The sequence below is a fragment of the Leptodactylus fuscus genome, chromosome 7 (genome assembly GCF_031893055.1).
Source record: "Leptodactylus fuscus isolate aLepFus1 chromosome 7, aLepFus1.hap2, whole genome shotgun sequence".
Classification (NCBI taxonomy): domain Eukaryota; kingdom Metazoa; phylum Chordata; class Amphibia; order Anura; family Leptodactylidae; genus Leptodactylus; species Leptodactylus fuscus.
In genome coordinates, this window is record NC_134271.1 from 58,601,058 (window position 1) to 58,673,146 (window position 72,089).

General features: G+C 42.8%; 3 protein-coding genes across 4 annotated transcripts in view; 1 reads left to right on the top strand and 2 right to left on the bottom strand.

The window, feature by feature from the left end:
* Positions 1-4,357: 4,357 nt before the first annotated feature.
* On the top strand, positions 4,358-34,309 carry CDH15 (cadherin 15). Its single transcript, XM_075281943.1, has 14 exons — positions 4,358-4,480; positions 21,975-22,136; positions 23,749-23,904; positions 24,099-24,243; positions 24,415-24,575; positions 24,663-24,791; positions 25,141-25,326; positions 26,433-26,686; positions 27,950-28,092; positions 28,259-28,495; positions 29,688-29,927; positions 33,350-33,486; positions 33,861-34,025; positions 34,109-34,309. Exons 1-14 carry the CDS (start codon positions 4,427-4,429, stop codon positions 34,307-34,309), a joined length of 2,370 nt encoding a protein of 789 aa, XP_075138044.1. The 5' UTR covers positions 4,358-4,426.
* On the bottom strand, positions 33,538-51,305 carry SLC22A31 (solute carrier family 22 member 31). The gene is made up of 9 exons (XM_075281947.1): positions 50,941-51,305; positions 43,310-43,413; positions 42,262-42,416; positions 38,975-39,143; positions 38,722-38,867; positions 38,118-38,226; positions 36,952-37,160; positions 36,756-36,867; positions 33,538-35,433 (listed from the first exon to the last, which is right to left on the bottom strand). Exons 1-9 carry the CDS (start codon positions 51,226-51,228, stop codon positions 35,052-35,054), a joined length of 1,674 nt encoding a protein of 557 aa, XP_075138048.1. The 5' UTR covers positions 51,229-51,305; the 3' UTR covers positions 33,538-35,051.
* A 14,112-nt stretch (positions 51,306-65,417) lies between these two features.
* Positions 65,418-72,089, bottom strand: part of ANKRD11 (ankyrin repeat domain containing 11) — a 163,991-nt gene continuing 157,319 nt past the window's right edge. For both annotated transcript variants that reach the window (XM_075281940.1, XM_075281939.1), the window contains exons 10-13: positions 68,994-69,092; positions 68,727-68,870; positions 68,156-68,248; positions 65,418-66,802 (exon numbers count right to left, since the gene is read on the bottom strand). In XM_075281940.1, the coding sequence (XP_075138041.1) occupies positions 66,617-66,802; positions 68,156-68,248; positions 68,727-68,870; positions 68,994-69,092 (522 nt within the window). In that variant the 3' untranslated portion in view covers positions 65,418-66,616. The remainder of the gene's footprint in view (positions 66,803-68,155; positions 68,249-68,726; positions 68,871-68,993; positions 69,093-72,089) is intronic.

Below are 72,089 nucleotides of genomic sequence, written 5' to 3' on the forward strand. Positions count from 1 at the left end.
AAATAAATTCTTTATTTATAAACAGATTACAAATAAGCAATAACACAAAACAAAACAATAACCAGGAGAGGCTGGAGCTACCGGACCCACAGAACCAGGTACACAAATAAACATGTCCAGGAGGACGCAACAGAGCAGGACAATGGGAAGCAGAAAACAACGACATAGTGGGGATCAACACAGAAAGGAAGAGAGAGGGAAAGAAAAAGAAAAAAAAAAAAAGGGGGGGGACACAACCCCTAGCTCCCTCCACCAACCCACCAACTGCAAAGACACAACCAACTAGGTCCCTGTATGCTACGGTGCCCTGAAAGAGAATACACGGATTCCCTGTCTCCATGTAGGCCTCTTGCGTGTCCCGGGGAATTGTAGGGTCTCCAGAGCACTAGAATGCCCGTCCTGCCAGCACTGACCACTAGATGAAGAGATAACTCACAGTGGGTACAGAGAGGGAGGCCCATAGGGTGAAGCAGGAAGAAAGCCAGTGAATATGGAAGAGAAGTTTGGAAAACCTGACTAAGCACCCCATGAACACCCTCCCAAAAATCACGAAGCCTAGACCTAGAGCACTACCAGAAAGTATGCAAGATGGTCTCTTCCTCCGAACCACAGCGTCAACAAAGAGGAGAGGAGTATGGGAAAATCTTATAAATTTTCGCCGGCACATGATACCACTGTGTCAACAATTTATAGCCCACCTCCTTGCACTTACTGGCTATCACACTAGTACGGGCAAACTTGGGGATACTGGTATGTTTAGGGTCAGAGAAAGACAGATTCAAGTCCGACTCCCACTTGGCCAAGAAGGAGGAAAGGCAACCAGACAAGGAGGACAAATAAGCAAGTCCGCTCCAAGCTAGTCCGGAGCGGACGACAAAAAAACAGTTGGAAAAAAACCATTATCGCAGGTCTTGGAGGCACACTGCGGTATACACTCAGCTGCCAAACCTAACTAAGCGGGGGGAAGGGGGGGTGGAGACAACAGAAGAGTCCTACCGGTACCCCAAGCAGCAAAACCGGATGCCTGGAAGGCAAGAGGCAATTAAGAAAAAAACAAAGGGTCAGAACAAAAACCCTAGAAACAAGCTGAACGAACAGTGAGACGTTTGGAGTCCTTCACATAAACCAGGCGAACCACACCGTGGCCGGCTAGCCACAAAGAGGAGAAAAACAAAATGCCGCACTAGAACAACCCTCCACAACCGCCCCAAAACAGAAGGTGAGGAGGAGGTAAAAAGGGCAGACGACCGCAGCATGCTCGAAGCCAACTAGGAAGAGAGGGGGCGGCATACACCACCGGAGGTTAGCACAGGTCAAAACCTGCAGCGGCCACCAGCGGGGCAGGACACTTAAAACAAAGGTAATGTACAGAACAGTTTATCTTAGGTTGTGAAGAGAAAACAACAGAAGAATTGGGTCCATAAGAGATCAGCCACCATAGGAAGTCCTACACTATGGGGGGCCTGGAAGGAGCCAACAGCCCAACGCTTCTGGCGGGGCGAAGGAGGGAAGAGGAGGAGGATCAACAGGTGGTGCCGCCGGCAGGGGGTAAACCAGCCAATCCGGGAGATGCAAGTTGGGCAGGTCTAGGAACTGTGCCAGAGAGGTAGCTTGATCTGGGGAATGAAGAGTGAATACAGCACCGTTACAGCGGACTTGGAGATGGAAGGGGTGGCCCCATCGATACATGCTCCAGAATCCAGGATCAGTTGCAGGACAGGCTTGAGGAGGCGTCGCATGGCCAGAGAGCGACGAGAAACGTCAGGGAGAAGGTGTACCGGACTATCCAAGAAAGGGACTGGGCCATGGCGCCAGGCAGCTTGCAAAATGTCCTCCTTCTCACGGTAGAAGTGCACCCTTCAGAGGATGTCTCGCGGTCCTGTGGAAGCAGCCCGTCGGAGGCCAAGTACATGATGAATCCGATCAATATTAACCTCCGTGTCCAGAGGACGAGAGAGGACCGTATTGAAGATGGAGGTGGTAGTAGCACGAAGCTCAGCAGCCGGGACAGAGCCTGGAATGCCCCTCAATTTGATATTGTTCCGGCGGACCCTGTTCTCCTGATCCACCTGCAGCAAGACATGGCAGTTATACATAGGTTGAGAGGACAAGGATTGCTCCACCACGGCAAGTCGTTGATCAATAGTAGCTGTTAACTGCTGCTGGGCGGTAACTTGCATTGATAGAGACTGGATTTCAGATTTAAATTCCACCACAATCTTTTCCTGACGCTCCTCCACCCTGCGGACTATGTCTTCTAAGTCCGTTTTAGTAGATAAAGCATGAAGGAGGTGCCATATGTCCGTCAATTTAGGATGTTTGGAGCGGTGAGACCACGAGGATGCGTCCTGATGTGAAGAATCAGAGGAGTCTGAAGAAAAAGGGGTGCGCAGGGCAGCTGGGGTGGAAGAGTAATCTGGGTCAGGACCAAGAGGGGCAGCGGCAGCTGCGACAGGGTCAACCTACAAGCGACCCTGAAGTGGCCCCGGGAGCATCGGGGTACCATGACCGGAGGGACACTGTCCATGTCTCTGGGGGGCACAGAGGAGGGCCCAACAGGGGAGGGCAAGGCAGAAGGGGAGCTTTGGATGTGCGCAGCAGTGGGGGACCCCCTGTAAGGCTGGGAGCTGAGTAGGCCAGGAGCAGGGGCAGTCTCATCAATTAAGGGGGAGGCTGCAGAAGGGGGGAAGACTGTCCATAAATACCAGCCAGGCCTCTAGGCCAGGACACAAAATAGGCTGCAGGGGGCAGAGATGCCGCAGATCCTAGTGACAAGGCTGGAGGGGGGGGGAGCGCAATCACTGCTGCTGCGGTCGCCATCTTTGAAGGCCGACGGAGACATCGCCGGAGCTTGCAGAGGGAGCGCAGGACCCGGATCCAAGGAGCCGGTGCAGAAACTGGAGCCGGTGCAGAAACAGATATTGCTGGAAGAGGCCTCCCTGTATCTTCAGCAGAGGCGCGCGCCCGGCGCCATCTTGGAGCTGCTGGAGCTGGCAGAAGGAGACGCCGTGGAGAGCAAAAACCGAGCAAACTGGGGCTCCACACGGGCACTGGACGACACCTTGCGCCCCAATCGTCGCACCATAGTCAGGGGAGGTGATTAGGAGTCGGTGACCCGGAAAACCACTTGGGGATCGGGAGCTGAAAGGCAGTCTCCACTGTTAAAGTGTTGTATTATTGTGAGAGGTATGGTGGACACGACAGTCTCCTTTTAAGGCTCAAGCTCCCATCACTGACCTTCTCTTGTCCTTTTATTCTTCTTTTCTCTGTAACGTTAGATGTGTCTTCCAGCTCATCCAGGTCCCTTATTGCAGATCTGACTCTGTATACTCTGTATGTCTCAGATAACTATTATTGCCATATTTGTGCTACGCATTTATCCAGACACAGACATAAAGAAATGTAAAATCAGAAAGGGTTAAATGGTACTTTTTAACATTTTGGTGATGATTTAGGAGTTCTTTTTGACTTATTTAAGGTGGACTTAACACAGGAAGTCTGGACTCAGAACAGACGTCTTGGGGATCACGGGAATCTTTTAAGTAAGCTCTCAATTAGTATAATGGAGTTTGTTGGCCAAGGACTGTGGATCAGGTATTCTCATCAGTGGTGTCCGGAGCGGCAGACAATGGACGGCCCCTGTAGCGTGTGTATTACTGTGTATAACCGTTACCTTATTTATGCACAGGAACATCATTTTTTCGCGCTTTGGTGCAAATGGGTTAATTGGTGGAGTAGTGGGCATCACCCTGTCTAAAGCGTATCAACCACAAAGATTTCTGGTTTAGATGATTAAGATTTTAAGGTATGTAAAAATGCTTTTTTTTGTTCAGGAGATTCATATTCGTGTATTTTGTAGAAGTTTAGAAAGATTTTGGCTAATGTGTCCACAGTGATGAAATATTCAGTGAGGTCGCTTTGGCTTTATCCACAAAAACACATATAAAAGTGATTGTTTTCATATAGTGAAATAGCGGAAAGTTTTGAAGTGTGTTTTTGTGAACCGAGCATAACAAGTTCCTCACAGGACCCATTTAACCCTTGCTTTATCCCATCTGGGAATACGCTGCCCTGTCATAGTGATATTGTTGATCTAAGGACAGGTGGCATTTGTTACATTGCACACACATTCCCTCCTGTTTGATTTCCCCCCAAGAATACAGGGGTCCAGGAGCCGACAAGTGACCTTGAACAGAGAAGAGTCTGTAATGGGCACAGCTGCAGACCCCATTCCCCCCCTGTACAAACACACAGCATACACCCCCGGCACCCCAGTGAATCCCCCTCCCACCCCACTGAGTGGAGTAAAGTTACAACTCACAACACTTGTGCTGTCAGTCACACCAGGGAAAGGGAGTCGGGGACACAGCCAGGCACACACAGACCCTCGTCCTTTTCCCACAGAGACAACTTCATTCCAGACAGGATGGAACGAGGGCTACTCCTGGCCATGTGCTGCCTGATGTCTGCCTGCTGGCAGGTAAGAGACCTTCCCCAATATAGGCAATATCCCTGCACACGTCTTTCTGGGTCACAACTTTTTTGGATGTCTTTACTGAAGGACATTTTTTTCTATGTTCACAGAGATTTTAGGAACGCCATACATATTATTTAAGTACTGTTGTTCTGACCTAAGCCTGTCATGGCCACTCACTAAAGTTCATGCTCAGACCCTACTGCAGCAATGTTAAGCGCCACCATGGCCACTGACAGTGGGGTATAAGCTCTGCGGAAGAGATTTGGGTACGCTATAGTGGACGGGGTCTGAGGGCATAGACTCCCATCAGCGTCTGATGTCCCATTACATAGAAAAGAAATGGCAAGGAAGATTTCACAAGAATATATAATAGGGGTTAAATTCTCACTGTATAAACCAAGGTGTACACTATAGACAGTAGTTTTTTGTCATTTTGGAAAGTGGCACGTCTATGAATGGGTTCAGCAATTTTCTCATCCGTGAGTGGCAGTATATGTATCAGTGCCATGCCTACTTATTTATACTTACAAGATTTACAGCTATTATTCCTTTTCTGTAATAAGACTTGTCCTATAACAGGATTGTATAAGAGAGATTGTATGGTTGATATTACTGATGTGCTTCATTGGTTTATAACACAAGTATTAGATATTAGAGAATTATTTTATGCCGCCTGTTCTATTCTTAGGTTCATTAAATAGCGTAATTTTGACTTTTTAATATAAATTATTTGGTATAACTTTATATTTTGCTACAATACAGATTACATTGTGATCAATCTATATGAATAGGACTTGAAGTTCTTATTGAACACTGTTCTGACCTAGCAGTATATTTTAGGTGACTTCCCATATATAATATGCTGTGTGCTTATTTTACTTCTCTAGTTTCAGAGTAAAAATAAATAGTTTAGGATTTTCTACCCAAAATGATCGACATCCTTATGGCCAAATGATGGCTGTCACAGTTTTCTAACTTAAAAGAGAACTGCCCCTTATATGTGATGACATTACATAGAGATATCATGTGCGACGGACCTGTGCTCTCCTTGTTGTAATAAATGTGAGATGACAATATGCGGTATCTAGAACAAGATACAATATGCTCCATGATGAGGCAGCTAGATGGGCAGGAGCAGAGTAAGGCTTCATGAACATGAAGGTGTATGGTGAAACAGCACATGTATGATAGAGAACCTACCTTGAGAATCCTGAGCACCTGGTCACATGGGCATGTGTATGGGGCCATAGAAACTGATAGGTCAGCGTGTTAGCCTTGAAAAACACGGCTAGCACACTGACAAAGCATGTGTTTGTATGTTTGGAGCCTTAGGGCTGTTTCATATGGCCGAGGTGGGGCTGTTGTTGGTCACATTTCCCAGCCCAACCTTGTACGAACACAACTCTCCTCATTTTACTATGGAGGTACTCCATTGTCTCTGTATGGTTCTGTATTACCAAGATAGTTTCTTCTAAGTTTTGATCTACCACCATTAAGTACATAATATTCTACTCATTAGAACATAGCAGAGTTTTTGTATCTTTGTTGGATTCATATTAAATCCACTAAAAAAGCCTTGGTATAGGATTGATAGTATATGGAGGCATGTAAGGGTCCTGTGCAGATCAGTGGCAGCATGCAGGACCTGTACATTAGGATAGGCAAGCATATTCTCCTGTACATGTGCACTACAGCATTGCATTCATTGTCCCTGGACAACAACTGATGTTAAAGGGGAAATCTGCCATCTCATTATCTGGATTGTCAGAATATAAAGGGTATGGGAGTTGGCACCTGTACCCGAATCCTGGTGCTCTTTAGATTTCTTGAAATCCTTTGACACTGCTCAATTCTTATAATTGTCAATCTTTTATGGTGCTTTTGTTAAAGTGTTTGCATGTGGTGCTTTTGATAAATCATGTCAGTGATGGTCTTAGATCACAGACCACTTGAATATCATATGGACGCTTCAGAATTAGACTTTTAGTGGAATTCCCCTTTCGCTGGAACTGTTGTGCAGAGGAGTGATGGCTATTAAAGGTGGCAAAGAACTGGAGTCCCCACGTAATGACCCGCAGCCAAAAAGCGATGCAGTAAAAACCATGGTGGAAACACGTCACGTTTTTTCCTGTATTGTTTTTCATAGAAAGTCCTCTGCAAACTTTCTGCTTCAAATATAGTTTTACAGAAACGCCAGTGCATCGATAGATATGATGAACATGCTGCCATTGTTGTAATATGCCATTTCTTTAAATTCCGCATGGTTTTCATGATCTCTGCTTGCTGCCAGTGAGTGGGAACATCATTTGTTAGACTCTGGGGTGGTGCAGGGCTCTTCACAGTGGGACCATGCACTTGAACCGGTTGCATATGATGAGGGCAGGATATCAGTGTCTGGATCTATACAATAATATTTCCATTCCAGTCTATTGGGCTTTAGAGACCTGATAACAGGGTTCATGTTCCATGATGAATGAATATATGTGTGTACTAGTGACAGCTATAGCATTACAATAAATATATCCAGATGTCCACCATAATAATTCTGCAGCACATATCAGACTGTTTCATTATAATTCTCCATTAAAGAGACAGCGCAGGTGTAAATGACACCTCAGTGACGTATCTCTTCACCCCTCGTGGCAGCCGTCTGATTGATAGGAATCTTTAGGATAATTTTGGTCTCTCTCTCAGCAGCCTGTGAACTGAAACATATGTAAGCATGCTTTTATCAGCCTGGGGAGATTAATGATACCTCCGTATTATTATACAATCCGCAGACAAGGATCCCGCACGTGCTCAGAGACCACTTACAGTGGACCTGACACAGTTAAAATCAATGTAATGATTAAATGACGACCCAGCTTTTTATTCTTATGATTAAAGGCCCATTATAGAAGAGGGAATACTATACAGGACACAAAGATACTGGACTGGACAGAGGAATGGTGGGAATTGGCTTATGGACAACAGATGGGATTTTAAATAGTCCCAGGTTCTCCCTTACAAGTGATGGGTAGAGGTAGCAGAGGGATAAGCGCTTGAGCAATGGTGAATAGATTACTGGGCTAACTGGTTAGACAATTCCCAAGACAATTCTATGCTTTAGGCTAGGAAAGTGCGGCTAAAAAACATGGTGGTAAAAAATGCAGCTGCAGAAATCACAGCTTTTCCGCTGCATTTTTGCCTCTACGGGGGATAAAAACACGTTTTTGTAGGTATAATTAACATGTTGTGTTGGGGACGAGGGAATATAAAATCACATTAATATGCAGATTTTTTTTCCGGCTCCGTTTGCGCATCGGCCCGAATTACTGTAGGGCATATTTATCAATAGAAGTCCCACAGTTTTGTGTCTGCATTTGAGCCAAAATTTATGGTGCACAGGAAATTACCACTGGCTTGACCTCTATGAAAAATGGGTACTGGAATGGACGTGGTTTAATAAGTCTTACTTTATGATATTAATGAAACAGAAAAGTACGAATATGACACAGATATTCTTGTACAAAGTAGACCAAGTGACTTCGTGCACCATAAATTCCCACCATGCACCACATATTTGTCTACTCAATAATTGAGAGATGATTTGGTTTGCTGATTTTATTCCAAAAACTGTAGGGTTTTTTATGTGTGCGACAAATATTTGTTCCTTACAGCCTGCAAGTTTTTTTTCCACAGATTTTGTCTACATGTTTTGCGCCAAATATTTGTCTCTTGGTGAAGCAGGACACTTTTAGTCAAATGGTATTTGAGTGGGCATGGGATTTGCATGGATCCCATCCACTTTGCCTGCACTGTACAACACCGCGATTTTTCCCGCAGCGTCTCCGCTGGGGTGGGGCCCCGGCCTAAAGCTACGAACGGCAAATTTGACAGTATTGTTAGATGTGCCCCTGTGTTTCCACAACATGCGGCCTAAGCTTTACAGGGCCAAAGAACACGTTATGAGGCCATATTTGTGAATCAGGCTGGTGTGGAAGTTGAGATTTCGGGCATGCAGGTCATCTCTGTTGTTTTCAGTTGTCTGTCAGCTGACCATCAACCATGCTGATCAACCATGCTGGATTTATCCAATCCATACACAGAGATAATGTCCCATAGTATTCTACAATGGACATTTGGTATTTCCCAGCATTGTCTGACAAATTAGAGTATGTGCCCCTTAGAAGATCAAAACCCCTCAGTATCATCTTTACCGCCTCTGACACCATGATGGATGGCATGCAGATGTGTCAGGATTAGGAGTATTTTAGGACAATATAATAGTCTTTTCTCTGTCAATGGTCACAATATATAAAGAAAATATGATACTGATCCTGATTTTGTGGATACAGTGCTGGCTCTTGGCACATTCAGCATGTTGCATCATATGCAGGACACTATGCATTACCTCTACCTCATTCTGTACAATCTGTATCTATATCTGTATCTATATGAACAACTCTGTACTATTAAAGGGGTTGTACAGGACTTCAAAACATGGCTTCTTCTCAGGAAGTGACATCATGTCCGTCCTTCACTTGGCCATGATGCAGCTTTGTCCCGTTCTTTGTAACTGGAAGAAGCTATGGCATTACCGTTAGACCAATGGACATGAGGTCATTTCCTGAGAAGACGAAAGCGGCCATGTTTTTGAAGGCCTTCAATCAATGCTACTTCAGCAGGCTGCTATCACCACAACCATGCTTGCTGTGGTGGAGAGGATGGAGCCGCTGCCTCATATATGGTACCATGAATCTCTGGAACATAAAAGGAATAATCAAAAAAATACAACACAACTAATACATTTTGGTAGCTCCCCATGTTAGGAGTATTTAGGTTCATTACTTTCTATTTTTCTTACCTGGGGAGTTTTTGGCTGCGCAGTGTCTGGGGTGGCATCCTGGCGCTGCGGGGTTGTCCTGTCGTGGGTATTGGTGCACACCTTCTGACTTGCACGCGCGCACTGCTGGTAGGCAGCTTTATCTCCTGGTTGATTAGTCTGTCCTCCCATTTGCACCTGGGAGGAGTGGTCTCTACTCTGTATTTAAACCCATGCCTCCCATGGTTCTGTGCTGAGTGTCGCTTTTACAGAGCTAGGCCTTAGCAGGAGGAGTAGGTGGTTATCTTGGATAGAGGAAGTTCCGTGGTTGGTTTTTGGGAGATTTGGGTGAACGAGTTGGTTTGTGTGTTTTCCCTTCTGTGTTCACCAATCCTCCCTCTGTATATAATTGACTGTGTGAGTGAATTGCCTTATCCTTTGATTTCTACTCAGTTTCCCTGTGTTTGTTTCCTAGTGTAAGGTTCCTTCCCATATTGGTTTGGGGGAATCCTTTCCCACATTTTTCCTGTGTGCTGCTTGTGTTGTTAGTCAGCGCACACCCTTGTCAGTCCGTGTCAGTAGCAGCTTCACTTGTTCGTTAGGGGTGACCCCCTTTAGTCTCCAGTCCCTAGAGGTCTTATAGGGCATTCCTTCTCCCACTTCCCTCTAGGCCTACGGAATCAGTGAGAGAGGAGCTGTCGGGGTCAGGCTTAGCCTGAGTACAGCCGACCCACACCCGTGAGGCAGGGACCGGGATAGCTAGTGGGAGTAGTGCAGGGCGAGATTCCCTACTGCTATTCCTTAGCCCCGTTGCAGCTACCTGGACTGACATAACACTCCATTCTTATTGAACTCTGTCTGTTCCCTTCATAGATAAATATCATCAAAGGTGTCCGGCAGCCTCGTATCTGCTGGTCCATTAAAAATAACCTGTTTGATAGATCCCATGTGCATGTGAATAGGTGACATTAGAAATTGATGAAAATAGTAATGCTGTCATATCTTAATTCCCCCATCAAAAATAGTAAAATCTGTAATGGAGGTTTGTGTTGGATCCTCCAATGCAAATGTGAACACAGACTAAAGCAGCCCATTCTCATTAGATATACATAAGCTGAAGTCACCGATGGGGGGTGGAGATAAGGATCAGGAGGTTGGACTTCAACTGCCTGGACCTTTTGTCCACAAAGACATGTCTGGCATTGACTTTCACCATTCTCTAGCATGCATATGTGTATAGGGGGAGTTGGGTTAGATAGCTGATGAGCAAATGTTTGTTTGGCTGACTCTAGCTTCACACGTGCTGGGGTTTCCCTTCTTCAGGTCCGCTTGGGGACCCGATAAATGGAAACCCAATCCACTTACTACCTGTGGACCCCATACACTATTATTATTATTATTATTATTATTGTTTATTTATATAGCACCATTAATTCCATGGTGCTTTACATTTGGGGGTTACATATAATACACAAAATATACAGGCAGATATAAAACTAAACAGTGACCGACTGGCACAGTGGGGTAGAGGGCCCTACCCGCGAAGGCTTACAATCTATGAGGGAAGGGGGGTAGAGACAGAAGGAGAGGGGGGAGACTGTACAGATGGCAGTGCGGTGATAGTGTTATTGGAGGTTGTAGGCCTTCCTGAATAGGGCCTTCTTGAAGCCTCTGATTGTGGGGATCAGTCTTATGTGTCGTGGTAAGGAGTTCCAGAGTATTGGGGATGCACGGGAGAAATCTTGGAGACGGTTGTGTGAGGAGCGGATGAGAATAGAGCGGAGTAGGAGGTCATTGGAGGATCTGAGGTTACGTGTGGGCAGGTAGCGGGAGATTAGTTCAGAGATATATGGAGGGGACAGGTTGTGGATCGCATTGAATGTTAACGTTAGTAGCTTGAACTCAATTCGCTGGGCTATGGGTAGCCAGTGGAGGGACTGGCAGAGGGGAGCAGCCAATGAAGATCGGGGGGTGAGGTGGATTAAGCGAGCAGCACAGTTTAGGGTGGACTGGAGGGGGGTGAGGGTATTAGCTGGGAGTCCATGGAGAAGGGTGTTGCAGTAGTCTAGGCGGGAGATTATGAGGGCCTGGACGAGCATCTTGGTAGTTTCCAGGGTGAGGAATGAGCGGATTCGATGGATGTTCTTGAGCTGGAGGCGACAGGAGGTGTTGAGGGTTTGAATATGTGACTTGAAGGATAGGTCAGAGTCCAGGGTTACCCCAAGGCATCGGGCCTGTGGGACAGGGGTAAGTGGGGTTCTGTTAACTTTGATAGATGGGTCGGGTGGAGGGGCCATACGGGATGGGGTGAAAATGATGAACTCCGTTTTCTCCATGTTGAGTTTGAGAAAGCGGGAGGAGAGGAAGGAGGCTACAGCTGTTAAACAATCTGGAAATCTGACCAGTAGAGAGGTAATATCTGGTCCAGAGATGTATATTTGGGTGTCATCGGCATAACAGTGGTACTGGAAACCATGAGATTCTATGAGTTGGCCCAGGCCAAGGGTGTAGATGGAGAACAGGAGAGGTCCTAGGACGGAGCCCTGGGGGACACCTACAGAGAGAGGGGGCGGTGAGGAGGTGGTGTGCGAGTAGGAGACGCTGAATATGCGGTTGGTGAGGTATGAAGAGATCCAGGAAAGGGCCAGGTCTGAGATGCCAAAGGATGAGAGAATTTTTAACAGAAAGGAGTGGTCAACTGTGTCAAAGGCAGAGGAGAGGTCGAGGAGGAGGAGGACAGAGTAATGGCGCTTGGCTTTGGTGGTTAGCAGGTCATTAGTGACTTTTGTTAGGGCACTATAATTGGATCCGCTGGGTTTCCACCCGAAACATTTTTCAATTCAATTTGGGGATGGAATCCCCAAACAGAATCCAAGTGCTAGTGGGAACCCAGCCTGACAGCTATGTCATGTATGACCGTTCTTTAAGGTCTCCATTTCAGCAACAGAGGCTTGTGGATATATTTAGCTTGTACATCGAAAGCTTTCATGACATACATGTTAGATGTAAACAAAAAGACGCGATGTGAACAGGCCCTTATGTGTATAACCACCCCAGATGTCATATTGTCAGCAGATCTCTCCATATTATGTAGCTGAATGGTCAGCAGATCAGTATCCCAAGTCTGTGGCCCATGTTAGGCCTACTTTCCTTGTACTGCAGTAAATAAGATCATGTGAATGAAACATGGACCAAAAATACCAACCTGTGACCGCACCCTAAGGGCACTGTTTTTCTAATCTGCCCCGATCCTCACCAACCACACAGCAGAAGAATCTGTGACAGCCATGAAATGCCAGGAATGTTTTGTATTTGTGACTCAGCGAGGACCAAATGGTTCTCCATTTAGCCATGGTATGGATGCCTCATATATCTAGGTCACAGGGGGAGGATGGCTTAAGCATATGGTCTCATGGGAATTTATGGGAAGGAATACAAATTCCTTGCCTTGTCATTATATACATACATAGTTTAAGGTTATGTCAAAGGTTATATTATATACAGTACCAATTAGCCATAACATTAAAACCACAGACAAGTAAATTGTTAACTATTTTGTGACACAAGTGAAGGGGTGCAATGCAAGTGACCAGTCAGTTCTAGAGGTTGATGTTAGTAAAATGGACAAGCACAAGGATATGAGCAACATTGACCAGTGTAAAGTATCTAATGACTAGACAACTGGCTAAGAGCATTTCCGAAATGACAGATCTTCTAGGCTATTCCCGGTATGCAGGAGTTTGCTGGCTTCTAGCTCATATAGAGAGTTTACATGATACATATAATGGCCTGAGAGGGTCAGAAGCCATATCAGTATATGTGTCAGTGTCCCCAGGACATCATGAATGAAGTGCTACTGGCTAGATAGCTACATAAATCTATCCAAAGGGTTTATGATGCAGCAGGCTGACATCATCGCACTAAAATTATCGACACTGATAATATGCATTAAGCCTACTCCAGGGTCATTTTTGACTTTTTCCCTTGTTCAGTACAATTGATATTAATACATGACTATACATAGACTTTACATAAAAATGATATCACAAGTGACACAGTGATCTGCTGTTCTATAAAAGGGGCAGTGACTGGACTCTATATCAGGCCCTAAATAAAGTCACCCCACACCCTATCTGCACATTGTTCCTTTCATTGCTGTAACCCTTTGCCTTCCTTCATTGCACTGTAAATATCATGGTCAGACAGCTGGACATATTTGTAATACTCTATGGAAGCGGATCTGATCCTCACATACCCTCACTTATTCTATATACAATATGCGATGCATGTTGGTACTTAGTATGTGTTTTATTATTCTTTCAAATTTGGGAAATATATTTCAATAACACAATATTGCATGTTTTGTTTCTAGTTAGTAATATTTCTAAATATCCCCATAAGGCTAAGGCCTGTTTCACATCTGCGTTCGGTATTCTATTCGGGGTGTCCACTTGGGGACCCCCTAATGGAATACCAAATGCATTAAAAAGTGGTTAGCAGAGAAACCACATGGTCCCACATAGACTATAATGGGGACTGTGTGTGTTCCGCGCGGTGTCCGTACGAATCATGCAGAGAGAAAGTGGACTCCCAAGTGGACTCCCCGAACGGAATACTGAACACAGATGTGAACTAGGCCTAAGGTTCCACATTGCAGAACCGCAGTGGTTTTTTTTGCAGATTTTGTTGCAGTTTTTTGAGTCAAAGTCAGGAGTGGATTTATCATAAGGGAAACATCTAGGTGCTCCCTCTATATTGTCCATTCTTTTTCAAGCCACTCCTGACTTTGGTTCAAGAAAAAACGCAGCAAAATCTGCAACAGATAACACTGTGTTTCTGTAATGTGGGGCCTAAAGAAGTTTAAGCTGCCTGTTTTGCACATTTGGACTTCCACCAATGTCATGGGATTGTCAGTTTGGACCAGTTATTGCGCTCATATCCTAGAATGGTGACCCTTCCCAACATTCACTTGTAAATACAAGGATCCTTCATTTATGTACAGCATATGTGAAGGATTACATGTGACTTGTTTCACCCATAACAATAACTTTTCTTTAAAAGGCATGATACATGCTGACATAGCGAAACCATTTTGTCAGGATGATGTCATCAACCATAGCCAGGTGGGTAACACTCCAAACCATTGGTAACAACCGATCATGTCATCTCAGCACCTGACACAAAGTATACATATACAGAATATGGCAGCTATAAAGAATACTCGCATAATGTGTATCATGATTTCAGTGATGTTCAGTATGCTGTACCCATAATAATCCACCTATTGCCAAACAAATGGAGGAACACAGAAAATGAGAGTGAAATCCAACAATACTATTCCTATAAGGTGCATTGCTCCATAGTAGTAAGGCTAAATTAGTATATACACAATGAAGTCCTGAAGAATCCTTGCGTTTACAAGCTTGTGTTGATCGGTCTCTTTTGTTGGTTACCAGCAGTATTGGTGATTGTAAGCTTTGCAGACTAGAACTTTCCACCAGTGTCTGGTCCATTTAACAAGCTGCACACATTCCCAGACAAGGCACATAACCTCTTGAGCGCTGCATATCAGAAGTGAGACTGTGCTGAACGCCTTGGCATCAGCCCTGGGAAAAATGCATCTAGCAGCTAATCATATTGCTAGTTCTTGCCTCCCTATCGCTCCATGTGTGCCAAGCCAGGGACAGTGGAAGGGAGGAGGGATGTAATAATATTACAAGACAATGTAATCTCTAATATGGAATATATAATGTGTCCTGTCTATGTGTGGGAGGTCTGCCCTTGTGCAGTTGATGCTTTAGACTAAAGTCTATGTTCTGCTCACCAACACACCAAAAAAAAGGATAAAGACTTAAAAGGAGGGACTTCTTAAAAAGACAAAGGAAAAAAAACACTATTTATGGTTCACAGTTCTTTATGTTGCTAAATTTTTATTTAAGAAAAAGAATGCACCTGGAAAAAAATGCCAATTAATGTAAGCAGAGTCTAACCGTATGTCCTTCATTCATCTTATGTAGTAATTCATTAGTCATGACACTAAGAGTCACCTTAGGGGCTCAGAGGTGAATCATTGCATGACGTTGTAGGAGATGAAATTGTGTCAAATGATGGTCAACTTTTCCAAAAAAATGTATTTATCTTAGCAAAAGACTGTACAGTTTAATGAATTTTGGTCTGTCAGTGTGTGCACCTCTTCAGGGTTACAGTAAAGATCCCTTAGGTCCCATGCACATGGGAAATCCAGAAAATCCAGACCATATGTTGCCCACATTTCTTGGACTGAATGTGGTCTGGAGACCTGGATTTCTTGCATCATAGTGATTTTGAAGCTAGGAATCTCTGCTTCTCTGTGGCTCTATGGTGCCATTCTAAAGCTGCTAGAAGGCTGGGATTCCTAGTGTTATGGTACAAGGTGTCTTGGCCTTCAGACCCTATTCACTTCTGGCCCCGAGTCTGGAGACACTGAGGCTTTCAGACTTGACAGACTTTCCTTTTTTTGAAAGCAAGCAGCCATGTTTTTCTAATCCCGTACAACCTCTTCTAGTCTAAGCGATCTGTCACTAAGGCTTAACCTAGTGAATGCTATACTACTCTACAGCAAGTTGTGCTAAAGATACAGAGTGGTGGTCCAAAAAGAAGTTGTGCAAGGCAGTGCATTCCACTTGGCCAATTGACCAAGAAACTTTACCTGTTAGGTGTTGTAATCCTTCACATATGGTTTATGAGTATTAAAAGACCCTTTACACGGCTCTATTGTAGGGTGAAATATTTGGAACAACCATCTGTAGGAGCAGTTGCCCCAATAATTGGCTAATCTAAATGTGGAAAATTTAGTATTTTCTATGCAGAGATTGGGATGGTGGTCATGCAGTTCATAATATTTAGGAACGAGTCTCTGCTGCAGTCTGGATCCCAGCAGTTTAGATAAGTTGTGTATCGGTGTTCTGTCTTATATTAAAACTACAACAGATTCCATTTTTGGAAATGACTTTATTTTATTATTTTTTCTGGAATGTGTTATTTGTCTGTGTTGTGTCTATAAATGTCAGACTCTAATAGACGCTTGTACAGCCGCACATGCTGGAAATCTACCATTCCACTATAACTTCTTACACCGTCTGCCATCCTTCTTTACCTTCAGATATGTTTTATGCAGAGATAATCTTGATGTCTTTTGGATGGAGAATTTTGTTGATATCTACCACTCAGATCAATTCTCTGGAGTTATCGCACAATGAGGGAGGGTTATGAAGCAAAATCATGAGTTCTGGTGTAATTTGCACCAAAAACCTGTCTTGCATGTGTCACATTTATCAAGTGTCTTGAACACTGTTTAGGGGTTTTAAAGGGGGTGTGGTCTCATGGAAAAGAGGTGTGTCCTACATTGCACCATGAACATTTAGGCTAAGGCCCCATGTAGTGGCCCACAGCCAAAAAGCGCTGTGGTGGAAACACATTGCGGTTTGTCCTACAAGATTTTTAACAGAAAGTCTGCAGAGTTTTCCTGTGCGGACTTTCTGCTTCCATTACACGTATACATAGCTCCCAACCATCCCAGATCTGGGGGGATAGTCCTGATTTTACACTGCTGTCCTGCCATCCCAGGCGGCTTACAACTTGTCCTGCTATGTCTCTGAAGTGTTTTGCTCGTTAACAAACTTTGCCCCGACCACCGACTCTTATTCCTGGGTAAAGGCTAAATACTATATTTGCTAAGGACCTTCTGAAGGTCACATGACATTCTCTAGTCATGTGACTGGGTAGGTGTGTCTTTGCTTGTAAAAAGATCCTTCCACATGCAGAAAAGTTGTATACCGTGCAGTGGAAGAACATGGAGAGATGTGGGGGGCAAGATATACCGTTGTTGTTGTTTTGGTGGTGGTGATGTGGGGTGCGGGGTGTACTGTGTGGGGGGAGATGTGGGGTGCAGGGTGTACTGTGTGGAGGGAGATGTGGGATGCAGGTTGTACTGTGTGGTCGAGATGTGGGGTGCGGGGTGTACTGTGTGGGGGGAGGTGTGGGGTGCAGGGTGTACTGTGTGGAGGGAGATGTGGGATGCAGGTTGTACTGTGTGGGCGAGATGTGGGGTGCAGGGTGTATTGTGTGGGCGAGATGTGGGGTGCAGGGTGTACTGTGTGGAGGAAGATGTGGGGTGTAAGGTGTACTGTGTGGGGGAGATGTGAGGTTCAGGGTCAGTTTAGAAGTGGGTGGCTCTAAATTTGGCGCGGCGTGCATATAAGGCCCACATTTTGTCCTTCTTTCTGTCCTTTAAAAGTTGGGAGGTATGCCTATACATATACCGTAGGTATAATTGACATGCTGCGATCTACAAAAACACAAGCGCTTTTCAAATCACAGCAATTCCACTGCAGATTGTTTTCTACAATGTACAGATGGAGTTAGCCAGAATCCCATCCACTTTGCAGGGACTTTGAAACGCTGAGGTTTCTGCTGCGGTAAAATCACAGCATTTACACTATATAAGGCCCCAGCTTTACGCCAATTAATAGGGTGTGTAATCTTAATCTTAGAATATGCCCGATTTATCAAACAGCATCAGACACTTTGACTAATCTGATAAGATTGTCTAGTCTACATTTCATTCTCTAGCTCAGATTTACTAATACTAGTCAGTGTTAGTAAATCTGCCCCCCCCCCCCATGTCTGTTTTGGGGAAATCAGTCTGGCAGCCATTGTGATTGATATTGCCTCCTTTCATCCAGCTTTTCTTGATCCCTGAGCAGCAATCCTGCCTGACTGAGTTTATGTAGCGATCTACAACCAGAAAGCTGCTGATCAGGTCTCCTGGACCCCTCTGGGGGATGTCATGGTGGCCATGTTGGTTTTTAGCTAACTTTAGACATTTGGCTGCTCTCAGACTGAAGCCTTCCTGTAGTAACCTATCACATTGTCGCTTCTATTTTCTAATCTGCCTTGGAGAAATGTAACCTGGAAAGTGATTGGTTGCCATGGGAAACAACAGGTTTTCCTTTGCACTAATTCTATTCCTTCCCTTCTCTGGGTCATAGATATGAGGTATCACCATATTAGAGCAGGGGACATAAATCAGTACCGGCCTCACACTCCGTTTTGTGTTGGAATGAGGTAAATTCCTTGGACGTCTGTAATGTGATCCTGCCCTTGAAATCCAGATGGGGGTGCAGGGGCAGCAGCTGGCACTTTCTGGGACACAGGGGACTGCTAAACACAAGTTGATCCTACATTTGTCTCCCCTCCCCCGCTGGGCAGCTGGATAATCACTTACTGCACTCAGCAGGGGTATATTAATGCTTTCACACCTGCCCAAAAGGCCAGGCCACTGGTCCACAAAGGGTTAAGTACGGCCATAAAGCAGGGAAACTAATAGTTTGCGTTGTACGTTCTGCACGTTTTATGCGAAGAAGCTAATCTTACATAGTTAATGCCTGAAAAGTCCAACATACGCACAGATGTGGGGACAGGTGTTCAATGAGTTAAAAGCTGTGGGGAAAATATAATAAAATGAAATATATATGTAAAAAAAATCTATGAAATCCATTTAGAGGAGTGCGGTGCGTTCCTTCGTACATAGCGCTGTGGACGTGTCGTGACAGGGAATTGGTTTATTATTTGTCAGCTGCAATAGGTGTTGAAAAGCTGGGTAGATTTTACTTGTTAGAGCTGTATATAAGATTTTACGATGTTTTCCTTCTATTGTTGTATACAGGGTTGTTACAAAGTGTCCTGTTTTTTTATATTGGTTAGTAGGATCTCTCTGCGTTATGTACCTGCTGACATGGGTGTAGTTATAGGGGGTTCAGAAGTCGTGGTCACATATGGGCCCTAATACCTAAGAAGCGGACACCAGTATAATAAATGGCGCCTGGTAGATGGGACCCATAAGAATTTAGGTTTTATGCATACAAACGTCTGCAGGGAAAACTGGATCACTTCAGAACGCCTATAAAATTTTGACATTGGTCATTTTTTTGCCAAATATTGTGGGACTGTATCGTTGCATTTGTTGTACTCCGTAACAATCATATGTCTGGTTTCCATATAGTATTACAGTATAGCGCCTATAAAATATAACTTGCTATTCTCTTTCTTGCGTTGTATATGGGTCACTACCACATGCCGAGTTATATTATAATGCTCCCTTATTGATGTTATCTCATACTCATCCTAACTATACGGGGTATAATTGGCAACAGCTTTATATATTGACAGTAATACTAATGTTTCATCTATTTGATTGGAAATGTTAATATAGACCCCATACCCCCATTTATGAAAGGGGATGGTCTATCATTCTGACCCTGTACTGATGCGCCATTGCTGTACGGTGCCTTTAAACTTCACTCTAGAATTTTACATTGTATGCGTAACATAAGTGAATGATGTTTGGCGACAGTCATGAGCGTCCGGTGTCGAGGAGACTGAATAACCTCGACAGATGGCTTTTCATTAATTGTTGACCCCTCTGTGACAGGCACCATTTGGCTTCTCTGGCAGCAGCTTAGATATTCTTAAATCAGAGACAAATCACTCAATGCGTTATTATGGGAGGCGCCGAGACAGAACCATATGGACGGATACTGTATTCAGTACTGGCAATGCAAGAGTTTAAAAAAGTATGTATATATGTATGTGTGTATATCACAGTGCTCTAGAAGAATCACTCACAACAAGACACAAAGATATTGGAATGAATTCAGGAATATACGTAACTAATAACACAAAGAAGTTGTAGAACTAGTAGTCCCAGCATGGCCTCACCATTTGTAAGTTCTTATGTCTCACTAGCCATGACCACCATAGTGACATGGTCGGGGAATAAGCATGATGTAAAGGGCAGGGACATGACCAGTCTTGTGGAAGTGTAGTTGGATATGGCGGAGCTGGTACGTACAATCTCTGCCTGTTTGGAATGGCAGGCATACTGATTTGATGACTTGTAAGCTTTCTCCTTGGCCTGTGTCCTGTCAGTCTGCACCTGTTCCTTCACAGTTGTCTTGTGGGATTATGGTGAATCAGCCCTACTCCGTGCATTCCCAGGATCCTGTACGTGAGCTGTCTAGAATAAGACCGACCAGGTGTTCTCAGACAGACTTCTTGGTACCAGTGTTGTGACACCTGCAGCTTCAAGCAGCTGGTCTCAGACGCAGGGTAGAATGATTGGCATTGCCCGTATGTTCACATATGCAGCCCTAGTGTTATTGATGTTCAGGTAACCAAAGTAAGCCAGACTCCATAGGGATCAGAGATCAGGATCAGACATAGTGGGAGATATGAAGAGGAGGACTGATAGTCCTGTGTATTCAGTGGTGAGAGAGTACAGACGTGTATCAATCTCATCATTTACATCCATGTTCTCTGTGTCCTTCCACATCATGCACTGTAACCCCTCCACGTCTCTGTGGGATCTACTGCAATGTTCATCCTGGTTTATGAATCTAATGCTAGAACTAGACTGACACACAAGCAGAGGTTTAAGAAAAGAGGAACATGGTGAATGTAACCATATTGGTGCAGATACATATACCATTCCATATAACGTTATGCAGAAGCCTGGGTGACAACAATATATGTACTGCAGAGGCTAACTATGTATGGGACCTTGGAGAAAGAGCCGGCCTGACATTGGTTGTTGGCCCTGCAATAAGGGGCCCATTTAATCTTTTCTATCTTTTACTCCACTCTATTCTAGATGTTTCACTGTATATATACAAGGTGTTTGTGATGGGGGAGCACCTTATTTAGTTTCCCTGTATGTGACCGCTGCAGGTTATCCCTAAGAAATTATTCGGAGCCTTTATGCTAAGATGCACAGTATTAGGTTCACATGGTAGATTTTGTGTCAGGATCCGCCATGCAAAATCCACCTCGGAAATCTTCCTGATGTCAGTAGATACATTTTTTTTCTTTAGGCGGAATCGGTCTAATGATAAGGAGGAGACTTTTTTTTTCACTTTCTTCAGATTCTCTACTTTCATCTGGGTGTTGGGCTAACACTGCATTGTGAGTTGTCAGCCATTTCTTCCTGAGACACTAGGTAGAAATCAGTATAAATGTTGGCCAACATTGTTTTCCATGGGAGTGAATACTCCCACAGACATGACACATTTTGGTCACGTTCTGTCTCCATGTCCTCCTGTGGGTGCGATGTGTCTAGAATCGCCATGTAGCCTGAGGCTGTTTTATGCTGCAGATTCATTACATTCACCTTCTGACTGACCGCAGTTGCAGCTGTAGATAAAGTTTCTGAAACTTTCTGGAACCCATAGGCATGTTAAATGAACCATACATCCTGCCATATTAACCGTGATCCTGGTAATTGTCCTGAACGTGAACCATGTGCTCAGTAATAATGTAATATAAGCCAGTATGACAGGTGTGGTTCCATAGCTCTCCTCTCATATTCCAAAAATCCCCAGTTCGTAAAATCACTCACCATGCCCTCTTTTGACAAGATAGTAAAAGTTTGATTTGGCAAGTTATATCTGTTTCTAGGAAAGCTGGGTGACCAGTAGTATGACTTCCTATAACCAATCTCTGCCCTTGATCTCAATACCCTGGCACTGCAGAGCGTACATGTTGGCCACTTCCCTGCACCCAGCACCTAAGGCACATGCCCTGCCACGCTACATGTGACACTAAAATCGCATTAATTAGAGATTTTATAATAAAACTAATATCCATCTTTTTTTGAAGGTCATCAGTGAGACACAAGACAATGAAGACATCCGTGTCCTGCACCCTTGGCGACAGCAGGAGAAGATGTTTGGCAGGATGCAAAGGTTTAAAAGAGCCTGGGTGATTCCCACAATATCAGTCTCTGAGAATATGAAAATCCTTCCCTTCCAAGTAGTGCAGGTAAGGAAGGCAGCCAGGGTTTATGTGGGGACCTTGCAGAAAATGGCTGGAGAAATATTTTTTTCTTAGCTAAGTGGCAATGACAGCCATCTATATCCCAAATCATAATTCCTGAATTCAGCATCAAATAATAAATAGAAATCCAATTTTCTGATCTAGTTGAGGGGGCATCCACACTTGTGCCCTTGTCAGTCCACCTGGTCTCCATCCTATTCCCTGGGAAAACTGGATCGGGGACAGCTTCCTGGTGGTCTGTTTCCATTCATTTGCATGCGTTTTAAAAGCAAACCGCCAGTATCCGTATGCAGTCTCTCCGGACATGCAGGACTTTGTGTCCGGCCAAAAAAATAGATCCCCTTCTAAAACGCTTTCAAATGAATGGATTTTAAAACAGACCACTGGGAAGCCGTCCCCTATCCAGTTTCCCTGGGGAATAGGATGGAGACCAGGTGGGCTGACATGGGCGCAAGTGTGAAAGCCCCCTTACTGGATACAAGGTTAATGCTATCTTCTAATGTACACATCTGGAATTACATATCATAGAAATGTGTAAAAGCAAAATCTACCATACAATTTATTGCAATATAATATCCTAATTCAACAACATGGGTATTCCACTTCCATACTCACTTAGCCACAAATGGTCTTAAAGAGGACCTTTAATCAGATTGGGCACAGGCAGTTCCATATACTGCTGGAAAGCTGACCGTGCGCTGAATTCAGTACACTATCTGCTTTCCTGATCTGTGCCCCTGGTAAAGCGCTATCGGTCCCGGGACCGTAGCGCTTTACAGTCAGAAGGGCGTTTCTGACAGTTAGCCAGGTACGCCCTTCTTCACAGCAGCGTCTATCGCGCTGTACAGTGTGAGCGGGGAGGAACGCCCCCTCGTACGAGTACGGTATTATCAGGAGGGGAGGGGGCGTTCCTCCCTGCTCACACAGCACAGCGCGATAGGCGCTGCTGTGAAGAAGGGCGTCCCTAGCTAACTGTCAGAAACGCCCTTCTGACTGTAAAGAGCTACGGTATCGGCACCGATAGCGATTTACCCAGGGCACAGATTGGGAAAGCCAAATCGGTGAAAGGTCCTCTTTAAAGGGAATCGGTCCACAGAACCCTACATATCAACCCAGCCCCACAGAGAGATAGGTTAGGGTCACCTGAATCAAATGGGGTTTTCCCTTTTGTAAATCGGTCCCTCTGTTGCTGTGATGTCTCTATGTATATTGATATGCGAAGGAGCTCTTTGGATCAATGAATGCATTGTCGTTGCTCCAAAGAAGTAAGCAGCATCACCCTCATTGCTCCAAAAAGCTAATTTGCATATTGACAATATTGATATCTCGTCAATAGGGGCACCAATTCACAAGAGGAACACACCATTTGTTTCAGGAGACACTAACCTATCTATCTACAGGGCTGGGTTCTGGTGACAGACACCCTTTAAAGACGTTATACATGGCAAAATCTCCATAGACTGTAAATTATAACAATGTTAAGACACCAAGGTGTTCCCTGATGATACATAATGGAAGCCATCTCTCTGCTGCTGCTATATTTACTTGTATAGGACATTTATTTATACACTTTATATTGTATATGATCTTCTTTTAGATTAAGTCAGATAAGCAATACCAGAGCAGTGTTATCTACAGCATCAAGGGGCCGGGTGTTGATGAGGAGCCCAAAGGATTTTTCACTATTAATAAGACAACTGGAATTGTATATCTGAACGCAATGTTGGATCGTGAGAAGATTGACCGCTTCAAGGTATGTCATACACCATGTACCTTATGGCTGATGTGTTACAATGATAGTCACTGCTGTTTGGGAGATGATCACCTTGTGTTGGCATCTTACAATTGTAAAGACCCAGTATTCTTGTCCGTCATCTAGGATTTCACTGTAATGGCAGATATGTGTTGTCATTATGAGGATTCATTGTTCTCTTTCCTCTCTCTCAGCTGCGTGCTTTTGCATTGGACAGTGATGGAGCTCCCCTTGAAGAGCCCACTGATTTAGAGATTGTCGTTCTGGATCAAAATGACAACCGTCCAGTGTTTTCACAGCTGCTGTTTAGAGGATATGTGCTGGAGAATGCAATTCCTGGTAATATGGCTTTACGTATTATGACTGTATCTGTTCTGCACTTGTATATTCTTCAGGAGCTCCAGTCATGAAAGTGATAGGGTCAGGGTCATGTAGTTATTACTCCTGAAGCCCTGGTTATGACACTCATGGGATCAGAGTGGTGACCATCTTGTGTACTCCACCCTATAGGAACCCTGGTAATGAGGGTGATCGCCACTGATGCAGATGATGCCAATACGGACAACGCTCAGCTGAAATATTCTATCACCCAGCAGGATAGTCCAGATATGTTCAGCATTAACCAGGACACAGGAGAAATCAGGACCGTTCAAGTGGGGTTGGACAGAGAGGTAACGTAGCAGGCAGCATAGAAATATAGCGAAGATTGATGAGATTTCAATGGAGTGTTAAACATATTCTTGTTTCTGTCCATACAGATGGTGGGATCATACAACCTCACTGTACAGGTTGCCGATATGATGGGAGACGGGTTATCCAGTACAGCCAGTGCAGTCATTTCCATAGGTGATCTCAATGACAATGCGCCTCTATTTACCCAGGAAGAGGTACAGTAACACATTTAAGTAGTCTGTGATTTGTCCTAGTCCTCCATAGTCCTTTGCCTTATGATATTCCCCAGGTGGAATTTAGTTATGTGTTTTTACTCAACATTTGTATTGTGGCAGTGATTGTTATGGGATTGGAGCATACAGCAGGGCCACAATGCACTATGGGCCCCATTATTCGTTCTGTATATGATTGCATATACTTTATGTGCAGCCTTATCTGCCTACTTTGAATTAAAATCCATACATTATATACAATAAAGAATTCTGCTGTACTAGTATCTATTTGAAAATGGATACATTATATACAATATATTGTATAATCATTTATGTCCTTGCCGTGTTATAGTTTGTCATGGATGTCCCGGAGCAGAGCAGTGGTGTAGATGTTGGAAGAGTGAGTGTGACGGACAGGGATCTCCGAGGCTCCCCAAACTGGATGGTCAAGTACGCAATCATCAGTGGAGACCCCCAAGGTGCTTTCTCTATTCGCACAGACTCGCAGACCAATGAGGGCATTCTGTCTCTTGTCAAGGTAACAACAGGACCAGCACAGAGAAAATAGTCTGTAATTTGGGAAAGGATTGAACTTGGAGGTTTTAATGATTGATAATACAATAAATATGATAGGTGGATCAGAATGTAATTATTATACACTGTATCTATAACTTGCAGTGCCCTCTTTTAGCCTCCAGGCGGAGCTATGTGCCTTATACTTATTTGTGATACTGAGGGATTAGCGCTGGGAAGAGTCTGTGAGATATTCACCGCTACGACATTCAGTTCTCATGCAGATGTTTTCAGGCAAAATTATTTGACGCCTATAGTGATTTATGAGAGTCATCGCCTGCAATAATAAAGCCCTGCACAGGCCTTGAATTCTTCAAATTGCAGATGTGGAACGTCAATTTTTATGAAATAGGTTTCAGAATTACTTCATATATTGCTCATTTTGAAAGGTATTTTAGAATACATTTCTTTATTATGTTGTGTAGGGGTTCTACAGCTATTGAAAGTTCGCTACGGGTACAGCAGCGGTGTGTAACATAGTCTAGCCACTGTAGTACTTAGAACCACCATGATCTGACTCTGTACACCATACACTCTGCTGGCTCAGTGTCCGCAAGTGGGTGATGTAGTATTTTGTAGTGTGTGATGTGCATAAATCTCCCACAAGCACAAATGTGTAACACATTATGGGAGCTCAGGTAAGGTATATTTTCTGGTTCTGCCAGCATAGTGCTGACAGCAAAATTGTGAGTGCAGCTTTGGGTGTGAGTAGAGTAAAGCCAGCTAATACATTTGCTGAATGCTCATTCGGCCAAAAGCTCTCACGTACAACTTCACTGTATACATTTATGCTCCGACAAAGGAAGAAAGCTGATGCCAGACTCCTTAGGTGCTGCTTTATCATCCCCAACATCAGTAGTCGGGAGGGTCAAAAGGACCCCATACACATTAGGCATTCAGCTATCATATATGTAATATGTATGAGCTGCTTAGGTGTACTTTATTTATCTGACCTGGAGTTATGTAACAAAGTTACTTGTAAAAATCGTCTTATAATAAGATGCTCCAACCTGGATGATATGCTCAACATGGCAGAATAAATTCTACTCTGCTGTTATCTTCTTCCTCCAGCCTCTAGATCATGAAACAAATGCCATTCATAACCTGACGGTGTTTGCGGAGAATGAAGTTCCACTTCTTCCTTCAGTCCCCCGTACATCTCGGTCTCAAGCTCGGATCAAGGTCATTGTAAAGAATGTAAACGAACCTCCAGTCTTTTCAGAGAACCCCATGATGGTGAGAGTGAAGGAGAGGATTGACCCAGGAAGTGTCATTGCGGACTTCACTGCAAAGGACCCAGATATCAGTCTGTCTCAGGAAATCAGGTGAGACATCGGTAGTGTATCAAGGCTTAACATTTGTAACTTGGCCTCTAAACCATGGCGTATTTCCAGACTCTAGCCGCAGTAGGATATTGATGTTCAGAACAGATATGTATGTTCAGCCTTGAGTGCTTAGCACTACTAACATGTATTGTGTTATACTTGTTTCATACTAAGGCTAGCTGTCCATTTTTCTGGTTTGTCAGAGGACTAGAGGAATAGACAAATGGACCCATAAAAAGCTGGGGCAACACGGTGACTTAGTGGTTAGCACTGCAGCCTTGCAGCGCTGAAATCCTGGGTCTGAATCCCGCCAGGAACAACATCTGCAAGGAGTTTGTATATTCTCCTTGTGTTTACGTGGATTTCTTCCCATTCTATAAAGACATACTGATAGGAAAAAAAAAAAGTACATTGTGATCCCTATATAGAGCTCACAATCTACATAAAAAAATAAAATAGAATAAAATGGAGCCTGAGGAGTCCCATTGACTATAATGTGATCTGTTAGGGAGCGTTCACACTACTGTCGGTGTCCGACAGGTAGTGTCCGTTCAAAATCTGTCACGGACATTAGGAGCAGACACTAGCCATTTATTTCAATGGGCATCGGGTGCGTTCTTTTGCACTCCGTGCCCGTCCTTCCCTGTCCGCAAGTGAAGATGTCTGACTTCTCAAGCGGACAGAGGAACCCAGGGTTTTTCTGTCCGCTTGAGAAGTCGGACATCTTCACTTGCGGACAGGGAAGGACGGGCACGGAGTGCAAAAGAACGCACCCGATGCCCATTGAAATAAATGACAGGTGTCACGGACACAGCTAGTGTCCGCTCCTAGTGTCCGTGACAGATTTTGAGCGGACACTAGGAGCGGACACTACCCGTCGGTCACCGACGGTAGTGTGAACGCCCCCTTATTTTTTTTTCTCTTCTTTTTAACTGAAGTTGCCAGATGGAGAAATTAGGACATGCAGCATTTTATTTATTTGGCGATTTTATACGGACATTGTTATGGAGTCTATAAATGGAAACTCCAATGCAAACGTGAATCGAGACTTATATCAACTTTAACACCTTGACTCATATATCTAATTGGTTAAAAATGTTTCTGCAAATTTGGATGACAACCAGTATTCAGCATCGTACAGCATCTAACACCGACACCTAAATATTACTTCTACACCGTTACTGCCAAGTGTCTATTTTTATTAAGATATATATTTTTTTTATATAACAATCAGGTAAACTAAGAATGCCTTTATTTTTCCAGATATTCTTTGGTTTCTGATCCTGCAAACTGGCTGCTTGTAGATGCTCAGTCTGGACAAATAGGGACCAGATACAGCATGGAAAGAAAGTCCCCATTTCTAGAAAGAGGGTGGTACACAGCGCTGATCACTGCCTCCGACAATGGTGAGAGCACAGGTGGACATGCACCTCACAGCATTGCTGTGTAATGTTAGACCTCCACTGCCACACAAAAACATTCCCTACTGAGACATGCTGGGATCTGTAGATTCATATGAGCTAGGCTATAAGTAGAGCTTATGTATACATCCATGTTCTTCCTGTATTTCAGCTGTGCCCCCTCTGAGCTCCACAGGGACACTATCCGTGGAGGTTATAGAACTTAATGACCACGCTCCAGTGCTGTGGCAGCATACACAGGAGCTCTGCAGCAGTCCACATCATGGGCACGGGATACTGCTGAGCGCCACAGATGAGGACATGCCACCTCAGTCTCACCCATTCCACTTCCAGCTGGACCAAGCCTTCATAGCCCTGACCCTTAACTGGAGTATCAGTGAGGTTAATGGTAAGTAAAAAAGAGACCCCGATATCAGACAAGTTACATGTGAATGGCTGAGGAAAGAGAACAATACTTGCTCTATTCACATCTGCCTTAATGGAGCCTCCATTACAGGTTTCCACCAAAAAAATGGCAGACATCATGCACCACTTACAATATACCGTAGTAAATGAGGTCTTTTGGGCATCCTTAGTATCAGTTGTGTAATGGATCCAATACTGCCTTAATTTTTCAATGTTCTAGCCCAAGGGTAGGCAGCCATCGGCACTCCAGCTGTTGTAAAACTACAACTCCCAGCATGCATACTTGGTCTGCTGTTGTTGACACTCCCACAGAAGTTAATAGAGGATGTTGGGAGTTGTAGTTTCACAGCAGAGTGCCGAAGGTTGCTGACCCTTCAACTAGCCTTATGACAAAACACAACAGAAATTAACAGCGCAGATGTGAAAAGAGCCTATGTCACACACAAAACATTTATATGTGGGGTGATACATCAATAACTTAAGGCAGAGCAATAAAATGGATATTTTGTTGTGTGTTCTCAAAGGAATAGATAAGTGCATTGCAAAAGTATCCACAGCCCTACATTGTAGAAGACACATTTACAAGGTAAACATCACAATAAAAATCAGTGGCCTAATAGGGCAAACTTAGACAGACAGTCCAAAAGTACAGCAGATTTACCATGGTGGCTGATGCTGGATGGTAAATTTGGCTTATCTTTAGACTGTCTGGTCTATGTTTATACCACCTTTTAGTTTGCTTACTTTAAACCAGAATTTTACTATTTTGGTGCATTTACGCCCTACACCTTTCCTGAGAATTCAAACCCATATCTTTAGGATGTAGAAATATTTAAGCCCAAACACAGTGTGCCAAGATTATACCATGTTTCTGCCAGCGCCTGGTTATAACCACAATAGAAAATCTGGGCCCAATGTCAGTAGTATGAATATGTTTGCATATTGTGACAATAGATCAGGAGCTGCACCCCTTGCTTAATGTTTAGGTAATAGACACCATTCCTTCTTTCAGTGGAAATATGAGATTATCTTGGAGTTTACTAAGTGAATATTTGTATAGTGATTTATCACAGAGTTGGCAGTCATTTTGCCACTTCAAAGGTCAGTGCTCTAGAACAGAGTGTTGTGCAAAATACTTCTACTTCACCAAGCAAATCTTGTCTCCCACTCCCCAGGTACCCATGCAATGCTGGAACTGCTCAGTGAGGTGGATGAAGGAGTTTACACTCTGCCATTGCTGGTATCAGACTCTGGTGACCCACCCTTGGCACAGCTGCACATGCTGAATGTGTCTGTATGTCGCTGTGATGTGGCTGGCATCTGTAGTGGCAGTGCAGCTGCACTCTTCAGCTCTGGAGCGGGTATCAGCCTCAGTGCACTCATCATTATCCTAAGCAGTGTGGCCTTATTACTAGGTGAGTCTGAATAAACATGCCTTGTACACGGAGGTCAACCTGCACTTTGTTCCTCTATAGTAATGATGCAAATACTTTCTGTCCCTTACACATTTCACTGCATGATGGTCAGCTTGTGAACAAGCAGTGGGGCCATGCTGCTTTGTGTTTGGCCATTTTCATTCCCTTACTTGGGTAGTGAAAGGGTAGAGGCAAAGACACCACATTGCAAAATGCAGCTTTATTTTTTTTTTTTAAATTATATATTAAAAAGAAAAAAAAAAGCTGCATTTTCTCTTGAGTTTTTGCTGTATTTTTCTGCCTGTATTAAAATATAGTGAAAACCCTCGAGATTCCACAGCTATCATGCTGCTTTTTACAAAGACCTGCACACGTTTTTGAAAACACAGCTCCCCTCACCCCCCAAAAAATGTGTGGATGAGCAAAAAAGCGCAGTGTACCCACATTGTAAATTATTTGGATAAGAACAGACAAGTGAACCAAGTGCAAGATTATTAATATGATTTAATAATTTAGAGTAGAACATCCTGGCAAATGTCTTTTACATCTACATACGCAGTAGAATATTTTCTTTCTTTCTGCTTGCTACGGAGGAGGCCCTTTGAGTGTAAAATATTGACACAAAATAATCCCCGTCAGACCAGCAGCAGTAAGTTAGAAATGGCAATATCATGTAGAAAGGGTGTCCGCTACCCCATACTTGTGACTAACCAATAATACACAAATATAATGCTGAAGGTATCTGAAATAAAAAGCGTTCACAGCTCAGAACAGACTGAAGCAGTTACCCACCATTCCTAATCCCCCTACCCCATTAGGAAACCCTTTTAATCATGACAGAATAGATCAGCAGCTACCAGGCATCTGTGATACTGCTCACCTAAAGAGAAGCAAAGCTTCAGACATGTCTACACCCATTGGGGTGGTGGTGGGGGGTGTCATCAATAATATTGGAGGAACTGTGACCAAGTTTTTTTTTTTTTTTTTTTTAATAATCTTCTTAACTTAAGCCAATAGAGAGAAAGTAAAATAGCACATTCTCTAAGGCGACATCAAAACACTGTATAAATGGAAAACCATTTGTGTATCCAAAAGGGCTCAGATACACAGCTACAGGGGAGACGTTCCTTTATCAAGAATGAGAACACATCTTATGCGTCCAGCGCTCTCTTAGGTCTTCAGATATTGCCTTATAAACACAACTTCCAAAAACTGATTCCAAGTTCAAAATAAGGCCCTGTTCACATCAGCATTCGGGGAGTCTGCTTGGGGACCCCTGAACGGAAACCTATACGCATTAAAAAGCGGTTACCTGGTAAACCCGCGGACTCCATAGACTGTAATGGGGTCTGAGTGGTTTCTGTAAGAAACATGTGGAGAGAAAAGTCCTACAAGCAGCACTTTTCTCTCTGCATGTTTCGTGCGGACACCGAGCGGAAACCACACAGACCCCATTATAGTCTATGGAGTCCGCGGGTTTCCTGAAGGTAATCGCCTTTTCATGCGTATAGGTTTCCATTCAGGGGGTCTCCAAGCGAACTCCCCGAATGGAAACTTGAACACTGATGTGAACTGGGCCTAAAAATGCTTAGGATAAATTCACACAGAAGTTTCAACTGAAGATCTGTCCCATTCACCTTAAACCCATAAGGAAGCAGGATAGTTTGGTTATTATGTTTCACTGACTTATTTGATATTTTCCCATCTCCGATTTTCAAAGTTTTTAACTTTATCTTTCTGTTGACATAGCCATATGAAAGTTTATTCTTTGTGCATTAAGACTTGTACTTTTGGTTTGACAACACAGGGTGAGAGGATACCATTCAATCATAAGTACATACTAGGGGTTCCTCAATTGACAAAGAAAATTAACTTTTATTAGACCTCTAAAATATGATCCCGACAGGACAAAGCATCAACCCCCCACAATTAAAATACCAAAGTCCCCTATCTTTGTATTTTCCTAACGGTGGGACTAATACAGATAACTGGTAGGGCTATAATAGATGGCCAAGTGGATGACGTAGGTACAAACAATTTGACAAACCAATGAATGTAGGAATTTTCTGGTTGCCTACCCTATACCGTCCCAGTTGAGCTACATACAGATGAGATGCGGTTAAAACCACAGTTCTCAGAGCCTCCCTACCAGCAAGGCTCAGGGAACTGCGGGTTTTTGTCTTAGTGCTTCTGATGAGCTCGAGAATATTAGGAGCGAAACACCTTTAGGCGTTCTTTGTACTTGTAACTTGTGGGGAGTTTGCTAATATCAGAGGGGCAGGAGCAATATGTGTACGTGAGCAGTCTTCTTTGGAGGCAGACGTGAGGTTGGAGATTACCAGTGTGTTGGACGATTAGACCAAGCACTAGTGAGCTGCTCCCTATATCACTTTATTGATCCCTTCATCCAGGATATTTGCTTACCCCCTTTGTTGTAGACAACATCAGTATCGTTCATTGTATACGGATAGGGTGGTGCTGGGACAGTATGGGGTAGGCAACCAGAGTACTCCTACATTCATTGGTTTGTCGAATTGTTTGTACCTACGTACCTCCATTTGGCCATCTGTTATACCCCTACCAGTTATCTATATTAGTCCCACTGTTTGGAAAAATACGATAGGGGACTTTGGTATATTAAATGTGGGGGGTTGACATTTTGTTCTGTAGGGATCATATTTAAGAGGTCTAATAAAAGTAAATGTTTATCCTTATTTTCTTTGTCAATTGAGGAACCCCTAGTATGCACTTATTGTACTTTTGGTTTGCACCATTTTGGGGTGCTGGTCTCCGGTTTCAGATGCCTACTGATCTTGATGACCTAGTCTGAACATAGGTCAGCAATAAAAAAAATAAAATAACCAAAACCCCTTTAAAGGAGTATCCTGGTTTCGGCAAATAAAATCTTTGTGTATTGAAACGTCACACAATTTTTACTTTATACAGAAAAAAAAATTCCTAAAACTGAAATAATCCCTTTAAAGGCATCCAACAACACAGCATGTAATAAAACAGGGGGAGCTAAGCATTGATGTATAGCTTAGTAGGAAAACCTTGAGTATTTCTGCTCAGCTCGTCCTGCACTGTATCCTAGTCTGCAACACAAAGTGACAAGGACCTGGGTATGGCTTTATTGTCCTTTCAAAGGACAATATCAGGTGTAATAGACTTTTTATAGGAATGATTTCTCCTGCATTGGAGCTCAAAGATTATAAACCATGGAAGGAGTTGTAATGTCACAGTGACACCAGGTGGTTATGGCCGAATGGCCTTCAAACCAAGGGACAGGAAACAACTCCTGCAACCTACACAGTAAGACTTAGATGTAAGACAAAGCTCCCACATGTACTTAGGATCTGTGAAAACAAAATGAGAGCGTTACACAGATATATAGGTTATTTACATGCTGTTATTTGTTGCAGTTCTCTCAATGTTGCTTCTCCTGTTTCGCTGCACAACCAGTAACAAGGCACAGAAAGGCTTACTGTCTGACTCCGAGGATGATGTGCGAGACAATATATTCAACTACAATGAGCAAGGAGGAGGAGAAGAGGACCAGGTACCAGACTGCATTTTAGAAATGACACCTTAAGGCCCCACAGGACGTCCCTGCAGTATGTGGATGGGATTTGTGTACAACCCATCAACTACACTTTTACTGCACGTCACAGTGGGTTAACCACTGGCAATTCCACTGCAGTGAATTTGCAGAGTATGGCCTTAGCCCTAAAGGGTTTACACCCCCACCCCCCAGGATGGGTACTACATTTATCTATGGCGCAGATGTGGAGTACCAGAAACAGTCCAAAGACAAGAGTGTTGCTGCAGAGAAATGAAATCGCATCCATCGACATCAGTTTCAGTCCCTCATTATAGAGAGCTGATGTGCAAGGTAGTGATAGCTAATCATACTGTGTCCTTATTATTATATAGGATGCCTATGACATGAATCGCCTGAGGAACCCAGCAATGGCAGTGCCACCTTCACCTCGTTTCAAACCTCCAATCCGGAGAGATGCTCCCTACAGCCAAACACTTCCTCGCTATCCCAGGAGACCCTCTGACCGTCCTTCTGATATTTCAGACTTCATACAAGATGTGAGTTCTTGGGTTTTAGCATTTATATAATCAAGGTGGCTTGTGACTGAGATGTAACTAGTATTCCTTTGTGTCTTTTGTAGGGATTGCAGGCAGCAGATTCAGACCCCAGTGTACCCCCATATGACACTGCACTGATTTACGACTATGAAGGAGAGGGGTCAGTTGCTGGAACCCTAAGTTCCATCTTATCAAGTGAAGATGACATTGACCAGGATTATGACTATCTTGAGGAGTGGGGTCCACGCTTCCGCCGACTGGCAGACATGTATGGCAACCAGTGACTATTCTCCATGAAGAGATTCTAAATCTGTCTTATACTTCAGCTGGAGGAGCTACACCAGTCTGTCTACTGGGGATCAGTAATTGCTAAAAGCTTTGGTGATGATTTTGCATAGCAATCCCAGTGTATATATTGATGGTTTTGTAATGTTCTATTTTTGTATAGATGATCAGACAGTGGCAGATGGATATTGTAGGTCTCTGTGGTCCACAGGAAGACGACCAATCCACATGTTTATACAATTGTTTACGGTAGATGTAAGACAGAATGATTTTCTTATTTATGTAACAGTAAGAGAGTGGGACCAGCGGGTGTAGGGCGATGTAGATAACACTGGATGTATCAGCAGAGAGAAGCAGTGGCCAGTCACTGAGTCCCTGGGCTTCATCCTGCAGCAGAAGGTTTGGTAAAGTGAGAGGATCAAGGGGCTTGAGTGCAGGTAAACAAATGAATTTAGTATTATTGCACTGGGATCAAGTCTGAGGACTAATAAATAATGGAAAGTCAATGACAGGAGAAGCAGGCAATGCTTGGACTGATGTCCACCTTGAGACTTAATGAAAAACAGTTGGCAATTCCACATTTGGAAAACTTCCTCATAATTCTACGTTTTGTACATGTAATAAATTCATCTTTGTGGCAAACAGATGTCCTGCTCAGTGATCTGCCCCTATCACCTATGAGAAGGAGTGGCTCCCGTGTTTTTACTAGGTGTAATTTACACACTGCTTGCTGCGGCACATTTAATCGTTGGTCAGAGCTTTATTATCTCGCCCATTGGTAGAGTTCGTTCTAATCATTTTCTTTGTGGAGCTTGCTAGCCGGGCATAGCTATCCGGGTTATAGTCAGCACGGGGCTTGCCATGGGAGAGCAGTGGCATTGCATCCTGTGTAGCTTGTAAGAGGAGAGGTGGACGGCGCAGGCTTTCTCCTTGTCTTAGTGTGTCTGGAAGAGGTTTCTTTTTAGTTTCTGGCAGTAGGAGAAGACTCAGGACTGATAAAATACAGAAGGATGAGAAGACAACATGGTGCAGGAAGAAGCCAGATCTCTGCTGAAGAATGATGATTGGGAAAGAAGCCCGGCCCAACATACTGAGCCCCAGAATAACGCCCAGGCCAGAACCCCTAGATGCAAGATGGAAACAAAACAAATCATACCACATTCTGTAAACCCATAAAGGTTATGAAATGAATTATATAAACCTAATAAGAGAAGGTTAAGTTCATATACAGTAAGCATCGGAGGTTCCATTATGAGTCTCCATTACAAATCCAGTCAAATTTGCACAATGCCTATTTTTTTTCTTTTTCCCAGTAACACAACAGAAACCAATACAAGTCATTGGGGTTTGCTGTGTGAGAGATCTGTCACTGCATTAAATTTTGTTTTTCTGCTATTATGACAACACCTAACATTGTGCAGATATAAAATGGAGCCCAAGCCAGTGGTAATGAGACTTAAAAGGTTAAATCCAGCTTCTTAAATTCATATTCTATCCATTTTAGGGAGGCATTTACATCCCCTTAACAGGTGCAAAAATTAATGCAAACAAATAGACATATGTTTACATAGAGATCAATGGTTAAACTATTTTTTATATGTTTTCACATTGACCCCCTATGTAATTAGATGGCCATCCATTAAATGTATAATAAATAAGTTTATATGGCACCAACATATTCTTCAGCACTTGACAAATCAGAGGGAAGATGAACAGATACTATTTGACATTACAATGTGACAAAAACAAAAAAAATGAATTTACCAAACAATAAGAGTAAGGGCCCCTTCACACGGGGTTTACACTCCGCTGATTGAGACACGTATACACGAGCGCTTCAAAACACATCCCATTCACTTCAATGGGAGCGCGTGTAAAGCCAGCTTTACGCGTGCTCCCATTGAAGTGAATGGGATGTGTTTTGAAGCGCTCGTGTATACGTGTCTCAATCAGCAGAGCGTAAACTCTGTGTGAAGGGGCCCTAAGGGTCCTGCAAGCAAAGAATTGACAGACACCAGGTTCACACTAGCAATGTTTTTCTGTTGTTCTGGTCTGTAGGAGGACCGGAATAATGGAGAGATTAACCGCTAAAATTACCCTTTACACACAGAGTCCAGTGGACCCCATTGACTATAAGATCTATTGTTATAAAAAAAAAAAATGAAACCAGCAGAGGGGAAAAAAAAAGTTTTGCATGCAGGACTCTTTCTTCTGCTGATTTTCAGCAGAGACTCCAGCGCAGATGTGAACATAGCCTGAAAACTTTTCTGACTCCACTCTGGGCGCACAAGTGACAAACTATTACACAAGTGCTAACTTCCATAATACTGTCGCTATGGGCAGGAACTTGGGTTAACTGCTGCAGTACTTACTATCAGTCTCTCTGCTGCAGATCATAAAAAGAGCATTCACACGTTTTACAGCCATGTCACATTATTTACTCACCGGATTACTGTTGGCAACACCTCACTGGCAAAGAAGACACTAAGCATCACTACAGCATGAGAAGAAAGGGACCCCAACACTGATATGGCTATGGATACTGGGGTAAGGAGGTCTGCATGGGATACAGATGTTAGCGATTAGTGGAGACATTAGGTGCAGTATGTTATAGGACAAACAAAGTGTGTAGGAGTCTTACACTGTGTGAGGGCCAGGAGCAGCAGAGAGCAGAACCCAGTCAGGATGGTGCACAGGAGTAGAACTGCACGACGACCCCAGTGGTTCACAGTGATGCAGAGGAAAATACAAGCAAGGATTTCACTTCCACCCTGGAGAAAATAAGGAATAGAGCCACCTATAGCCATGAGGTTCCGAGCAAAGCATGGCCTGATGCCACAGCCAATGAATCTGTATGTGGAAAAGGACATATGTTACTGTAATATTACATGGCGTGAAATACACTACTTTTACAGCAATTGTGCAAATGATTAAAGAGCAAATTTGTGATAGGAAAGAAGATATTCTTATTTATAGGTATCATGTGTCTTAACCTTAGGTGGACAAGGCTTTTCAGCCACTGGCCTGATAAGCAAGCAACTAAATTATAGAGACATCTCTGAACAGTCTCAAATGGAATTCACCACCTGGCACTTTGGAGTTGTTCAAAACCAATTACATTTTTACAAAAGTCTCGGAAAAATGAGGCGGGGTATAATAAGGTGGAAGGGACATCAACTCCATATTATATATCCTTTGTATTAGTTGAGATTACTCTTCCTTGTCAGTCAAGTGTAGAGATAGTTCCAAGGTGCAAAATAACCCAACCGGCAAACCTCTGATTTAATATTAAAAGGAGTCTTTCACCTCTTCGAAGCTTATTCAAATATTACCTCTATCTTACAGCGCACATTACAGTGATACACATCATAGATTTGTTATGTAGATCACCTTTGGAGAAAAACAACTTTGAAATGTTGCACAAATGCAGCAGATGGTGCACTGCAGTCAGGCCTTTATCCCCTTGGAGTGCTGCTCTTGCTGCTCAGACTACTACAATTTCCTGCCCGCACTATCCTGTGTAGTAGGAGTTGATCCTCCCATTGCTATGCCATCACCTATCCTACTTGAGTGGCAAAATCAGTGCTCTTGGAGCTGAAGGCCCGCCCCCAGTGCACCAGCTGCCTCATTTGAATATCACTTCAAAGTTGTGTTTCTTCAAATCTAAAAAAGTGACATACATGAAGTTTTGTTGTATATCACTGTAATGTGCTCTGTAACATGGTGGTAGCAGTTGAATATGCTTGATGGAGGTGGTTAACTCATTTAAAAGATATGAAACTAAAGAGAAATTGTCTTTAGACTTACGTAGTGAATCCAAGAATTAACGCGTTCCGCCAAATAAGACGAGTTTTAAACAAACTGCAGAAACTGTAATATCTAGCGCGGGGAAAACGCTCCCAAAGTGAGTCTATTTCTGAAACGGAAAGAAACCAACTGTAAGTAGTGACAAAGTGGACTATGTGGAATAGCATTAACATTTGTTCTTCATATTCCTAGGTGTATGTAGAAAAGTCTTTCCTGGATTCTTGGGGGTTAAACCCCCTGACTCTGCACAAATCACTTGATCTTCGGGTGTTGAAGGAAAGCAGAGCTGCACCAGCTCAGCGCCATCACTATACTATGGACAGTGCCGGAACAAGACTTTGTCCACAGTATAGTGCTAGGCTGATTACTTGAATAGGAGCGGAGCTGCTCCAGCTCCATCCAGCACTATAGCTTCAGGTTCAGATGTCAGTTTTCCACCAATCAGATATGGATATCTGGCAAAAATCCTTTAAAGGATCAAAATGTAGCTGCAATAACCTGTTCTTTCACTACCAAGTGGACAACGTGCGGGTAGATGGACTGAAGTGAAAAGTAAGTAAACTAGTATATTGCATTTGGGGTTTGCTGCGTCTTTGCCACTCACCGGTAAACAGACTCTCTCGACCGTTAAAATCTTCTCCTGTGTCTATTCCATTGGCCCTGGAGAAGAGGCAGAGCTCTGTCTTGCACCAGTTCAACTGCTGTGTAGCCAGAAGCCAGCGGGGGGATTCAGGGAACAGTAAGTGACAGCTGCAAATACAGAAAGTTAGGATGTAATGATCCTTACAATCACCAGTAAGTGTATGGGCATTGTCTATAGGGAATTGTAAAACACATGACTTTCATAAACCACTTACCACCAATAACCAGAAAGTAACAGCAATGCTCCAGTTATTGCCCCTTGTAGAACTTTCCAGTCAGAGCACAGCACGGCCAACCCTGGAAGCAGCAGCTCACCTCCTAACCAGAAAAATCCTCCAATCATTGTTATCATGAGACGAAGACCTGGAGGGCAAAGCTCCAACCCTGAGAAAAAGAGAAATAATATGGTTATAGGAAAATGACACAGTCTACTGTCAGGGCAGGTAAAAGAAGGGAGTGACAGGTAGAGGGCACTAGCGGTGCCTACCTGAGAGAGACTGTGACATCCAGGTAAGTATATTTGGAGAGTAAGGCATGAAAGGAAAGTTAAAGCAGAAGTTAAATGTCAAAATATAAATATGGGGTGACAAATAGTGGTACAGTCAAGTCATATAAACTTATAGTCATATAATGGATTTGCTTACAAAAACGTTTTGAAAACAAATGGTACAGGTGAATATAAGAAACTTTGTAATATTTAAAAGAAAAAATGTTTCCTTCTAAACTGATCAGGCAGAGTTACTTTCTACATTAAAGTCTATGTAAATGGGAGAGGGAGGAGGAGGCAGCTGGAAAAGACACAGAAATGACTGTATCTCCTAAACTCTGCTACACTGTGAGAGAGGGAGAGCTCTTCTAACTCTGCTGTATCCTCAAGGCAGGACTCTACCACTGCACACACTGAGGTAATAAATCATTTAACAACCTTCTTCACCCCCTCCATAGACTTCTGTATGTGAGGCGAGTATGGAGATAAACAGTCTGGGTGAAAGTAAGGAGAAGGAAAGCAGTCTAATAAGTGGAGAAGGAGATTTCTTTAATAAGATCTATTCTGCTTCTTATAGTCACTTATACTATTAATTTATTAGTAGTTGCTTTACAATTGAAGGTATGCTATAAAAGGGAGTCTGTCACCAGAACAGACGCCATGGTTCACACGAATAAAACACTTACCTGCCTCCAGTTTGGTGCCTAGGTTTGTGAGAGCTTAATTTTCCCGATATGCTAATGAATTATTTGGTGCAATGCGGGCATAACCATTTCACAACACCAAACACATACCTCCCTGCTATGATTGTCAGGGCCAAACAGTGTACTTGTCAATCACAGGAAGGAGGGACTGGGCTCTTTAGTCCAAAGAGAGCAATGGTGACGCCCTTGTTGCACCAAACAGCTCATTTGCATACCAGGGAAAACCAATATCCCAGCAATGGAGGCACCAATTGGGAAGCAGAGGTATCTGATTGTGCTTATAGATCAGCAGGGACTGTTCTGCAGACAGACTGGCTTTAACAAAAAGAAAAAAAAATTAGTAAAAAACAACTAGTAAAAAATCTGACAATGTTGGGTTATTCTGTATGGCTCACTGCCCGGTGTATAATGTGATAGAACCTTGGTTCACCTGTCACGATACTATAATTCTGAGCATGTCCTCGTAAATGACCACAATTGTATAACAGCCCCTGACATTGGTGAGCTCGTGTAGCAGGTCAGACGGTATAAATTTATACAACTCTCATGCTCTAATCTGGTTTCTATACGGGCAACTGCACACACCACGTGATAGGATTCATGCAGATATCGTTTCCATATCGTTTCCCTCAGACTGGTTTAACCCGACTTGAGTTCTGCTCTTTACACTTACAGTATTTACCCACAAACATCTGAGCAGATACACAAACCACAGGTTTAGTCATTCAGGTAATTGTTGCTTATATGCGCAATTTCAGTCACAACAGGCTCCCAATGGAAGATTTTCTAAGTGTGTCGGAAACTTTAACTGCCTGTTTAAATGAATTGTGAATTGCTTACAAAGAATATCCGAGACGAAGTTATCCCGATGTCACACAGTCAGTGATATGGGGAGCGGTTTATTTTGGTCCTCGCACTGTGTAGCAGCTTTTGCTGCCCTTGTGACAGTATGGTTAACAGTCTCCCTTCTCTTCAGGGTCAATTGGGGAATTAATATATAGGGAAAGTGAGCATGGATAATCTGAAGTAACATCACCCAATGTATTTATATTGTGAGACTTTATTAAAAAGGTGTAAGTAAAGTACAACTGCAATCTCTGATACAGACAGCATAGGAAAAAAAGACACAAAATATCCTGACAGCAGTGGAAATACCTTTTTGCCTTGAGGTGAATTTGTGTAAGATGTATTACTCATTGGGGCAGATTTACTAATACAGTCTTCAGTTTCAGATCAAACTTAGGGCGGGTTCACACCTGCGCCCTTTAGGCAACCCAGCTAGGTTTCCGTCTTCTGCCCCGAGAAACTGGACAGGGGACACCCGGCAGTATGTTTTCAAGCCCATTCAAGTGAATAGGTTTGAAAAGTGAGCGCCCAAGAGCGTTTTGTATCTATCCGCGGACATGTTTTTTTTAACCGGACATGTAGGAAAAAAACGGTTTTTCCGCGGACAGGTACAAAACGCTCACGGGCGCTCACTTTTCAAACCCATTCACTTGAATGGGTTTGAAAACTGACTGCCAGGTTTCCATCTCCTGTTCAGTTTCTCAGGGCAGAAGACGGAAACCCAGCTGGGTTGGTTAAAGGGCGCAGATGTGAACCCGCCCTTAGACTAGACTGTCTTAAATTGTGTCAGATTTAACATATAACTTGAAATGTGTAAAAAAAAAAAAAAAAAAAAAAACCAAATAGTAAATTCCCCAAAGCTTGTAAACAATGGATCAGTCCGGTCCTTCAGAACCACAAGCTGAAGCACAGCTAAAGTTTATGGGCCTAAACAAAGAGTGTCTTATATCTCAGCATCCTGCATGAGTGACATATGGGAGAAGATGGAGGCTCACTGGGATCAGGATAGAATAGAATACTATGTACACAACTAGCAGCTCCTGAGAAAGCGCTCAACTATATTCAGAAAGCGTTAACTAGAGGAGTAAATATTTATTTATGCAAATGAGATCTAATGAAGATAAAAATATTTAAAAAAATTAACAAACCCATAACTATTCACAGTAGAAATATTTGCCTTTGTGCTGCCCAGAAATGAAGATACAAGTCTCCCAATAAATATAAACAGTATATTTTAACTTCAGTAAGTTGTGCACTTGAGTGTATTCGGTGGAGACGCTTTCATCCCCTCCCCCACCCTTCCTTCCTTCACATTTCAGTCCCAAAGATCCAGCAAACATAGAAACCACCCAAAGCAAATAACAGGAGACAACGTGAGGAGGGGCAAGGACTGAGCCAGGCAGTGCTGAACGTCTAGTAGAGAACTTAGAAATATCCCTTGTAGCAGTACACATATTACACTCACTTGCTATGTAGAAAGACAGAAAGATTCCAGCCAGAGCTGCACCATGGACGATTCTGATGGCGAGGAAACTGAGGTACCCTGGAGAGAAGCATAGGGCCACACCAAGGGGCAATGCCACTACCAAAGCACTGATAAATGCATTACGTCGCCCAAACCTGCAATAAACAGACAAATGTAAAGAAAGAAGTAAAACAACTCCCGTACAGTAAATGATGCATTTATGATTACAGTAGTACAAGCACCATTTTTCATTGCATCACTGCTGCCTTTTATCCATTAAGGATTTGCGATTCTTTTACTTAGTGTCTAGGAGTGTATGAAACTTCATGTATACACAAATCATGGCCCCACAGGCCACAAGAAAATGGTCACTTACTGTGTAAGCAGCCATTTTTCTTGTGGCTGCAGGCATGCACAGTCGGCTCTGCCCAAGGCCTAGAAGTTTGACCCCCAGTGCCGGATGAAGACGCATGAGGAGGCCGTTCTAGACGAAGATGGAGGCGGCGCTGGAGAGTTCTCTCACAGCATTGGGAACGCCCCCAGTGTTGTGAGAGAACTCATTTGCATACTGACGAAAATCAGGATTTCTACCGAAGGGCGGCATGGAGAAGAATAGCCTTTCTTAAGGCTATCCCTACGTGTTAGTCACAAAAAATTGCATTTAATAATAGGATCCCTTTAATAGGAGGATGAAGGCCTAAGTGCTAGAAGTTTTTGGAAATTGGTCTCAGGGGCTCACATCATAAGCCACTTATTATTAAACTTAAGAGCAATGGAACGTCCAGTTAGTTTTAGGTGCTAAACTCAAGCCACATAAGACACGAGGCTGCCTTCTCGGTCATGTTCTGAATTCCCATGGATTCCTGAGGTGGGTCCTGCATCTACTGGGCATATCCTGAGAATATAGCCATAAATACCAAGATGGGAACAGTTGGCACATTGTATACTTCCATACAGTATGTAACGTTCACACTCGTTACTTTTTGTGTTATAAAAATCTTCAGTTCTGGAAAATTAAAAATTATGCAACTACATTGGTCTCATTTACCTGTCACATATGCATCCGAATATGATGTAGCCCCACAACCAGCCCATCAAGTAACAGATCTTCTCCAGTGGCACTTTCCACCCATTTTCACAGACAAGGTCCCACTAAGAAAAGACACAATATCAGAATAGCTGTCACCATTAGATTACAATAGTTCACATATAGTAAAGCTAACCATAAGCTCTGTGGGTTCAGAAGAGTGGACCTCTTAGTGGTGACCCTTACACAGAAGACTACTGCAATGTGGAGGATGTGGAATATTCTGAGTGTAAGCTCTGAGGGTTCAGAATAGTGAGCCTGTCAGCTGTGACACCAATACAGAAGACTATTCGCATATATAAAATGCTGCACACAGTAATAACTGAACCTTGTAACTATTCGCATATATAAAACTGTATATGAAAAAGATTAATCAAGGCTGGAACTTTGTCTGCAGGTCTTGATATTCCTCATGCTGCTGAAAGATGTACCACATTTATGACAAGGCGCACCAGCAGGCACATGCTACAGCAGTGCCTAGAATAAAACCTGGATCAGCTTGATGCTTGCATAGATATGAAGGGAGCCTACACCCTCTCCCAAGCATACTCATTGCCTCCATCATGTTACAGAGCACATTGCAGTGATAAACCTCATAGCCCTGTCATGCATGTCATTTTTGTAGATTTGGGAAAAATTTACTTTGAAGTGATAAGCAAGTGAGGCAGTTAGTGAACAGGGGCGGGCCTTTTCCTCTGGGAGCAATGCTTTTGCCACTAAGACCGCTACCTAAGGATGGGAAATTAATTGAAAAATAACCAAAACTGAAGATCAAACAGAAAAAACAATGTGATTTTGTTTACTTTGGTCCAAACAAAAGTGCAGGCGGAACCTCACAAATATTGTAATAACCGAATATGTCCAAACTGAAACTGCTAGTATTATTCTCTGAGATCCTCTGACTGACATCAGAAGACCTAAAGACACCAGGGAGTCACGTCAGAGCTCAGGAGAGGCGAGTATCTTTTTATGTTGGCTCAGCCCCCATTCCCTCAGGCCTCTGGGAGATCAGATATTGAGATTTTGATTTAGGTCATAGTCACCCAGCCCTACCCCTACCATTTGCAGTCTGTGCCACTCCATGAAGTAAAAGTTGATCCTTCCCATCACCCATCCTACTTGAGCAGAAAGGGAAGTGCTTCCAGGGTAGAAGACCCGCCCCTTGTGCACCAACTGTCTAATTCGCAAAACACTATAAAGTTCTTTTGCTTCAAATCTACAAAAAAAAAAGTTTGTGCTAAACAAATAAAAAAGCACACAGCCTCACAATACACACATGCTGAACACATAGATAGCTGGAATGTTCCTTTAAGAGCAGCAGAATGTTTTCAGCTGTAGAGCAGTGGTTTGTGGGTGGGTGGCAAGGCGCAGCGCCAAGCTGGGTGTGCCAACACGCTCTAGCTCTTTTCCTCTTCATAATTCAGGGACCAGTGGTGCTGGCCGGCCATTCATCCTCATAAAAGTCACCAGCTTTGTTACAATTTCTGTAATATGCCCATAAAATGATCTCAAAGGATCCATATTATGCAGGAAGGTGTAACTGTACCAGCTGTGCATAGGCCGTGTCCAGACAATCCTACCTTGACATGGCATGGTTATCACAGCAGTTGGTCAGAACAGTGGGTGGCTATGCTCAGATTCCTGTAATTTGGCTGCTTAGAACATGCATCATTTTGGCTCTTTAGAGGACACCCATATTTTCACCATCCAGTTTAATTGTCAGAATCTTGTTGTTCACCAGTTTCCTGTCAAATATCATGTCTCCCTGCAGTGTTCGTCCAATGATTTTCTGACAGGAACTGTGCTTTGCTTAAAAGACACCCCGCCAAGATCTGACGTTCATCTCAGCTATTCCTGGCATTAAGCAGCATTCCTGAAATGTTCCATATTAGTGGACGTACATACTGACTACGTAAGACAATTCACACTGTAACCTAGTGAGACAGTGTAGTAGTCACAAAGGACCACAACAGCATCTCCCAACATGAAGTGTTACAGAATCTAATAGTTGTTCCATTAGACAATGCTGATCTAATTTGTCTATTAGGGCATATGGATATAATAATGGGGTTATCTGATTACACTCAACATCTATAGGACTGACAGCGTGCCGTACTAAAAGTGAATGTACCAGTCATCACCCATTTGCACTATTGTTGCCACTCATACAGGAAACTCAGAGACCCTTTCTCACTAGAGGGTCCAGTGGTCAGACCCTGTGCTGCAGCCATATTAGGGATATTAGCAGCATAAAACAAAATACAAAACAATAGGACATTACATATGAAAGCTTATACAGACATAGAACAGACTGCCCAGCAAAACCCTCCACATATTTCAAGTTTCCATGAAAACTCCGGTGCCCTTTAAGTGAAGTCCACTATACAATTACAAGACAGACTTCCCTCCAGGCATAATAGCATGAATGTAGATGAGGAGATGCCAAATAACACATGGCTCTTATGAATATACTTCATCACCCTGAGGCTCAATGTTCTCATCACAGCTAAAAAGCAAACAATGAAACTGAAGTAAAAACTAAACGCTACAGGAATAAAACTGCTGCAAAGGAGCAAAATAATGCTAGGTTCACACCTGCCTTCAAGTTTCTGTTCATCAGGTCTGCTTGGGGACAAATGAACGGAAATCTAATCCGATTAAAAAAAACGTGTTACCCATGGACCCCATAGACTATAATGTGGAAAGAAAAGCGCTGCTTGCAGGATTTCTCTCTCCACATTTTTAAAGCCGAATAGGGAATGAAATGCCCCAGTGGAGACCCAGTGCAGTGTGAACCTAGACTGACAGAGGACCTCTGGAACAGGTAAACTTTATAATATTTAGGAATTGCAAGATGAACACTTCCCATATAGTCTGCTGCTACCTGTACAGCCGGACCCACCAACACAATAAGTATTTATAGCACATGACCTAATTAAGGAGATTCCTTACTTTATGCAAATCATTCGTTTGAGGCCCTCGCTGCATCTTAGTTTACAACACAAGCGCAGTCTAGAATTAGAGTCACTTGTCTTTGCACCTTCATATTCAACCCGGACATATATGATCCCTTATTAATACACTTTATATACAGTCTAAAGGTACAGAGACATCTATTATATATATATATATATATATATATATATATATATATATATATATATATAATTTTTTTTTGTTTCTCATTAACACGTCAGATAGCCTTCTCCTACCTTTCATTGTCTTCTCTGCGCCGCCGTTCCGTAGGAGTCCTGGTTTTTGTTGGTATGTAAATGAGTTCTCGCGCAACACTGGGGGCGGGCTCCAGCACCTCAAACAGCACTGGGGGTGTCCCCAATGCTACAAGAGAACTCTCCAGCGCCGCCTCCATCTTCTTCTGGAACGAGGTCTTCACTGCATCTTCATCCGGTAGTGGCTTCTAACGTCTAGGCCTCGGGCAAGCCGACTGCGCATGCCCGCCAGCCACGAGAAAATGGCCGCTTACAATACTTTACTGTACAATACTATATATAGCCTGGAAGCACAGACACACCTATTACTACATTTTGTATACAGCCTGGAAGTACAGAGCCCCGTTATTTCACCCTATACACACAGTCTAGAAGTACATAGCTCTCTATTACACCTTGTATACAGGACAGTGGAATCTGAGTCAAGAGCAATTTTGGGTGAAATCTGAAAAAAAAAGTTACCAACTCCAAAATAAAATGCTTGTTTATTTATTATTATTATTGTTTATTTATATAGCACCATTAATTCCATGGTGCTTTACATTTTTACTTATATTATCCAATTTTTACTATTGTATTACTAATTAGAAGCATAGTTTACATACTTACTTTCATAAGATTTTAATCACTAGATTTTTAAAGGAGCTACAGCATCTGTCTGGCCATGGTGGTCAGCCATTTATGAAAGAGTGCGGCGGAAAAACAGAGAAGTCGGAGTTGGAGGTTTGGCCTACTGACTCCATAGCCCTGCTTATATACAACACCCTATTTTTCACACCTTATACACAGTCTAGAAGTAGATGGTCAGACTGGAAGTACACAGTCCCCTATTCTTACATCTTGTATACAACCTGCAGAGTTCCAGGAACCCTAGCCCTAGTAGTGTTAGATATGGAAATAATGGCTCAGTACACAATGATTCCTTCTCTAGGATACCATGACACCCAGCATCTCTGTGCTAGATCTTTATTATTTTACCTGCTATTCTCTATTGTGTAGAGGTGACTATTTTTAGCTAAGGAGAAGGATGACACTTGTAGTAATGCAAATAAATAACACAGGTCTGCAAAAAAAATTTTTTTTCTCAAGAGCTGTTTTGGTTCTTCCTTGTAATCTTTATGTTTTTTGGTGTGCTGAATTTGAAAATGACCTCCATTTTGTCATAGGACATGAGATAGGACATCACGTTTCCTGACAATTACCTGTGTTAAATAAGGCAATACTTCAAAATAAGTAGAAATAGATTTATAAAATGGCAAATGGCAGAGCCTGACCTCTAGGAGTTTTTTCAATATTATACTGTATTTGTTTTCATCACACCAAAATACATGGAAATTAGCTAAAAATAATCAAACAGCTTTTTAGACGCAGACCTGTGTAATATACAGGCATAAATAAGGCTAAAAAGCCACTATTCATACAGGAAACTACACACGGTGGAAAATGGTTTCCACTGTGCAAACTTCCGTGCGGCTAGCCGCGACGGGATGCCGATGCAGAGTATTAGCATTCCATTGCGGCATCCTGCTCCTGATTAGGCCCAAATGAATGGGCCTAAATACGTGCGTGTCTCGAACTGCAGACGCCGCGGCTGAATCAGATAGGGCATCTCGCTTCTTTTTTCTGCTACTAGCTAGTGGAAAAAAAAGTTAATGGAAGCCATTTTTGCTGGTGTATTTTGAGTCAGATTCTGCGTCAAAATCCACTGGCAAAAAACTCTGTGTGAACATACCCTTACTGTAACTCTAGACAAATCACAAATATCTCTGGGTAGTGGTAGCTGTAAGTGGCTGAAGCCCCACATACATACGACTGCACATATATGCAGAATAATCATATAGCCACATGCAGATGACATTTTGGCCACATACAACTATTACTATGTGACTATGCATTCCTAGTTATACTGTTTGGCAGCTACTGTGACCATGCACCCCAAACAGCGTCAGACTGGCACAGTCGAATGTAGGGTTTCTGACTCAGTACTTCATCACTTGATTCAAGTCCAATGACCAGGTCACAGAAGGGGAATATCAATTATTAATACATAGAACTTTCGAAGATCATTTATTATAAAAAATACACTGGACTAAAGGACTTATAATGTGGCCAATTTAGCAATGCTGCCGCAGCTGCACGTGGTTGTTCTCAGCGGGGCATGCATATGAAGACTGGTCTATTGTATGCCAGTCTTCATAATTCTGGCGCTGGAAGAAGAGCTGCTGGATTTATGAGCTGCCTCTTCATTAAAAGTGGCGACTACTCTGCTGGGCTGTGAGTCCATACTGGAATCTACACCAGCTTGTAGCTGACATACATTTCAGACATCATTTGTGCAGGTCAATTGGCATAAATGATATTAAATCTACCTAACCTGGTGTAGGAGGCACAAAAGATGCAACAATTATTGTCATAAATTGCGCTAAAAAGTCGCAAGCCCGTGGTTTGAAACTTTCAGGGACAGATTAACAATGAAGGCAGTGAACAGGATAACAGATGCAGTAGTAAGTCATTTAGCAGCGGCAGCCTGCAACAGCTCTGGTCCCTGCTCAGACACTCATAATCCAGGCTGGGGACAGAGCTTCTACATGCCAGTGTTATAGGACTTCAACTGCTTTACAGCATCTTGTAGGCTGAGGCTGCAGCAAAATCTACAACAAAAACAAAAAAAAGCTAAGTCAAGAGTGGCTTGAAAAGGAATAGACAGGAAAACACTTGTAGGTTTCCCTTCTGTTAAATTCATTCCTGACTTTGGCTCAAAATACACAGCAAAATGCAATATAAAAAAAGACAACTTTTCTGCAACGTGGGGCCTTAACCCGTTTTCTGCCATTGGCAAGGAACAGGTTAACAGATGCTGTAATCCGTTAAAGCCCCTGAAAACAATGGCATGAGGCTGCTATAACATCCCAAGGCCTGCTCTTAACATCAGCCCCTCAGCTGCAATATAACTGGCACCAGATCTCGCCATGCGCTACATAGAAGAAGGATGGTCTTTCAGACACAGGGACACTAGCAATTTGGGCAGTGTCCATGTCAGCAAGGCACCAGGACAGTGCACAGAGCGAGTGTAAGCTTCGGTGGGGAGCAATTAATATATATATATATATATATATAATGATTAAACATCTATTATACAATTATTGATATTGTGCAATAAATTAGATATCGGGGTGTTCACACTACTGTCGGTGTCTTGCACAGACATTAGCAGCGGACACTAGCTGTGTCCGTGATATTTTGCATTCATTTAAATGGACATCGGGTGCGTCCTTAACTGTCCGTTCCCAAAGATATCTGACTTTTCAGGCGGGCAGTTAAACCGGACATGCACATGTAGGTTTTTTTTGTCCGCTTGAAAAGTCGGACATCTTTGGGAACGGACAGTAAAGGACACCCACGGACAGTAAATGAACGCACCCAATCTCCATTTAAATCAATGCAAAATGTCACGGACACAGCTAGTGTCAGCTGCTAATGTCCGTGCAAGATTTTGAACAGACATTAGCAGCGGACACCAGCTGTCGGACACCAACGGTAGTGTGAACGCCTAGGGCAGTGTCTACTGCTGATATAGGGGTTAGAAGCCCAGATGAGCTGCGATCTGACAATCTGTCGTCCTCACAGAAGAACACCATAATACCTTCCAAGTACCAGAGAATTAAAACAGATCCACCAACAGCAACTTGCTTATGGTTTCTTGGCAGTGATTCTTTTTTTTCACTAAACAGATCAGAAAAAGTAACAACAAATTGGTAAAACTGCAAATAAGGTAATGATGTTACATTATAAAGTTACTTTACTGAATACAGACCATATATCACTTCAACTCCAATCTATGCCATTTTCTCAGTTTAGACATTGACGACATCTTGGCAAGACCGGTGTCTAATATGTTGGGGGTCCCAGCACAGTGTCAGATTTGAGGTGTCACCATACTGCGGGACAAATTATTGTACCCACAATGATGGTATATCTTAAAATGCAGTAACATGGATTCCCCAAGTATCCCACTATATGTCAATACTAAGGCATATGGTGCCCATAGGCTCCTAGGTATAAATACTTACGCCATGCACTATACAGGGTTTGCAGGGTGTTTTGGTATTCTGCACTGTTTCTATACAAATGCAAATTATATTGATGTAAACAAGTGGCCTGTGGAGATGTGTGGCATATGTGCCAGGTGGTCTCCTGGCATAGGGCAAGCAGTGGAGCCTACTAAGTGTAGCTGTGCTCATGTGGACAGATCTGACAAGTCACCCAGGATGGAAGCCAAAGGGGCAACAAAACACACCTGACTACTGAAGACTGAGCACTATCTATTCATATACAGTGTTCTAGGGGGGCTTTGGTCCTTACCTGTGTGACGATGGTGTTCTCCAGCCAGCTCTGCACCTGCAGCCCCCATACCCCGGGGCAGCTGCGGCTGCTGTTGAGTGTGGCCCCTGAGCTTCCGTTGCTGTTGTCCACCCCGCAGGGGCCCCCGCTCACCCCCCGGCATTGGTAATCTGGGGCGCTTGTGTACAAGACGTCTGAGAAGAAACCCAAAGACACAAAGACATTTGGCAACCAGGAGGCGGCGGCCACTAGCCGGGTGTAGCGTCCAAAACCGCCCGCTAAGGGCCACACTTTCCCGTCAAACTCCATAGGAGTCCGGTGAGCGAAGAACTGCAGGAAAGCCGAGAGAGGAACGGGAGGAGGGAGGCGGAGGAAGGAGGGCGGGGAGGAGCGCACAGGGGCAGCCCTATGCAAGTCTATGGGATGGTCCAGGTATTTGCTGCAGGACATCCCTCCCGGACGCTGACAGCTCTGTGGGTGACGAGGAGCAGGATGGCTGACAGGGGACAGGCGGCGCCACGTTCTCTAGTGCTACACGTCACCTTATAGGAGCAACCAATCACAAAGCAGGTTATGTCATTAAACCTGCACTCGAAATATGAAAGGAGCAATGTAATTGGTTGTTCTAGACAAGGGCTCCAGTGTCTACTCTGGCCTTTCCTACTGTGCCTAGAATGCCAGAGTTGTGGTTTACACAGCAAGCTATGTGCCAGTGTCTCACACTAGTGGAACTAGTCATACTTAGCAACTTTACACCATTATATAGTAACCACTATATTAGCAGGCAGACTCTCAATCATTCGGCTCCCACAGCGTATACAAACAACGGAGAGCATGGCGCAAAAGTAAACCTAGCCCAAGGGAGCATGCACACTACCATTGTTAGTGTTCATTGTTAAAGGGATTCTAATAGAAATGAGCAAATATACTCGATCGAATACCTCGGCCGCATAGCTCCCGGCGGCAGGGAAGGTGGTAGGAGCAGTAAAATTTTGATGCCCCAGAAGCGTTTTTGCACCGGGAGCTATGCGGCGAAGGTATTCGATTGAGTACATTCGCTCATCTCTAGATTCTATTACTAAAAAAACAGTTTTTAAACTAAATCCACATAGGAATAACTTTAGGCCGGGGCCCCACGAGTCGGAAACGCCGCGGGAAAAATCGTGACGTTTTACAGTAATTGCAAAGTGAATAGGATTCATGTGAATCCCATGCCCACTTTGCGGTAAAAACCACAGCGCAGTCACGCTGTGATTTCCAAAACCGTGCCAACAGAACAGCCAAATGGGCATGTCCATCAGCTATTTTGTGGTGGTCTCGTGTAAGAAGAGGAGTGTAAACACAGCCTAACCCTATAATCTCAAAAATGTTGCAGCGAAAAGATATAAACTGAAGCTCACCATGTAATCCAAAACCTTTGTGGGGTGCACGACCTATAAGTACCTCTGGACTCTCAAGGCAAGACTTCACGCTAAAATATATCAAGAAAGAAATCAGGTCTGCAGTCCCTCCAGGTTCAATAAAATTTACCTTTTAATTCTTCATATTAAAAAATACAGACTCCAACAAAAATATTTTTTAATATGAAGAATTAAAAGGTAAATTTTATTGAACCTGGAGGGACTGCAGACACGATTTCTTTCTTGATATATTTTTAGCGTCAAAAATGTTGTAATCGGCCATGTGACAGCCATTTTTAACAGTTGTCATGTGATTATATTAATATTCATTCATGTGAATGGGAGCTATTCACATGACTGGTATTTTGGCCGTCCATTGTAAGGGACCATCTAAACAAAAAAAAGAAGAAAAAAGGTCATGCTCTATTTTTGTCTGTTTTCATAGATCCCTCCATACACTGCAATGTATAAGGGATCTGTGAAAACGGGCACCCTCAGGAAAGACAACACCTTTTAACTCATTCTGTGGACCCCACTGATCAAACTCTTATCTATCTTGCAAATGGCAAGTTCAAATCTTCAGAAACCCTTTTATGTATTGGTCTTGCCACCTGTTCCCGATCTCTTTGGAGCCACCATTGGCGATTTCATTCATTTTTATTATTACACCTATTCTCAAGGGAACCCACAATGGACCCTGTCGTAAGAAGCACTGGTATTTATTATATGATGGATCTGGCATAGCTTATTGATTCCATGATGAACAGAACCTTACTCTGACAATTGGTGTGCTGATGTACTCATAATTTACATATTCTATGAATATTTTAACAGGGACATTTATAAGTAATGCCAAATTGCCAGACTGGATAGTAAAGTTGTATTGACTAAATGTCAATAAACCCCCCCCCCCCCCCCCCAAAAAAAAAAAAAAAACAACAACAAAAAAAAAAATACCAGAAAAAATGAAGAAGTACTCAGATATTCATTACGATGGTATAAACGGCTAAAAAGTGTTAACCATGGGTCATCGGTATCAGATCAGTCGGGGTCCAACACCCAGACCCTCACTGATCAGCTGATGTGGCTACTAGAAGCAGTACGTAAGGTCTTACTTGAATAGGAGCAGGGTTGCTTCCAGTCGTATATCTTATATATGACTTCCGGCAGCTGCATCAGCTGATCAGTGCAGGATTCAATGGTTAGACCCCAGACGACCTGATGATGACCTATATGCAGGATTCATCCATGTGACAGTCATTAACATGGGTTGTTTGAATAGGGCTTAAAGAGGACTTTTCATGGGTTTGGGCACAGGCAGTTCTATATACTGCTGCACTGTTGGCTTTCCTGATTTGTGCCCCGGGTAAAGTGCCCCAGTACCATAGCTCTTCACAGTCAGAAGGGCATTCCTGACATCTGTCAGGAATGTCCTTCTGCACAGTAGCGCCTATAGTGCTGTACTGTGTGAGCGGGGACAAGCACTGTGAGCAGAGGGAGGGGACATTCCTCCCCGCTCACACTGTACAGCGCTATAGGTGCTGCTGTGAAGAAGGACGATCCTGACAGAGTGTCAGAAATGCCCTTCTGACTGTGAAGAGCTACGGTACCGCGACCGCTAGCTCTTCACATGGAGCACAGATTGGAAAAGCCGAAACTGCGCTGAATTCAGCGCACTGTCAGCTTTCCAGTAGCATATAGAACTGCCTGTGCCCAAACCCATGAAAGGTCCTCTTTAAGCTCTAAACATGACACTTCCTATTTTTGCCCGTTTTCATGGACTCCTCAGTATCATAGATCTTTGAAAACAATTGCTCACGTAGGCAAAAAGTCTGAAGAACATCCCTTTTTCACAACCATTTTGTCTATCGGCAATCCGAACAGAGCCCGTATCTCCCTACCTGTACGAGGACAATACTATAACTGGGACAGAGGGGTTTTGTTCTAAAATAAAATAGAAGCAATTGTGATCTGAAACTATTTTGCTGAATATGAGAAACTTTTGGCATTCAAGATATCAATCCCCCCCCCTATTTTACATCTCAGATCCTCCAGATCCAGATTATTTATGCTGCAGTTTTTATTCTAGTTGAAAGCTCTTGGTCATTTTGTCAGACTAAACTGAAAAGGACCATTTATCTTCCAAAGATGAGTGACTTGCATCATGGTGCTCGGTCAGAACCACTATGAAGTGAGCACTTGTGGAATCAAGAGTCTAGCAATGCGCAGCATACAGCCTACTCTCTAGGCAGCACAGATCTCACTCTTTTGCCTACAGTACTCATGATGTTACATTCCTTGGCCCAGACCTTCTCTCCAGACATATTATAAGAAAAGTGTACACAGCATGCTTTCTTTTTATTTCTTTATTACCACAGAAATAGCACCACCCTGATCCATGGGATATGCCTGGTACTGCATCTCAGCCCCATTTAATTCCAATACACTGTACATGCAACCAGTAATTAGGCCCAACCAAAGGCCTCAGCGGTGAATCTGGGGAGGTGATGTGAGTATAATTTTTTTTTTGGTGCAGTTGTAGATAATTTAATAGTATAAGGGATTGTGAGGAGGGAGAAATAAGGGAGGATTCATTAGGGGGATTATTTATATAAAGGGTCATTAGGGGCACAATAATATTGTCAGGTGGAATCAGGGGCATAATCTAAGGGAGCTATTCATTTAATTAGGGTAGCACTTGGCTTTATTAAGGCTAAGGCCCAACATAGCGGCTGCAGCAAAAAAAAAATACTGGAGGAAAAACTGCTGCAGTAACAAATTGCGTTTTTTCCTGCAGCGCTTTTCGCAGAAATTCCCCAGAGGTTTCCTCTGCAGACTTTCTGTTTCTATTATACCTGTAGGGAATCCGCCCGCATTTCTGTAGGTATAATTGACATGCTGTGATTTCCATCCACGTTGCAGGAACTGTAAAACACTGCATTTTTCTGTGGCATTTACAGTGTGGTAACACCACAGCATTTACTCTACGTGCAGCCCCGGCCTTAACGAGTTTTCCTGCTCATTTTTATTGATGATCTATCCTCAGAGTAGATCATCAATAAGAGACCAGTGATTTCCCGCTGATCAGCTGTAACGAGGCTATGGCGCCTGTTTATATCACACGCTGTCTGTTCATAGTGACTGTGTAATGTAATTAGTCTTGTCACATAGACATGTATAGGACAATACAAACCTAGCGTCGTGTGTTTTATATAGTGTGTTTTTGAATAAAAAATTTTTTATGTGATCTCAGGTCAGCGCAGTTTTTGTTGATCTTCCATGAATTGGATGATCATATAGGTTGTTCCTCCTTATAGTGCACTATTCCCTACGAGGAAGTAGTTTTAACTGCAGCTCCCATAAAACCTGATCTTAAATAGTATTTTCCAAATCCAATTAACTAATTCAACGGACCAGCTCGGTGCACCCCCCGTTTTTTTATGTATAGGACATGGCTGTAGTTACATTACATGGCAGCTATGAGATGTATGACACTATATAAACCGAGAAGGGGGTCAGAGTGCTTATATAGGTACCATGCTCCTACACCGACTGCAGGGAAAGGAACCTTGATCTGCAGGTTAATTTAATTGTATAATGGGATCTTTATTTAGTTTTATTATAAAAATGTAATAAAAATCGATTACACCTACACAGGTACTATGGTCCATGCAAGCAGCTGATCCTGGGAGTCCCAGTTATTGGAACCCCAATCATTTTTTGATACTTTTTAATAAGGAAATATTTAATAATAAGGGGCACTATTTAAAGGGGGTACACAGCGAAGTTATTAACTTATACATTTGTGGGTATTATTCATTATGAGGGTTATATTATATATTTTATAATTGGGGGTAGCATTAGAATGGGTGTACGGGTGAGGACACTGTGGGTCAGGTGTCTGGAATAGTAAGGAGCCAAAGATGTCTGTGTGTTGCAAACGTTACAGAGACTTGAAGAAATGATCATGGCTGTCTAAAGGGAAGAGAAGGGAAATGTAAACGAATAGTCAGACGTCACCTGTAAGTCACTAAATGTTACTGCACTGTATTCACCTAAATTATCTGTAGAGCCGATATACACTACTGTATGGTCACCGTATAGTGATAATATCGGTATACCTAAGTTGGGGGCCCACTTGGAGATGTTCGCCCCCTGTGGTCAACCACTAGCTATACCACTGCCTTTACTTCAATTTCCATCATGTGCCTTTTTAGCTGGCCAGAGAATAATAATGTTGTCGGAGTGCTTCTTTAAGTGCTGTTCTTGGTAAAACCAGTTACACAGTCTCAACCTGAGGTGAAAATGATCTCCTAGAATTAGCTGGCAGTAAATGTATGTACATGCCTGGAGCAATGCAGACGATACAGTAATGTGTTTGCAGGGGTTTAAGAACGTAAAATCATTTCAATCATCCATCTCCCTAGAAATAAAAGTGAATATGTTAGATTCTGACAATACACTGCAAGTGCCAAAATCCATTGCATGCTCATGTTTCAGTGGCTTGTAGATGGGATTTGACAACCTCATCCAAATATATTGTATTGTATAAAGCTGTGGATTTGCATTGCAGATTCTGCCACGTTAATAGGCCCTTACAGGATGTGCGGAAGTGTTTCCATATCTACGGTAGATCTAAAAGCTACTCCTGTATGCAATAAGAAGAAGGAGTTCCACAAACGTAAAAAACTATTAAAGTATTGCTGTAACATGTAACATTTACTGTATATACTGTAAGTTCCTACACTACAGAATTGGAGAGGGCAAGGATTTCACAAGTGGATTGTTAAGTTACAACACTGTCCAAATATTTCATTTCCACTAATATACAATTTGTAGAGCAAAGTTCAATCATTGCAATAGAGGGTTTTAGAGATCCCTATTTAAAGGGTTTATAAGACTTACATATGGATAGCTCACCCTTTAGCATAGGCCATCAATCCGTAATCTGTAGGAGTCTGACACCTGACACCCCCACAGATCAGCTGCCCAATCTGCACAGTGCACAGAGCTAGCAGCAGACATCTCCTTACAATGTGTAGTGGCCATATTACACTATTGTAGCTCAGCTACCATCCATCCTAGCACAGCCACTACACAGCGGATGGAGCTGTCTGCTTCTAGCTCTGTGCAGATTGGGCAGCCGATCAGTGAGATGCCAGTTGTCAAATCCCCACTAATCTAATATTGATGACCTAAGGGTAGACTGTATTAAATAGGGCAGCACGCTGCATTATCTTGTCTGGTAAATTGCCCAATGACCCTACAAACCCTACCGCTATAGTCAATGGGGGTCCATCAGCCACTGTCTATGTCTATTATCAAACTTATCTAGTAGTTCTGACATTTTTTTGTTTTGTTCCTATAATAGACTAGACCAACAGAAATATCACAGTTGTTAATAAAGCCTAAAACCAAAGTGTAACAGTACTCAATGAATCCAATGGCTTTAAAGTGCTCAGCATATTTTTCAGTTGTCATGGCAACAACACTTGAGCAATACACAGTAAACCCCCCCCCCCAAAAAAAAAAAAAAAAAATAAAAATTAGGCTCCATTGATTGACTTTCACCTGCGTCACAGCAATACCAGTCTTTTAAGCAAGAGCTTGTTTGCCCAGTGCAGGTATTAGTGGATTTCAGCAGCCAGAACTAACTTTTCAAGTGTTAGTATAAGACGCCATGACTGTTCACAAGTGTCGAAATGCTGACCTTAAGAGAAAAAAGCAAAGACTTGTGCAGCAAGTTTTTCAACTCCGATTATTTTTCTGCCCCAGTAGCCATTCTTAAGCACTCCATTCAGCTCCAAGCTGACCCCATCACGACTGACTACATTCAGAGCAAAAAGCAATGTAAAGTTTTATTTAGTGTGTGATCCCATTTGATTTTAGGGGATAGTACCGTGGAGTTTTTCTTCTTCATAACCCCCTCCCATGTACAGCAATATAAATCACTAAAATAGTATTATACTTCCCAAGTCTCCAAATCCGTACACAAGCATATAGATAAGCAGACAAAGCTTAAACCTTTGTGCAGTGAACAGTGTGTAACACTGGTATTTATGTTGGTCACCGATTATTAAAGGGATCCTATCTTTCAAACACTTTTTTTTTTTTCTGAGTAACGCGTCAGAATAGCCTTATGAAAGGCTATTCTTCTACCTTTCGTTGTCTTCATGGCCATGAAGAAGGAACCATGTTCCGAAACGTGTAGCTAACGGTGATAAGCTTTGTTACTCCCCGTGGACATGATGGTTTGTTGTTTTTTACGGATTGAAGAATAAAGATTCAAGTTTTTAATTCATCCATGTCTGGTATATGCTGGAATTTCGTCGTCTCTTCTGCTAATGTAAGACATTATTCTGTGTGGAGGGTCCACTATGGGATATTATTCTGATGCAGAGATCTTCTGAACAGCCCTGGGATGAAAGGAGCCCATTTGTTAGTGAAGCACACATTACTGAAGCACATTTTGTTTATATATATATATTAATTCTGTTTTCTCCTGTTATTTTTAGAACAGTTTGCTTGTTTTGTCATTTTGTTCCCTTGTCTTTTTTCATATATAGCATTGGACGCTTTCGATATTAAATAGTTAAGTTTAACGGTATTTTGCACTTGCTCTATGAACCCATTACCTGTTTAAACCTGTGTTTGCATCTGACTGTTGGAGAGACGTGTATATGTGAGATTTCCACTGAGCCTGGTAATTGAGTGGTGCTAGCAGCGTGTATTTGGGGTGCGTGGACTGTGTTGGGGTACGATTTACACTCAGTTTGCAGCCTGAGTGAAGGGTGAGTGCAAGATTGAGTGAGTGGATTGAGTTGACCCCAGACAATTGCATCCACATCATGTCACGTCACCGTACATGACAAACTCGATAGCCATTGAACCCTTAATCTGGCCCAGCGGAAAGTAAAGAACCACTTACTCCTTTATACCACTGAGAGTAAGAGGCCATTATATTATATGTGGGGGCCATTATTTTACATATGGAGGCAGTGTGCAGGTCATTATAATTACATGTGGTGCACTAAAGTGGCCATTCCATTGAATGTGATGGTCCTGACCATTTTACTAGACGTAGGGGGCACTGAGGGAGCTATTACTTAAGAACTCCAAACAAAGCCCTATTTTATTGTCATTCAGAAATTATCACTGCTTTGGGGATACTTGGTTGGGATGTTTGCTCACTAGGGTGCACCTTGCTTGAAGAGTTTGAGAAGCACTAGACTAAAGTACATTGAAGTAGTATGCTGCCACCTAGTGTTAAAATTTTGTAATTGCAGATTGACTTTTCTCAGTTTTACAATTACAACATTCTAATGATATAAATTAAGATATTGTCTTAATAAAGGCCCTGATCAGATGCAGGGCATCGCGGAAGAGGCTCCATGCTCTTCAAAAATCAGGCAGAAGTCCATATGGCAGAATGGTGATCTATACCAGTTAAGAACTGGCATAGTTTTCCTTTATACCTCATGCCAGAAAACTGATCTTAATTCTAATAAATATGTCAGGCCAAGGCATTCCTGTTCTGTTTCCACTCCCTACGTTGGTGAGCAAGGCACAGAATGGAAATTGTGACACATTTGGCACAAGAAAGTTCCTTGCACAAAATGTGCGCCACAAGGCATATATGCTGCATCACTGAAACACATCTATCTCTCTCATAATCCGAGGTTTGCATAGAATGGTGCATTTGCCATCCCCATAACAGTGCCTACCTTTGTGCCCTCACCAAAAGGTGGAAAAAAAAAAAAACCCCAAAACAAAAAACCCTTTTATAACCCTGTAGTTCAGGCATTTACGGATGCAAGGATTTATAACTTAGTCTCTCTACGGGCCTTGAACCTGCGATCATTATGACGGATGTTCACAAAGTGGTTAAAAGGGGACCTACATCCATCTCTAAAATTAGTCCCCTAATGTATGGGTCGCAAAAGTGGGGATATGCCATAAATGTGTTTTGTCGTGTTGTGCAGGTACAAGTGAGATTTGTTTAAAATGAGTCTGTCAGGCCCAGAATACCTCCTAAACCAATAATTGTGCCATGTAGCAGAAACCTTTGGGGTTACACGCTAATGTAACCATAATTATTGGATATGCAAATTAGCCTATGTGTTCCAGGGGTGTTACCTGGTTTACTTAACAGTAATTATACACCCCAATGTCCACTTGTCAGTCACTGTCATCTTTAGTCTGATTCAGTTGCCTGTATGCAAACCTGGTAAATTAGAACAGTCCCAGAATTGCATATCCACGGAAAGATGATTCTCTCTGTATTGCTCAGTCTGCAGCTGCAAGATATGCTTTAACACAAGCAGAAGCCTTATTTTGAGTTTTGAAGGCATTTTGGACTTGACAGCCCCCCTTTAACTCATCCACTTTGCAGGTACTGTACAGCTCAAGAGCAACAAAGGCTCGGCTAGGACCTAAGTATGGAATACTCGATGTGCCCCAACCTAGAAGGGAACACAAGGTTCCCCAGAAGGGGCAACAAAAGCAAGTTGAGATTGGGGAGGGGATAAATTTCTGAATCCCAGACCTCAAGGCCAAGTTCAGATGACATAGAATGAGGAGGAACTTAAGGAAGACATCTGCCTCAGAGCCCTCTTAATTTTCCAGGTCTCCATGACTTGACTAGAAAGAAATGTGCTACTGTACTACTGTATGGCATTACTAGTACTTAGCCAGGTGGAAAATCTCAGCTGTGACACCACCTGGGTCTTGACAACTATAGATTTAAAACAATCTGACTTTATATAAAAAGTTACTCCTATGAATAAACCTTTAGACGTACAAAGACCCTGCCATATGAAAAAAATTGAAGTGCATAGGAGTAATAGGCTCAATGTGCTGCCGGTCAGCTGACCAACAAGAAAATACTGATGGCATCTTTTAGACAGGTTAAAATATGGAGATTAATTGGAAGCACATTGCACTGTGTAGTCAGAGCACTGCGGCCAATGCTCCATACTGTGAAATGGGGATGGAACACACCTAGTGTGCATTGACCTGTGCATAACCACTTGAGAGTCTAAGATCTGGTTGTGTATTACAGCCTTAAAAAGTGAGTGTCTTCTCCAAAATGCCTCCCGAACTAATAATTGTGCCTTTAGAGTGTCCTTTAAGAGGAGTATAAACATATCTTTGTGGCCATAAAACAATGCAGAGACACTCATCTGTTTATGGATATACAAATCCGACTTGAAGTGCATTAAAGGTGGGGCCCGATTTACCAGATTTGTCTATAGTCAGCCATAGACTGAAAAGATCAACAGCTAAAGGGGATAAAATTCCTGAGGAGTGCCCTGGTCTGTAGGCGAATCTGATAGATTAGGCCCTTCACCAATGCACTTGTATGCTGCTTTCATATCCTTTCACAGCATTTGCCTCAAATTTGTAGCCACAAAGATAGGTTTCCGCTCCAAATACAGGCCCCTACAACAGATAAGACATTTTGGACATGACAAATTCCCTTTAAGGTAAATTTTACAGATGTTCTGCTTTAGGCTGCATGCACACAGAGTTACGCCAGGTTTGTAAAAATACTCATTCACAGCTGTACACGCGCGCGCTGTGGACTGGTCCCGAACACTTCCCATTCACTTCAATGGGAGCGCTTGTAACGCCGGCGTTACGAGCGCTCCCATTGAAGTGAATGGGAAGTGTTCGGGAGCCGTCCGCAGTATGCATGTGTACGGCTGTGAATGAGTATTTTTACAAGCCTGGCGTAACTCCGTGTACATGCAGCCTTACATGCGATTTGTATATGAGCAAGCAAACTATGGTAGATTTACCACTGATAATGAAAACGCAGAGACTTTGCTATTTTTTTTGTTTAATTTATTTATGAACATTATCTCTGAGGGACAAGAGCATTTCTGGCCTTCGTTCTGTACATGCAATTGTAGAAAATAACATTTTTTTACTGTGTTGTATTTTGCAGGAAGTTGTATACAGCTGAATGATTGAACCGCAAAAGGGCAGCGCAGTGCAAAGGCAGCACCAGCACTGCCAAAACAATATGTACACAAACAAGTGGAAAATAAAAAGAATAAAAAATTACATTGTTACATTTACCAAGAACGCAATCTGGCTGCTGTATCAATCCACACACTGTACGGAAGTGAATTGTAACAAAGGGTGTGGAGCGACCTGCTAGCTCGATATTTACACATATGTACAATGTCTCGTAGAACCATTACATGAGGGAAATTTACAATCTGCTGAGACATGAATTAACATACCACAGGTGAGAGAATAAATAATAGTTGCTACTTTACGTTTTGATTGTGAAACAATTGTGGAATTGGAAAGGGTTAATCTGACAAGGGAAGGACAAGAAAATAAAAACTAAACCAAAAACCTACAACAGACATTCAATATAAAACCCCCCAAACAGCAAACATTTAAAATGTTAAAATTTGGTAAATATAAAAAAAGCAAAACCCGTGAAGGCAAGATTGGAAATGCGTGGGGAGCAAGATATTCCCAGCTCAAACATCAGCACATTAAAGCGGGTTGTCACCTACATACACAAGAGGAAGATACTTGGTGTGTGGCCTAGGATTCATTTTAGCAACTCCTTATAAGCTTCAAATATTGGTGCATTCTGTTTTTTAAAAGAATCTTAGAGACGTTACAGAAGTCAATTCAATATATATGCAGATAAGGCTAGGTTCACACCGTGCCCGGATCTCCTCTTTGGGATCCCATTCCCCATTCTGCTTTAAAAATGTGAAGAGAAGTCCTACAAGAAGGACTTTTCCCTCCACATTTTTCTGGTGAAAACTGGCAGACCCCATTTATAGTCTACGGAGTTCGCGGGTTCCAGGGGGTAACCGCTTTTGTAAGCGAACTGGGTTTCTGTTCACGGGGGGAGTGAACCTAGCGTAAGAGACAAATCATGGCCGGCCTCTGTTTGTTAGCAATATGCTTTAGCTGAGGACCTGTGTGATCTGAGACAGACTAGTTTCTAGAGAAACTGGTTGTTCGTGTTATCCTTAGCAACAAGATTGTCTTAATATGCAGCTGTTCAGACCAAAGCTGTGCTGAGCATACAGATAAGCCAGTGTCACCGCACCATTCCCCATCAACAGAAAGCGGCTGTTTTTGTTTTAAAATGGCGCAAGGTAACAATGGTTGCAGAGTTCTTCCTATTAGCATGCATGGAGCACATATAACAGCTTCCCACATACTGGACTCCCAAATATGCCTGACAAAAATGGAAAAATCTGAACAGATTCTGACTAAATTCTGTATTTTAAAGTTACTTTCCCACGAAAGATATTTATGGCATATCTATCCCCTTCCCCAGCCTGCATGCCCTGCTGCCTACCTGATCACGAGCTCACTGAAAGCAGTCGGCTATGGCTGAGCATGATGGAAACTGAGCTACAACATTTCTGTAACTCCCACACGTGAATGGGACTTATGAAAACAACGTAGCTCACTGTTCTATTCTAGAACTCCCATTCATTTTTAGGGGAGTAACAAACCGTGTCCCAAAGCTAGGCTGTTTCCATAAAGCCTGACCATACCCAAACAGTCTTTACAGTACAGTCATGGCCGGGTAGGTAAGGGACAGAGGTGGGGTGGAGAGTTGGCAAAACTACATTTTTCTACTTTGATTTTTAAAAATAAAAAATTCCAATTCTAACATTTCTACAATAAACCAGGAATAACTTTTCTTTCTTGGAATTGTTGAAACTATAAAAGTCAGAATACTTGTAACTGGATTTGTAGTTGTCTGCAGTGAATTCAACTTACAATATGCCAATGCTCCCCTTACTGGAAACACTACTTTTTTTTATTTTATTTAACTATATAATACGGAGAAATTTGTGCATTGAACTCCCTCAGTCTAAAATATATTTTGTAGTCCATCCCCCCCCCCCCCCTCCAAAAAAAAAATAAAAAAAATAGCTCACTAGGTTCTACATGCTACCAACTACAGGAGAAAGAAGGAGTAAACACATATCCCAGAGCTTTAGCATGCCTACTGATACCAGCTCAGACGGCAGGCAAAGCAGTGTTTAGTCCATCTTTTAGGTGGTTGGTAAAAAGTACTTTTACTCTGTTATTCCTTGACCTCAATTGGAAGGGGCCTCCAAGGCAAGTAGCGACTTACAAAACCCTTAACACAAGATTTAAACTAAGAATAGGGGAGTCATGTCTGGGAAAGAACAGTTGACAGAATCAAAATCCCTTCACCTCCATATGCACAAGTAACTCCGATATACAGTAAACACGGCTGGTGACAAGGGAGGGATAGACTAAAACATTAACAGCCAGTGTGGAACGCAACAATGACACGGCCTACGTTTTCAATGAGTCTTCACAACAAGCAGCAGACAAGGAGGTTAGGCACACAAATGACACTGCAACTAGGGTCTGAATTCTTGCAGTGATAATCTGGAATAAAGGACGCTGTCTCATGAAGAAGGATAGCGGTGCAGCAGTATAATTAACCCCACAACGATATAAGAAGGACAAGGTGGTTACCATGGCTGACTACATATCACAAAAGCATAGGTGAAAAGCTATATGCTGGTCCAAATTGATTTTGTAAACCTGGAGATCATCATGTGTGGCTGTTATGGTCTCTACCCAGATAAAGATTAAACCACGTCCCTGTTAACATGTAGTAAACTACCTTAATGGGAGCCAGTGATACCTTTCCTGAATCCTAAAAGACTCCACTACGTCAGTCACACAACATCTGGGTAAAGCTGATGACAAAGACCCCTGGAACTTATAGAAGGCTCCATTTAGACTACATGTACTTCACAACAGATCACTAAAATGTGCTAAAGCAGACCTCACATCATACTAACCAGCTGCAGCTTAGCAGATACAACAGCTATGAGTACCAAGAGAATAGAAAAAGAAAACCAAAGTGTATCCACAAGATCTTTAACAGAACAGTAGATCAAAGATTTACATCCGAGCACTGAACATTGCTTGATGGGATTCAGCGTGTACTCGAGTCCCTTTGTGAAGAACAAGGTGTATACCACTGCCACGTGTGCAAGGACTAAATCTGCCGGGCAAGAACAAAATCGAAAATTGAAACATGGAGACAATGAAATAAAAATAGCAAAATACTGAACAGAACTTTTTTTTTTTGGCCCATTTGTCGCCCACACTCCCAGAATCTGTCTCTTCAGAGAAGTGCTGCCTACGGTGAACTATATTACAAAGTTTTTTTTAAAGTCATTTATTTCTTTACACAAAACTGAAAGTGATGTTACAGTACATAAGTTATTTACAACTGTGCAGTAATGTGTTTGCAAAATAATTTATCTAGAAGGCAGCAAAGTACATAGGGTAATGTGTATAAAAACTGTACATAATTTACCAGATACTTTTTTTTTGTCTTTTCTTACATATAGGAGTATTGGCTCTGTAGTGTTTCAAGTTAAGTTCTCCAACAAGAGAAACAAAATGCCCAAGGTTAAAAAGATGTTAAGAAGGGGAGGAAGAAAAAAAAAAAAAAAAAAGTGACAAACTAAGTGTTAGTTGTCTCTTAAAATAAAAATTTAGGATGGCCAATGCTTGGCAAGGTTGGACAAGCGTAGGGTGGGGAGAACTTTTGGAATCCTAAACCAGTACGAACCACATGCAGAATCTGCAAGAAGTATACAGGGCAGGAGGAACAAAAATAAAAATAGAATTAAAAGGAACAGACCGACCCTGCTTAGAATCAGAGAACCGGCAATTTAAAGGCTGACATGAGGTAGTCAGCGGCTGAAGGCGATTTTTAGTTCCCGTCACGTTGACAAGATGAAACAAAAAGAATAGGGAGCAGACAGGGTAGTTAAATGAAAATCTGTCCTTTAAAGTTTACGAACAACCGAATTTGCACCTGAAAAAACCCACATGGTGTACAGGTGCGCCTTTCTCCAACGGCTCTCTGTGATGTCTCTAAAGCACAATGGAGCAGATTGCAGCTGTGTGTATATAACAGCAACACATGGCATCCTTGATCCCGTGGTCCCCCTCCGTCACTCCGCCTGTGCATGCTCCTTCCACAGTAGCTCACTCCGCCTGCTACCGAGAGGAGTGCTGGATTTACGCTGTGAAGAAAGTGCAATTCCTCTAAAGGGGGTTTCCATGATAGTTATATCAAAATGCTTCCTCCTCTTGTAAGCAGCGGATTCATTAGCAAGCGAGAAGATGCAATTGAAGTCTGAGCTCTTCTAAGCCAAGGGGGCCGGCCCTTGCCAGTTTTGAGTGTTAAAAAAAGAAAAAAAAAAAAAAGAAAAAAAAGAAAACCTCAGGAGTCCGCCTTGTCATGCTGGCAAGAGCACAAAGTCATCATTAACGTCCACCATTGGCACATAGAAAGAGGGAACTTCGTTGACGCACAGGGACTTGTGGCTAGTTGGGTCCAACTCCTGCATCTTTAACTGCCATTCCATCCTCTGCACTGCATTCAAGGCTGCTGCTTCATGCTGCTGTCTCATTAATACACATGTCTTCAGAAACAAGAAGGGAACAAAAAATAAATTAAGTATTTAAAGTAATCAATCTTCAAAAGAAATCAGAGACAACATTCTTAAGGGGAGCACAAAACAAAAAAAGACTTCCTCAACCTAGTAAACGCCATTGATGGCATTCAGTTCTCCCAGGCAGTCTGTCGGCTTGGCTGCAGAAATGACATCACGTCTAAAACACGACAATAACGGCCCATCACTAGCCCTGTGTCTGGCTGCAGGCCACTGAGGCCATTTATTGACTGCAGTAGTTGTGTGTTGCCTGCAGTGATGTTGTCACATCTGCAAGTGAATAAAGATCTGCAGGGAATACTGGAGTTTTCTTTTTGCATTCCCCTACCATTGCCTGGACTGTCCAATCTCAGACAACCCCTTTAAAATGCATTTGATTTGGCTACAAATGAGATTTTCAAAAGCTTTATAACTAAAGAGCTATTCTGAAGATAGGGCATCATTTAGTGGATCTTGTAGTAGCCATTACAGATGAGCAAGTACTATTCGAAACGGCTGTTTCAAATGGCACGCACCCATAGGAATGAATGGACACAGCCGACAAGCAGGAGGTTAAGCGGCCGGCCGCTTCCATTCATTCTTATGGGTGTGTGCTATTCGAAACGGCCGTTTCGAATAGTACTCAATCATCTCTAGTACCCATGGTACTGCACTCACTCATCCCTGTGTTCCGTGGGAAGGCTCCAAACCACATATACAGGAAATAGAAAATCATGGCACACATTCTCTAGATTCTGGAGTGAATTAGGGATTTAATCACGTGAATAACCGCATGTACAAGTGAGCCAGTCACACGAGGGTTAAATGTGAAGCAGATTCTACTCCTTGCAGTATGACTCCTGCAGCATACACCTCAGATCTGAATAGACAAAGGTCTATATATGGACTAAAAAAAACTAAATGACCTGTTAAAACTTTTATATGAAATACTGATATCTATGCAATTGATAGACTGGTTCACATTTAACCTTTGTGTGACTCTGGCTGAAGCTATGTTCGTTTTGCAGTGTCCCCCAAGAATCAGCAGATGGAAAAAGTAGGGCATGCAGAACCTTTCCTCCTCCAGTTTCCGTTTTAAAACAATGGACAGACAATGATGTCCGCCGAGCTCCAAGTGTAACCACTATTTTAGCAGTCCGCCTTTCTGTTGTTCTATTCCATTACTGGAATGCTGTGACGAAAGGACAGGCAGTCAATACTAGAAACTGAATAACTCCTTTATCCAAGTTCAGGAGTGGAGACACGTCCTTTTTAAAGAAACTGTCTGCAAAACAGAAGAGATGCCCCTTAAATTCCAGCTCTTGCAATGGTTTCCATACTCACCTTCATCCTGTCGTACTTATCATCCACATCTTGTAGCCAGGACAGGAACTGGCGAGCATTGAATCGATCTCTGACAGACTTGTTTTCGTCTCCCTACAAAACATAGAAAGTCTATATAAATTCTTTGCACGATTTGAAGATCAGTGCGCATATTTACTTGTATCTGGGTTGATTCACATTTAAGCTTGTATTCCATCCAGGGGAGTCCACATGGGGACCTCCCCTCGAACGGAATACCAAACGCAACTGCAAGCGGTGTGTCAGTGAAAGCACACTGACCCAATAGACTATAATGAGGTCCATGTGCTTGCTGCCAGATCTCCACAGGGATCATATGGACAGGAAAGTAGTTCACAACCTACTTTCCTGCCCGCATTATTTGTGCGGGCAGCGCGTGGCAAGCACACGGACCCCATTTTAATCTATGAGGTGTGTGCGCATTCATTGCACACTGCTTGCAGTTGTGTTCGGTATTCAGTTTGGGGGGAGGTCCCCATGTGGACTCCTCGAATGGAATACCGAATGCAGATGTGAACGAAGGGCTACAGAACAAATAAAACAAAATACTGACCTGATTTTCTAGAGGCATGTTATACACCTCCGAGTCCAGTAACATGGTGCAAGCGCTGAAAGGCACAGCCTGATTGGCAATTGTCCTGGCTGCTCTACAATGAACTCTGAGGTTCTCCTGTTCACAAGACACTATGAGTTTCTCCTGTGGAGCCAAGAAAAGGGAAAATATTTAAAACCCATTTACTAGAAAGTTATTCCTTGCTTTTAAAAGGTTCTAATGAAACAATAGATTTCTGTAGTATTGGTAAAAGGCAAATACACCTACTCTTTCAATGCTGTGTTGCAGACGGAGCTTCCCTCGAACGGCTTCCTGTTGCCTGAATAGTTCTTTAAGTGGCTCTGACAATGATGGAGGTGGTGCAATCTGTAAATATAAGACATGGGTAAAATTTAAAGAAGTACTCCAGCAATGTTTTCCATCATTATGTACCTATTCCCTTAAAACATACAGCTAGTTATTTGTAACTGAATTATTCTCTTCAGAAAGGCCATGACACACTCGCCCTGCTTCAATTCCTGCACATTTTATCTAAATCAAGGATTTCTGACTTCCTGTGGTTGCACACAGGCTTTCTAGAGGGGGAGCCAGAACCCATCACCAGCTACTCATGAGCATCTAACTACAGTGGGGCAAAAAAGTATTTAGCCAGTCACCAATAGTGCAAGTTCCACCACTTAAAAAGGTGAGAGGCGTCTGTAATTTACATCATAGGTAGACCTCAACTATGAGAGACAAAATGAGAAAACAAATCCAGAAAATCACATTGTCTGATTTTGTAAGAATTTATTTGCAAATTATGGTGGAAAATAAGTATTTGGTCACCTACAAGCAATCAAGATTTCTGGCTCTCACAGACCACTCATTACCTGTAGTAATGGCACCTGTTTAAACTTGTTATCACTATAAAAAAGACACCTGTGCACACCCTCAAACAGTCAGACTCCAAACTCCACTATGGTGAAGACCAAAGAGCTGTCAAAGGATATCAGAAACAAAATTGTAGCCCTGCACCAGGCTGGGAAGACTGAATCTGCAATAGGCAACCAGCTTGGATTGAAGAAATCAACTGTGGGAGCAATAATTAGAAAATGGAAGACATACAAGACCACTGATCATCTCCCTCGCTCTGGGGCTCCACGCAAAATCTCACCCCGTGGGGTCAAAATGATCACAAGAACGGTGAGCAAAAATCCCAGAACAACGCGGGGGGACCTAGTGAATGAACTGCAGAGAGCTGGGACCAATGTAACAAAGCCTACCATCAGTAACACACTACGCCGCCAGGGACTCAGATCCTGCAGTGTCAGATGTGTCCCACTGCTTAAGCTAGTACATGTCCGGGCCCGTCTGAAGTTTGCTAGAGAGCATTTGGATGATCCAGAAGAGTATTGGGAGAATGTCCTATGGTCTGAGGAAACCAAACTGGAACTGTTTGGTAGAAACACCACTTTACGTGTTTGGAGGAAAAAGAATACTGAGTTGCATCCATCAAACACCATACCTACTGTAAAGCATGGGGGTGGAAACATCATGCTTTGGGGCTGTTTCTCTGCAAAGGGGCCAGGACGACTGATCCAGGTACATGAAAGAATGAATGGGGCCATGTATCGTGAGATTTTGAGTGCAAGCCTCCTTCCATCAGCAAGGGCATTGAAGATTAAACGTGGCTGGGTCTTTCAACATGACAATGATCCAAAGCACACCGCCAGGGCAACGAAGGAGTGGCTTTGTAAGAAGCGTTTCAAGGTCCTGGAGTGGCCTAGCCAGTCTCCAGATCTCAACCCTATAGAAAACCTTTGGAGGGAGTTGAAAGTCCGTGTGCCAAGCGACAGCCCCAAAACATCACTGCTCTAGAGGAGATCTGCATGGAGGAATGGGCCAACATACCAACAACAGTGTGTGCCAACCTTGTGAAGACTTACAGAAAACGTTTGACCTCTGTCATTGCCAACAAAGGATATATAACAAAGTATTGAGCTGAAATTTGTTACTGACCAAATTCTTATTTTCCACCATAATTTGCAAATAAATTCTTACAAAATCAGACAATGTGATTTTCTGGATTTGTTTTCTCATTTTGTCTCTCATAGTTGAGGTCTACCTATGATGTAAATTACAGACGCCTCTCATCTTTTTAAGTGGTGGAACTTGCACTATTGGTGACTGACTAAATACTTTTTTGCCCCACTGTATATAGTCAGGGTCTTTGGCTATTTAGGATACTACAGGGAGAAGGATGCCAGGCAGGTAGAAATAGTAATGTGATTGTTGTCTATGTGATACTATGCTGATGCTACATGGGATTGATAGAGCACTGAGTAAGAGATCTGAAAGCAAAGAGGTCTGATCAGAATCTGGACGACTGCTGCTGCTATTCCAAACCTGGTTGGAATCTTTTGGTCTTACACCATCTGTGCTTTCAGTGTGATATCACGTGCGCTAGATGCCCTAGATACAACTATTGGAGAGCACACTACCCGTTGGGGCTTCCTTCACAGGACTAGGAGGACTCTCCATTTCCACTTATCGCTGGAGTGTCACCATGACACAAATGTCCAGCTAAACAAAAAGAGGCAGTAGAGCAAGAAAAAACCCATAATAGGAACTGAAAAACACCTGGAGGGAGATTTACTAAGCAAAATGAGCTACAATTCTGGTGTAATTTGCACCATAAGATCTGCCTTGCACCACATCTATCAAGCATGTTAACCCTTTAAGAACAGTAGCTTTATGCTAATGTTTCATAATTTCACTTCTCCGATTTCGAAAATTGATTTTTTTTTTTTTTTTTCACATAGCTAAAGGAGTTCGTCTTCTTTGCATGGCAAGCTGTACTTTTTGCCACCATTTTGGGGAACAAATCTTTTAAATGATTTTATTGATCAAATTGAATGTTTTTACAGGAAGCCTATGTGAAAAACCCCACAATTCTAATTATTGCATGGTCTCATACGATATTTACCCTACATTAATAACTACATAGCAACTTCGTCCAGCGTGTTATTACAATTACAATAGTAAATTTAGGTTGGTCTTGAGTTTTGTAGATTTTACAAAAAAAAAAACCAAAAAACATAATTACTTAGAAAATGAATGATTTTCCCGGGGTCACCATATTCTGATGTCTATAACTTTTTTTTTTAATCACAGCATCTGAGGATTTAAACCGCCAGGGTAATTATTTTCTGACCCTGCCAGTTAGTTCTAGTTTCGGCTGTGATATGCCACAGCTGAGGCACAGCTCCTGTGCATTACATATACGTGCAGCATGATGAAGCGATATGGAGTTGGGTGGGAAGGGATTAAACACTTGTGGTATTTTTGTGGAGCAAACAGAAAATAATAGGGGATGTAAGCTTA

Bases quoted from the DNA above. Each gene is read 5' to 3' on its own strand.
- CDH15 (XM_075281943.1), top strand. From the start codon at position 4,427: ATGGAACGAGGGCTACTCCTGGCCATGTGCTGCCTGATGTCTGCCTGC. The intron at 4,481-21,974 runs GTAAGAGACCTT...CTTTTTTTGAAG, and splicing joins TGATGTCTGCCTGCTGGCAG to GTCATCAGTGAGACACAAGA. The intron at 25,327-26,432 runs GTAACAACAGGA...TTCTTCCTCCAG, and splicing joins GCATTCTGTCTCTTGTCAAG to CCTCTAGATCATGAAACAAA.
- SLC22A31 (XM_075281947.1), bottom strand. From the start codon at position 51,228: ATGGAGTTTGACGGGAAAGTGTGGCCCTTAGCGGGCGGTTTTGGACGC. The intron at 37,161-38,117 runs GTAAGTCTAAAG...TTCCACATACAG, and splicing joins TTAATTCTTGGATTCACTAC to ATTCATTGGCTGTGGCATCA. The intron at 36,868-36,951 runs GTAAGACTCCTA...TATCCCATGCAG, and splicing joins GCTCCTGGCCCTCACACAGT to ACCTCCTTACCCCAGTATCC.